The 72,089-nt window shown below is 39.4% G+C and overlaps 3 protein-coding genes across 3 annotated transcripts; 2 read left to right on the forward strand and 1 right to left on the reverse strand.

Moving 5' to 3' along the window:
* Window positions 1-31,261: 31,261 nt before the first annotated feature.
* On the forward strand, window positions 31,262-33,266 carry LOC110870381 (glutamic acid-rich protein-like). The gene is made up of 3 exons (XM_022119566.1): window positions 31,262-31,312; window positions 31,959-32,451; window positions 32,575-33,266. The coding sequence occupies exons 1-3, from the start codon at window positions 31,262-31,264 to the stop codon at window positions 33,264-33,266; spliced, it is 1,236 nt and encodes a 411-aa protein (XP_021975258.1).
* A 2,393-nt stretch (window positions 33,267-35,659) lies between these two features.
* Window positions 35,660-36,566, forward strand: LOC110873482. The gene is made up of 2 exons (XM_022122425.2): window positions 35,660-35,870; window positions 35,960-36,566. Exons 1-2 carry the CDS (start codon window positions 35,863-35,865, stop codon window positions 36,501-36,503), a joined length of 552 nt encoding a protein of 183 aa, XP_021978117.1. The 5' UTR covers window positions 35,660-35,862; the 3' UTR covers window positions 36,504-36,566.
* Window positions 36,567-67,778: 31,212 nt separating this feature from the next.
* LOC110873483 (calmodulin-like protein 3) lies at window positions 67,779-68,433 on the reverse strand. The gene has a single exon (XM_022122426.2). It carries the CDS (start codon window positions 68,337-68,339, stop codon window positions 67,878-67,880), a length of 462 nt encoding a protein of 153 aa, XP_021978118.1. The 5' UTR covers window positions 68,340-68,433; the 3' UTR covers window positions 67,779-67,877.
* Window positions 68,434-72,089: the final 3,656 nt, after the last annotated feature.

Here is a 72,089-nt window from a genome sequence, read left to right on the forward strand (position 1 = left end):
TTCAAGTATTCTTCAATATTGGTTGGCCTGGGATATCCTTCAATCGATGGCAAACTCCTTTTGGCAGGGTCATCCTCATAGTAGAAGGACTTAATCTCTTCTCTGACTGTTACAAGTTCAAGAGGAAATTGAACACCTGCAGGAGGTAAGGGTTTGTATAGTTGAGCTGAAGAGTGAGGAATGGGTTTTGAAACTGTGACAAGTGCTTGGGATTTTGAAGCTTTTGGTGGTGGAGATGGAGAATCATCATCTGATATGACAACCCTTTTCCTTTTTTATTTTAGGAAGGGCAGATGATGTTTTAGGTGGATCAGTGGTTTGTGTTTGACTAACAGCTGTTGAAACAACTGGTGTTTCAACCACTGTTGTCATTACAACAGATGTTTTGTCATCTGCTGTCTTCTGCTTTAGGGTAGGAACAGATGGTGATGGTAAGGCAGTGGTGGTGGTGTGTGTTGAAGTGGTGTGTGTTTGAATGGGAGCAGTTGTTGTAACAACTGTTTGGGTGGAGGTTTGATGTAGTGGCTTTTGGACAGTGTTTTTGGAGAGTGCTTTGAAAGGCTGGATGGTGTGGATTTGGGTTTCCTTACTTTTCTAGTAAGCTTTCCTTTTGAAATCGGATTTTGATCATCCTTTCCACCAGAGCAACCCTGCGCATTCAGCTTCATGAAAGCTTTCTTCTCCTCATTCCACCTTGACAAGGCCTTTGCCATTCTATCCCTTTTTACACTTATGACAGCATCATCAAGTGCATTCCTGGTAACATCAACCTTTTTACTACCATCTGGCAAAGGAATATCTCTGAGCATTGCACCTGTTGTTGTATCAAGATACAGCCCATTATCAATTCCCTTCTTTACCCACTCCTTAATTTTCTCCCCCTTTTTGGCATTATCTGCAGGGAGGTCATCAATATAAAGTACAGTCGGAGGAGCAGTGCCAGTGGTTGTTAGCAATTGGGCCTTAAGAGCCTTGATGTCATCATTTGTATCTCGGAACCTAGACTCCATTGCCTTTTTGAGCTCTTGAACATGTTTTTCATGTTGTTGCTCGGCCAATTGAAATTGTTGATGGAGAAAAGGTTGAAAGAGGTTCCAGAGCACATTTGTAACATCAGCTGGTGGTAGAGCAGGTGTTTGAGATGGAACAGCAGTGGATGGTACCTTTTGAATTGTTAACAACTGTTGCAGCATTTCTTTAATTTCTGCAACAGATGTGTCCAATTTTTCAACACGTGCCGTCAATTCTTGGTACTTTAAACCATCACCCAATTTAATGGGATCATCTGATTTCCCACTAGCAGTGGTTTTATCAGAAGTTGAGTTAGGGAGTGTACTCCAAACATCAACAACTGATGCCCCTTTTCTTGGTACTGGGGTCTTCTTCCTTCAACACTTGATAATCTTTTGATGTTACCAGTGGTTAGTACAAACTCACTGGCAGATAACAGAGGTGTTATAGAAGGAATTGCCTCCAAGGAAGTCTTATTGATGTAACCACTGTCCAAGTGTAAACCTGTAGGTTCAACACTTGTAGTGGTTGCTTCACTTGGAATACCACCAAGAGTTACTTGTAACTAAAGGGGTGTAACCTCCTCAGGTTGTGTTGGTAGGTTAGCAAAGACTGATACATCAAGCCCAGTCTCTTGTTGAGGTATTTTCTCATAAACAGGTGATTGAGAAGGACTGGTTTGTGCTAGGTTCAAATCAATTGCGTCCAACAGTAGTTTGGTGTTTGGTGGAAATGGGGATGTGAGGGTAGGCTTAGAAAGCGGAATTGCCTCGGGTATTGGGTTGTGGAGGATGGAAACGAGTGCTTCCAGAGCCTCATGATGTGGTGACCCTGTTTGTACAACCTGTTCTTTTTGTGAAGAGACAGGAGGAGTTTCAGGTATGGGTGGAGATATTTCTACCAACTGCTATGAGGAAGTAGCAGCAGTGGTTTGTTGTGATTTTTGTGCAATCACAGGCAGTTGCTCTGGTATCTCATCCTCCAGAGTTGCCTTTTTGATGGGTTTGGTGGGTTTTTTTATTTTTCTTTTTCTGTGGCTGTTTGGTGATTTTAGGTGTGGGTTTCAAGACAGTTGTTTGACTGCCTTGATCACCTTGAGCAGTGGGCTCAGCAGCAGATACCTGAGGAGCAGTGTTTGCTGCTAAAATCTGCTCAGGCACCTCTGCTCGTGTTTTACAAGGTGTTGACATTCTTGAAAAAGTTTCAGCAGTTAAGCTGTTCATTTGAAAAGAGTCACCTTGGTTTATTACCGCAATATCATCCTTACTGAACTTTTTCTCAAAGTAATAACTTAAAAATCTTGGGAACAGTAAGAATGATTTTGTTTCAATATTTTTAACCAAATCATTGAAAATTACCTTGGAGTAGTTAAGATTTTCGCCTTGTATAATAGCATACCCCAAGTTTTGAATTTTCATTGGTATTTCATTAAAAGAAGTGGTTTTGTTTGAAACACACATGAGAAGGGTATGAAATAAGAATCTGGTTGCAAAAGGGAAGAAACCTTTTTCTAAGGTATCCCTCTTCATCATTGTGTCTGCATACCCTCTCTCAATGAAGTCAATATTTAACTCGTTTTTAGGGAAAGAGTCTTTACCTTGCAGATCATCGAGTTGAAAGACTTCAGATATGGATTGCGGTGTTATTCGGACTGCTTTCTTCTGCAGAGAAGAGTTAATGGCTATGACATCTTTTCCTTGTTTTTCAAGGATGCAATTTTTCCAAAACTCTCTCTGAGTTTGCAGGTAAATTGGTGCATCAGCGGTCAACAAAGTTTTGTACTTTGAAGCGTTGATAATATCGAGGATGGAATCAAATGTATCGATATTGCCGGGTTTTGTGAGAAGACCCAGTAGATTGTGAGATGGTTTGTGTGGGATGTCGGTGGAGGTAGCCTTTTGAGATGCACCTTTTGAAGCGAAAGATTTCGATTTTGTCATTTTGAAGATGAAGATCGAAGATGAGATTGTGGAGTGATTTGAAGAAATGTGATGAAAACTGCTTTGAGAAGAGAATTTTTGAGAATTCAATTCGACAGTGAAACCTTGTTTGGGTGTAGAAAGGGGGTTTTATAGAGGAAGAGTGAATGCTGACGTGGCAGCAGTTACAAAAGGTCTGACCACTAAGTACTGTCCGCATGCCATCCCCTGGTGAAGTGAAGGACGGTACTTTTGAACAGTACTTTTTGTGAAAACAAGTGGTGAAAGCAGTAGTTACAATGGAAATGGAGGACAGTGGATGCTTTTCACTATCAGTAGATAGCTCAGCAGTGGATGCAACACTGATTATGATCATCAGTGGTTATCAAGAGAAATGAGAACAGGGGATGACTTGCAGCAGTGGACAGACTTTTGTAGTAGCACAGACTTTTGAACCCAATCAGTGGTTGTGGCAGACTTTTAGGATTTTAATGAAAAATTCATTTTTAGCTATTTTTAAGGATGGATTTTTGATTTTCTGAAAATATTTTGATGCTTTTATTCATAGAAAAACAGGATTTTGCCTGTTATTCCATGTTGAGCATACGAATCCTAGAGATCAAGCTTTCAAAGGTAGATGTCTCTAATGCTTTGGTTAGCACATTTGCCAGCTGATCTTTAGTTGGAACATGATGCAGAGAAATCAAACCTTTTTCATAGCAATCCCTCACAAAGTGATGTCTGATGTCGATATGTTTGGTGGTTGAATGGGAAACTGGATTTTTGATGATATTTTCTGCTGCCTGGCTGTCCAACATGAGTGGTGTCTTCAAGGCAGTGATACCAAAATCCAGTAACTGATTCTGAAGCCAAAGCAGTTGGGCTGTACAGCTTGCAGCAGCTATGTATTCTGCCTCAGCAGTGGATGTGGAAACAGCTGCTTGCTTTTTGCTTTGCCAAGACACTAAGCAATTGCCTAGGAATTGGCACCCTCCTGAAGTGGACTTCCTTGTTTTATCACATCCAGCAAAGTCACTATCTGAAAAACCTGAAAGCTCAATTTTACCATCAGCTGGATACCAGATACCAAGTGTGGGAGCACCTTTGAGGTATCTGAATATCCTTTTTACAGCAATAAGGTTTGACTTTCTAGGGGCTGATTGGGATCTTGCACAGACACGTGTTGCAAACATGATATCTGGTCTAGATGCAGTTAGGTACAATAAAGACCCAATCATGCTTCTATATAAGGTCTGATCAACCAAATCATCCTTGTCTTCAGACATGACCAATTTATTGGTTGCAATGGGTGTACTACATGGCTTACAATCATCCATATCAAATTTCTTTAAGAGCTCTTTGGCATATTTGCCTTGATGGATGAAAGTTCCGTTTTGCAGCTGCCTTACTTGGAGACCAAGAAAGCACTGAAGTTCACCCATTGCACTCATTTCAAACTCAGCTGTCATGAGTTGTCTGAACTCTTCACACATTTTATTACATGTGCTTCCAAAAATGATGTCATCCACATAAATCTGGACAATCATCAAATCCTTCCCTCTCCATTTTAAAAACAGTGTTTTATCAATCCTGCCTCTGGTGAAACCAATGGAAAGTAAAAAGGTGGAAAGAGTTTCATACCAGGCTCTGGGTGCTTGTTTCAAGTCATACAAAGCTTTGTTTAGCTTGTAGACATGATCTGGATAAAATGGATCCTCAAAACCTGGAGGTTGACAGACATATACCACTTCTTGAATCTTACCATAGAGGAATGCACAATTTATATCCATTTGATACACCTTGATATTGTGGTTGACAGCAAAGGCCAGAAAGAGTCTGATTGCTTCAAGTCTTGCAACAGGAGCAAAAGTTTCATCATAATCAATTCCCTCTTCTTGTTTGTAGCCTTGAACCACAAGCCTGGCTTTGTTCTTGACAACAATACCCCTTTCATCAGTTTTGTTTTTGAAGACCCACTTTGTGCCAATAGGACTTACATTCTCTGGCAGTGGTACAAGCTCCCATACTTGTTGTCTTCTAAACTGTTGGAGTTCTTCTTGCATGGCCTCTACCCAGCTGTTGTCTTTCAGTGCCTCTTGGTACTTGACTAGCTGATGGAGTGATAGAAAGCCAGCAAAAAGACAAATGTTTTGGGACTGCTTTCTTGTGAGCACCCCTTCATTGATGTTGCCAATGATTTGATCTGGTGGATGAGATTTCAAGAAGATTAGCTCTCCTTGGTAGGGAATGATGGCATTTTGTGGTGAGGGCTGCAAATGTGTATCATCTGAGCTAACCACTGCTGGTGACTTTGATGACCCAGTAGTGGCTTCAAAAGGTGGAGGCATTGGAGGTAAAGGTGTGAGCATCTGCTGACTTTGATCCACTGTTTGAGGACTTTTGTCAGTAGTGTTTGATGAGGTGGAAGCAGTGGTTAAGGGGCTACTTTGGTCAACAACAGTTGAGGTAGCAGTGGTTGAGCTTTGACAACTGTTTTGAACAACTGATGCTCCCCCTCTTAAGGCAGAATTTTGAGGAATGATGATTTCATATCCATAGTCTGGTGATGAATCCTCTGATGGACCTGCAGTGTTAGTCTTGACAGCAGTATTTTCGAAGGTGAATTTTTCAAGATCAAACAATTCTGCAGGATTTGCAGGGATTTTCAGTGATGAAAGTTCATTGAACTTTACATTCAAAGTCTCTTCCACTGCTTTGGTCCGTATATTAAACACTTTGTAGGCCTTAGCAGTGGATGAGTATCCCAAGTGATATCCCATATCGATTTTGGCTGCAAATTTTGATATAGAATCTTTTAAGTTCAAAATGAAGCATGGGCAACCAAAAACTTTGAAATATGAGATTAATGGCTTTATTTTATACAGAATTTCATAAGCAGTCTTTTTGTGCCTGGAGTTGATTAACACTCTGTTTTGGACATAGCAAGCAGTGTTTACTGCCTCTGCCCAAAAAGTTAATGGCAAACCTGAATCTGCAAGCATGGTTCTGGCAGCCTCAATTAATGTTCTGTTTTTTTCTTTCAACAACTCCATTTTGCTCTGGTGTTCTAGGGATGCTGTACTGCCTTATAATCCCTTTCTTCACACAGAAGGCATCCAACTCCTTATTTTTGAATTCTGTGCCATTGTCACTCCTGAAGACTTTTACTGGAAGGTCAAATTGCTTTTCAACCTGTATCACAAAGTCTTGCAAAATGCCTGCAGTCTCATCTTTAGAGTGTAAAAAGAAGGTCCATGTAAACCTAGAGAAGTCATCAACAATAACCAAACAATATCTTTTCTTTTTGAGACTCATGACTTGCACTGGGCCAAACAAATCCATGTGCAGCATCTGCAAGCACTGGGTTGTTTTGGACTCTTCAATGGACTTAAAAGAGCTCTTGTGCTGTTTTCCTTTTAAACAGGAAACACAGTGTTCAGGACATGAAAACATTTTTTGTGGCAAGCCTCTTACTAAGCCATTTTTTGAAATTTCATTGATTGTTTTGAGATTTGTGTGTCCCAGTCTTTTGTGCCATAGCTCTGTCTCTTTGTTAGAGGCAGCTGAGAACAGACAGGCATCAGCTCTGGGACACTCTCTTGACATGTCAACAACATAAACATTGCCACTTCTTTCAGCAACAAGTTTTGTTAAGCCTTTCTTGATTATTGCTTCAATCTTACTAACCATTTCTGGTCCGACAATCCTACAACAATCCTTTGTGAAGAATGATCCAAACCCTTTATCACTCATTTGAGACACACTCAGGAGTTGAATTTCAGATTATCAATAAGATTGACATTTTCAAATTTTACATTTCCAGACTTTACAGTACCAGACCCCAGAACCTTTCCCTTACTATTATTACCAAAGGATATATCACCCCCTCCATGGATTTTGAAATCTTGAAGAAGGGCTTTACATCCTGTCATGTGCCTGGAGCCTCCACTATCTACATACCAAAGACTATCTAAGCATGCAGAAGCTCCCTGCACATGAAGTAAAGGATTAGCTCAAAGAGGTTTCCAAAGCCAACAGGGCTTTGGATGGGGTCTCAACAGTGTCTGGGATGGAGGCAGATGCATGGACAGTGGTTAGCTCAGGGGTTTGTACATTTTTGGGAATGTATTTCTCTAACCACTGTTGGGGGTCTTGACCTATCATCTGTTGATAACCAAAAGGATGCCTGTTCACTTTTGGTTTAGAGGGCTTTTTGTAAGTCTCATAAACGTGTGGAATCCTTTGGTATGATGCTTTTTCCTTGCCTTTTCTGAATTGATTGGCTGGAGGTGCATCTGTCACCTGTACATCCCTTTGAACAGATGTTTGGTTCAGCTGTTTTGTGACAGCAGTTTGGACAGGGATGAACAGTGGTTGTTTCTTGGTTAACTTAACAGATGATGCTGATGAACTTAAGGATGTTTTTGCAGTGTACTCTTTCTTCTTTTCATCAAAGTTTTTGAGATACACACATTCCTTAGTTTTGTGGTTATTTTTACCACAGATGGTGCAGCTGGTAGCAAGTGAAATGTTGCTTGTTTTGTTTATATCATATGCTTTTAGATGAAAACAATCTTTTGTTAGATGATTTCTTTTCACAGAATTCACAAAACAAGTTTTTGATCTTTTCTCTTTTCTTCCTTTTCTCAGATTCCTTTGCAACAGAGTTTTGAACCTCTGTTGGGATATCTTTGATAGGAATGACTCTTGCTTTTGGAGCTTTGACACCATCAGTGGTTGTGAAATCCATTGGTTTGAAATTTTCAAGGATATCACACTCATCAGACCATGTGGGTTTAAATTGGTATTTCTCAATTTCCTCAAAAGTTGAGGATCCCACAGATCTTTCCAGAGTAATTTTGTTACCAAGTTTGTCGGTTATTTTAACCTCTTGGCCATTTTTGTTGGTTGGTATGATTTCAGAAGAAACAGCTTGCATTGCAGCAGTGCTTGCAATGTCATCATATTTTCTATGACCTATACCAAACTTGACATTGCTTTTAAGCTGTTTCTCAAGCATAACCTCATACCCTTTGCAAGACTCCACCCACCTTTCACAGGTGATCTAGGTAGACTCTAACTCCTTTTTGCAAACTTGGTATTTTTCTACCATAGTTTGGAGTTGAGTTTTGGTTATGCTTTGTTCTTCTTTCAAACTGCTGATCTCTTTATCTTTTTCTGTCAATTTGTTTTTCAGTTCTTTCAATGACTTTTCAAATTTGACCTCATCAGACAAGATTTTATCTCTAAGGTTTTCATTCACCTCTTTAATGTTAGCAAATGCAATAATACAGTTGTCTGAACACAGTTTTTCAAGAACTTGAGGTGATACCTTAGCAGCAGCCATCATGGCACAATCACATCGATGATTATCTTCTTCATCAGCTCTCTCTTCTTCATCACCAGCTTCCTTTGGTTCTTCTTCCTCTTTGTCTTCTTTGGACCAGGGGTCGGTTAGTGGTTCAATCAGGATTTCTGAATTTTCTTCCAGCAGTAGTTCACCAACAACTGCAGTAACCACTGCTTCAGCAACTTCATCCACTGTTTCAGCACTTAGCTGTTCACCTTTAGCTTCATCCCCTTCTGATATTGACTCTAATGCCATCAAACAAAATTCATCATTACAAGCATCATTAGAAGCATATAGAGCAAAATTTTCATCACTAAGCTCCTCAGGCATGCTGCTCCAATCAACAAAGCCTTGTGTGAAAAAGCTTTGCTGATCTGGTTGTGTCACAGTTGGAGCAGTTGTTTGAGGTGCAGCAGGTTGCACTTGTGCCTGAGGGACAGGGGCTTGAACATACTGAATTTGTGGAACAGTGGTTTGAACATAATGCACCGGCACAGGGGTTGCAGCATAATGAGCAGTGTTAACATGTGCTACAGGGGCATATTGGGTATAGTGCATAGTGTTTTGTTGTTGTGGTCTAGGATTTGTGCTAGGGTGAGTTATTATGGGACCAGTAGTTTGACTCCTACATTCTCTAGCAAAGTGACCTAGCCTACTACACTTGTAACACTTGATTTTAGATTTATCCAACCCCACCCTTAAATTTCCATGAAGCCCTGGAAATTTTCTCCCTGTTCTTTTATAGAACTTGCTTGTTCTTACACTAAGCAAGGCCAACTGATGCAATATGTCCATCTCCTCTAAGTCAGTGGGATCAAAATGTTGCAAATCATTCAGCTCAAAACACAAATTATCTGACATCTGGTTCTCAGTATTTGCTGTGAAAGCATAATTTGTAGAGTGAGAATCAGAGTTGACGAAGTTTCCCCCAGCTGTTATGTCAATAAAATGATCATAACTCTGATCCTTACTACTACTGCCAGATTCTTCCTGACCAAACAGAGTTGTGCTGCCGAATGAATAATCATCAGCAACTTTACCAGACTCTTGCAACCTCCTTTTTTGGTTCAACTCCCTTTCGTAGGTCAGGAGTCTACCATGGAGTTGGGTCAGGGTCAGATCTTTGAATTCAGCTGAATTCCTGGTGACAAAAACGATTGTGTCCCATTTTTCTGGCAATGATCTAAGGAACCTGCTATTTTGGGTTGCATTTGGAAATGTAACCTTAACAAGCCTTAGTTCACTGATGAGACAGCTGAAACGTTCAAATTGTTGGGTTAGTGATTCCCCTTTGATGTGACAAAACGTTTCATACTGCTGATTCAGAATTTCCCTGTTGTTTTCGATAACCTCCTCTGTTCCTCCGAACTGTTCCTTCAATGCATCCCACAATTCTTTTGCACTGTCACAATGTAACAGTCCAGCATAGATTTCGTTGGGGAGTGCAGAGGCTATGATGCTAAACGCTTTGGCATCCAGTTCAAACTTCTGAAAATCCAATTCAGTGTAATTTTCAGATGGTTTAGGAACGGATTTTTTGGCGTCCTCTGCGCTTGGCACCATAGGAACATGAGGACCGAAAACGACAGACCTCCAACATCCAGTGTTTTGTTGAGCGAGGATGTGACGCATCCTTCGCTCCCAGATGTTGTACTCATTTCTTTTCAGCATAGGTGGTTTAAACAAAGAGCTAATGTTATTTTTATCATCTTGAGATTGGGACATCTTTCCGGTTGTTTTACAGGTACTGATTAATCAACTTTATCGGTGATTAAACCTTACTCTGTTTTTCAACACAACGAACAAACGATTAGTATCAACAATTTTGAGCTGAACTATTTACGTCAAAATGATTGTTAGATCAAGTTTGACTGTCCTAGCTCTGATACCAATTGTTAGGATCTGAGTTTGGATTGATTGTGATTTGTGTTTGAATTTAGATGGACAAATGAAAGAGTAGTGCAGCGGAATTTAATGGAACAAAACTTTTCACAATCAAACAGAAGAAATGCTATCAATCATACATTTTCTAACACTGAATCAAATGATTAAATTTATTTTTAAACTCTGATTACAATGTGTGTTTGATATGCAAACTCCCCCTCAGCCTGAGCTCAGTGTTTGTTCGTGCAGAAAGAAGATGGTGAATGAGCTAAACAGAACAGTACAGAGTACTGTTCTATTTATAGGCACTTGCAAACCTCTGAGCATCTAAGCTGACGTCACCATGAAAGTGACATCTAACCTCCTAACAAACTCTAACAACTGATCTATACAAATACTGCTTATGCTAACTACTGATATTACATTACAATGCATAAACCAAATATAAACTGCTGCTGCATCCTTCCACTGCTGTGAGCCCAGCAGATGTTGTCATGATCAGCAGTGCTTCATCCAAGGCAGTAGATTGAGCAGCAGAGCTTTAGTTCTTCTATCAGACTTTGTCTTGGTCAGTAGTTGTAGGTCAGCAGATTGCATGATCAGCGGATAGGAGGCCAGCAGATGTTGAAACCACTTTCAAGGGGAGAGACTTGCAACCAAACATCTGCTTATTTTGAATCTACTGTTGTGATCCAGTTTTGGCTTTTATTATTTGTTCCTTTGGTAGGGTTCAATCCCAACAGATCCAGATGAATTTCCTGCACTAAACGCGGTTTGGATCTTTGTACTTGCTTCAACAGTTTGAACATTTCCTTTGTAGTACAGTTTAATATCTTGTTGATGACTTAAGCTATTCATTCTTGCAATTTTCTGCTGTTCAAGATCCTGTGCCTCAAGCTTTTCAATAAATTGTCCGATTGACAATCTGCTAAACTCCCCATAATTCTTTAAGATCATGAGGTAAGTACCCCATTCTCTCTGCGGTAAAGCGTCAGCTAGCTTTTCAACCCATTCTGCTGGAGTTTTAGTGATTTTCAGCAGAGACATGGTACGCACAAGATGACAGTTGTAACAACTGTGTTCTATAGTCGTGGCTCAATGTAAAACAATGTTAGTTATTAATAAAACAATGTGCTTTGGTGTTATTATATGTGTTTTTGTGTTATTATGTGTGTATTTGTGTTTGGTGATTTTTTTTCAATTTGATTCGATTCCGATTTCAAGCTCTAAATCGCTTTTTGGAAGGTTATACGTGCGCCGATGCGTAAATATAACCAGTTCAATGCAACGAACACTCCGGAATAGTGAAATAGGCTTAACATACCTTAAATAACCTCCATATAACTTAGAAATAAGTTCTGGATGGTTTGGTGTGTTGAAATCAAGTTTGTTCGATCGCAGGGACTATTTGTGTCAAACTACGAAACTATACCGATTTGTGTAGTAACGAACATTCCGGAACTTGATCATAAGTTAAACATACCCTAAATAACCTTTACATAGCTTAGAAATAGGCTTTGAGGTGTTTAGTGCACAAAAATAAACTTATCTGATCAATAGGGACAAAAAGCGTTAAAAAGTGCATAAGTTTGCATTTTCGCGCATATCTTACGTTCTGAATATATCCGGACTTCCAAAAAAAATTTTATGAAATCATTAAAATATTTTATTTTAGTGATTGGCATGATAAAATTCCATTCGTCGCGTAATTTGGATCGTTTTTGCGTTCGTTACGACTTCCGTCATATTTAACCGAATAACGCAACCGTACGGCCAAACGAGCCGACATCTGTGATGTCTTTGAGCATATTTTAAGTTCCCTATACTTTAACATCATTTTAGAGCCTTGAAATGAGGTTAAAGGGGTTTAAAATTGCCAAAAAAAAATCAAGTTTTACAAGTGGAGGGACCATTTTTGAAATTTCTAGCAGATACATTGAACTTGGTCCATTTTTAGGCACCCATGGTATTTCAAAACAATGTGCCACACATGGATGGTTTTGATCCTTGTTTTGCAATACCATTTGATGGTTTTATTTATTCCCATGGTTTTGAAAACCATGTGCCCACATCTAAAGTCTAGATCAAAGCACGTTTTTCGACGAACGATCTTAACGGTTCTTGAATTCCTATAAATACCCAAACCCATTTCACTCCCAAAGCACACTTGAATCTGATTTTGGCTCTCTAAGTTGAAGTATATGCTTCATACCTGAGAGTAAATCGGATCAAGAGCTTGCGGGGACCTTCTGTAAGTATTATTTCGTTCTTTTCATTCGTTTCTATCGTTAAAGTCAAATTGTGTTTGACTTTCTGCTTTGACCAGTTTATGGTCAACGCGAAGTTCATTTGAACTTCATAACGTGAGCGTAATCACGATGGTTATAGTCCCTAGTAACTATACCTACTTATTACCACGTTATCTAGACTCAGTGACGAGTCGTAGCTTCGGCCAGAATGCGTTTTCTCGCGTATTTTGTAACCAAGGTACTTTTAGGTATCAAAACCGTTTGTTTTGATACCAAACCTGTTTTCTAACTTAACTAAACATGTTTCGACATGTTTAGGTCGTCACTTTTTAGTTTAGTGCTTGTGTAGAGTCGTAAGTCAAGCGGACTAAACACCCGCTTAGACTTCTGAACACGACCCGTTTGGTCGATCATTAGGATCCGACCAAACATGTTTTTTGACCATAATAGCATAGGGAATAACCTTCCGAGGTTATACCTTATGGTCGCCTAGTTTAAATAGTTGTATGATAAGTAGTTTATATGCTTAGTAAATTACCAAAATACCCTTTTCATGCGTAATTGGTAATTAAACATATGTAACCTAAACTTTTGTCACATAACTGATTTTGTAACATATTTAAAACATGTTTCGGCATATAATACTTATCATAGGACTAGCTAGACGTCTCGAACGCGCATTTGCGCGCACGACGCGTAAAAGTAGCGTAAGCTACCTTAATGGGTCGCGATGCGTCGAAAGCACTTAGGTTAGGTTTCAATTTAGGATGTAGGATTTTTTAAACCATATCACATGAGTTCCAACACTCATTTGGTTTACAAGACCTCATCCTGTCCGATCGTCCGATTTAGGCGTCTATTGTTTGACTAGTGGTTCGATTACTAGGTGCTACTTGATTCCTTTGGTTTGCTTGAGGTTGTTTGAAGTTCTATTGATTGAGGATACTTTGCACATCATGTGAGTACATAGTTCCCCTATTTTACTGTTTTTAAATGTTTTGGGGTGATTCATATGTACGAAATGTTTTCAAGGTTAAACGATGATTTCAAAAACGATTAAAACGATTTTTACTAAACTAATAACGATTTCAATAATGTGAACAAAACTTGATGGTTGTAGTTACATAACAAATGACATTCATTAATTTTGGCCCAACTGACCAGTATTAGGTTATGGTACCATAGGATCTGACAAATCCCGTTACTTTACTACACCCATGGTTATGTGTGGGGGTTGTGGGTAGCGACTGAATCTGATGTTTGTTAACTTACCCTTTGGTGGTTTGTTAACTCGAGAAGCGAGAAGCGAGGTGATCGAGTCACGAAGGTTTGAATGTTGTTAACGAGACGACCATAAATAGTTTTCACAAATTAAAACGAGGATGATTTAAACGATTTAAACGAGTAAACGATTTGGGGACGATTTGAAAACGACTTGAACAAGTTATACGAATTGGGTAAATGATTGGTTTTTGGCTAGTGTTTAGATAACGGGACGGGTGTAATATGGTGAAAACATGGTAGATACGCCGCTGGTACTTCTTATATATAAGTGTTTTCAATATATTACATACCGTGGCGTTATTTAGTTCACTTGGGTAAACGATTTTGAAACGATGTTTTCTAAAGGTTATAAACCATACGAGTTTTTAACGAATTTTTACAAGTTGGTTTTCTAAAACAAATGTTTTTGGGTTAAGAAGCATGGCTATTGGATTTTACAAACTATAACCCACTTGATTTGAGTTGGTTAACTATGTTGCAATACACTTTTCAAAACAAGGTTTGTATTTTGACTCTTGTAGTCTAATAAAGTACTGCAACATATAAACGAGCCATGATTCTGATACTCTTATAAAACCTATGTACTCGCCAGCAATTTCTTTGCTGACTTTGTTTTTACATATGTTTCAGGTGTGGTTGAATGATGTGATTTTCTAGGATGCATGCGTCACATAGGATCTGGACGAGGCCTTAGTGACTTTAAAACTATGATAGTCGATATGAAACTTGTTGTTCTATGTGTTAAAACAATGTAATGTTTAATTATATCAATAAAACGAAAGACTTTTTGTATCCATGGTTGTGAAACGATAGCTTCTGTTACAACACTCCCCGACGTTTCCGCCACGGTTTGTTGTCCTACGTGGTCGGGGTGTGACAGAAGAAGTTGGTATCAGAGCCAATGGTTATAGGGAATTAGGTTATTAGTAATGTTTTGACCTAGACTATAACTTTTAGGACCCTAACGCAAGTTTCTTTGCGTTTAGATTTTTAAAACAATACTGTCACCTATCCTTAGGTGATAACCACAACGTGAACACAAAATTCGAATCCGCTTTGAAAACTAATCATCTGTTCTAGGATGATTGATTACTAGGTTTTGAACCCTTCCTTATAAGGTTTCGAACCCTTTAAGTTTTCAAAATCTCGTCAAAGTTTGGGTCTAAATAGTGTGAACACGTGCAAACTGGAAGAGTGGGTGTCTGTACCCTGGGTCTTCTGTCTAAGGCTAGAGTGTTCATACAAATCCGCAGTATCGGACCAGTCACTCTTACCTGGGAACTCTTGGGGTGAGTGTCCACTTATAGGCGAGCATGTCTTCGCGATGCATTATTTTTGACCCATTTACTTTGCTTAGTCTTTGCGTGTCGTTTGTTTGTTCAAGGTAACGAGCAAATGATCGCCTCTCTTGTGTTTTATCGATGCCTCTTGTGTTTTTCCAATTGTCGATCCCGCTCATGGGGGAGCATTCAATCTGAATGCAAACGAGGCTCGAGCTAACCACCTCGTTGTTAATGGTACCATTCTGGTGAACGGTACGTTTCTTGTTAACAATCGACCTACATCTATTCTTTTTGATTCTGGTGCCGATCGAAGTTTTGTTTCGTTATCTTTTGAACCTTTGCTTGCGATACCTAGAACTAAATTAAGGAAACCCTTATCTGTCGAAGTTGCTACTGGTAAACCTCTTGTCCACGACTCTGTTATTCGAGATTGTCAGTTGAACCTTGATAACCATCTTTTTCCTATTGACCTCACACCGATGCAACTTGGGAGCTTCGACATTATCGTTGGAATGGATTGGTTAACTAAACACCACGCTGAGGTGGTTTGTTTCGGTAAGATTGTTCGTATTCCTTTGTCTTCTGGCGATATTCTGGAAGTTCGTGGCGAGAAACCTTCAGGTGGATTGAAGCTTATGTCATGTATGGAAGCCCAAAGGTATTTGCGAAAAGGATATGTTGCCTTCCTGGCACATGTCACCGAGGAGAAAAGCAAGAGTAAGAGTATTCAGGATATTCCAATTGTTCGGGATTATCCAGAGGTGTTTCCTGATGAAATGCCTGGTTTGCCTCCAGTTCGTCAAGTCAAGTTTCATATTGACTTCGTACCCAATGCCAACCCAATTGCAAAAGCGCCTTATCGACTTACACCGTCGGAGATGCAATAATTATCGAAGCAGCTTCAAGAGTTATCTGATAAAGGATTCATCCGACCGAGCTTTTCACCTTGGGGAGCTCCTGTCCTCTTTGTGAAAAAAAAGATGGGTCTTTTTGAATGTGTATCGATTATCGTGAGCTGGATAAGCTTACCATCAAGAATCGATATCCCCTACCTCGAATTGATGATCTTTCGACCAGCTGCAAGGTGCTTCATGCTTTTCCAAGATCGATCTGCGTTCTGGGTATCATCAACTTCGTGTTCTCGAAGAAGATATTCCCAAAACTGCTTTCCGCACAAGATATGGCCATTACGAGTTTACAGTCATGCCTTTTGGTTTGATAAATGCTCCAGCCATCTTCATGGACTTAATGAATAGGGTCTGTAAACCTTATTTAGACAAGTTAATTATTGTGTTCATTGACGATATTCTTGCCTATTCGAAGTCTCGAGCCGAGCACAAGCAACACCTTCGTTTGACTTTGGAACTCCTGAAGAAGGAACAACTTTTTGCTAAATTCTCCAAGTGTGAATTCCAGCTTAAAGAAGTTCAATTCTTGGGTCATATAGTCAACGAGCAGGGTATTCATGTGGATCCATCCAAGATTGCTGCTATTGAGGAGTGGAATACACCGACAACGCCGACAGAGATTCGATCTTTTCTTGGTCTTACTGGTTATTATCGTCGATTCATTTCAAATTTCTCGAATATTGCGGTTCCACTCACTGCTTTGACTTAGAAGAATAAGCCTTTTGAGTGGGGACCCAAACAAGAAGAAGCGTTCCAAACGCTGAAGCAGAAGTTATGTAACGCTCCTGTTCTATCTCTGCCCGAGGGAAGCGATGATTTCGTTGTCTATTGCGATGCCTCCAACTTAGGCCTTGGTTGCGTCCTCATGCAACGAGGTAAGGTTATAGCATATGCATCTAGACAGCTGAAAATTCACGAGAAGAACTATACGACTCATGATCTTGAGTTAGGAGCTGTGGTTTTTGCGCTTAAAATCTGGAGACACTACATCTATGGAACGAAGTGTGTGGTTTTTACAGACCACAAAAGTCTCCAGCATATTCTTAATCAGAAAGAGCTGAACATGTGGCAACGACGTTGGGACGAGCTATTGAGCGATTACGATTGCGAGATTTGCTACCACCCTGGTAAGGTGAATGTCGTAGCCGATGCGCTTAGTCGAAAGGAGCGAGTCAAGCTTCATTCTGTTCGAACTCTATCTGATATTCAATCTCGTGTCCTTCAAGCTCAGCAATTTTGTGTTTCACAAAATTTGATGGGTAAGGAATTACCACGTTAGCTTGAGCTTAAACTCGAAGCGAAAGACAATGGTTTGCTCTATTTCAAGGATCGTTTGTGGATTCCAAAACAAGACGATCTTCGCACCTTGGTAATGAACGAATCTCATAAGTCTCGATATTCTATCCATCCTGGTGCTGATAAAATGTATAAGGATCTTCGTACTCAGTGTTGGTGGCCTGGTATGAAGAAGGATGTTGCCTTGTACGTATCGAAATGCCTAACTAGTCTCAAAGTTAAGGCTGAACATCAACGACCTTCTGGGTTGCTTGTACAACCAGAGATACCGGTTTGGAAGTGGGAGAACATTGCGATGGATCTCATCACTAAGTTACCGCGTACGTCTAAAGGTCATGATGCTATTTGGGTTGTTATCAATCGATTAATGAAATCAGCTCATTTTATTCCAATTCGCGAGGACCTATCTGCTGATAAACTTGCAAAGATTTATGTTGATGAGATTGTGACACGACATGGTGTTCCTTTGGATATCATCTCTGATCGTGATGCCCGATTTTCATCTCATTTCTGGAAGACCATGCAATCCGCTATGGGAACCCAACTAAATCTAAGCACTGCTTATCATCCCCAAACAGATGGTCAATCTGAGAGAACGATTCAAACTTTGGAGGATATGCTTAGAGCATGCGTGATAGACTTTGGTGGTAATTGGGATTCTCATCTGCCACTGATAGAATTCTCTTACAACAATAGCTATCATGCTAGCATTAATATGGCGCTATTCGAAGCTCTCTACGGTCGAAAATGTCGTTCACCTGTCTGTTGGAATGAGATCGGTGAAGCTTCGCTTACTGGACCTGAGCTCGTTCTTGAAACAACAGACAAAATCAAGAAAATCCGCGATAATCTTCTGACAGCTCGAAGCCGTCAAAAGAGTTATGCTGATATGCGACGCAAGCCCTTAGAATTCCAAGTCAGAGATTGTGTCCTACTCAAGGTTCCACCTTGGAAAGGAGTCGTGAGATTTGGAAAGAAAGGAAAACTTGCACCTCGATATGTGGGACCATTCAAGATTATGGAAAGAATTGGGAAGGTTGCCTATTGACTAGAGCTACCTCCAGAGCTTGTAATATTCATCCGACTTTTCACGTGTCCAATTTGCGAAAGTGTTTAGCTGACACTGATCTTCACATTCCTCTCGACGAGATCCAAATCGATGAAACGATGCACTTTGTCGAGAAACCCGTGGAGATCGTGGACCGTACTTTCAAACAGTTGAAGAACAAACGATTAAATTAGTCAAAGTTCGTTGGGAGTCCAAACGTGGCCTAGAGTTTACTTGGGAATGTGAGGACCAGATGAAGGCGAAATATCCGCATTTGTTTTCACAAGCTTCCTCTAGTTAAAATTTCGGGACGAAATTTCCTAAAGTAGGGGAGACTGTGACAATTGTGTTCTATAGTCGTGGTTCAATGTAAAACAATGTTAGTTATTAATAAAACAACGTGCTTTGGTGTTATTATATGTGTTTTTGTGTTATTATGTGTGTATTTGTGTTTGGTGATTTTTTTTCAATTTGATTCGATTCCGATTTCAAGCTCTAAATCGCTTTTTGGAAGGTTATACGCGCGCCGATGCGTAAATATAACCAGTTCAATGCAACGAACACTCCGGAATAGTGAAATAGGCTTAACATACCTTAAATAACCTCCATATAACTTAGAAATAAGTTCTGGATGGTTTGGTGTGTTGAAATCAAGTTTGTTCGATCGCAGGGACTATTTGTGTCAAACTGCGAAACTATACCAATTTGTGTAGTAACGAACATTCCGGAACTTGATCATAAGTTAAAAATACCCTAAATAACCTTTACATAGCTTAGAAATAGGCTTTGAGGTGTTTAGTGCGCAAAAATAAACTTATCTGATTAATAGGGACAAAAAGCGTCAAAAAGTGCATAAGTTTGCATTTTCGCGCATATCTTACGTTCTGAATATATCCGGACTTCCCAAAAAAAATTTTATGAAATCATTAAAATATTTTATTTTAGTGATTGGCATGATAAAATTCCATTCGTCGCGTAATTTGGATCGTTTTTGCGTTCGTTACGACTTCCGTCGTATTTAACCGAATAACGCAACCGTACGGCCAAACGAGCCGACATCTGTGATGTCTTTGAGCATATTTTAAGTTCTCTATACTTTAACATCATTTTAGAGCCTTGAAATGAGGTTAAAGAGGTTTAAAAGTGCCAAAAAATCAAGTTTTACAAGTGCAGGGACCACTTGAATCTGATTTTGGCTCTCTAAGTTGAAGTTTATGCTTCATACCTGAGAGTAAATCGGATCAAGAGCTTGCGGGGACCTTCTGTAAGTATTCTTTCGTTCTTTTCATTCGTTTTTATCGTTAAAGTCAAACTGTGTTTGACTTTCTGCTTTGACCAGTTTATGGTCAACGCGAAGTTCATTTAAACTTCATAATGTGAGCATAATCACGATGGTTATAGTCCCTAGTAACTATACCTACTGATTACCACGTTATCTAGACTCAGTGACGAGTCGTAGCTTCGGCCAGAATGCGTTTTCTCACGTATTTTGTAACCAAGGTACTTTTAGGTATCAAAACCGTTTGTTTTGATACCAAACCTGTTTTCTAACTTAACTAAACATGTTTCGACATGTTTAGCTCGTCATTTTTTAGTTTAGTGCTTGTGTAGAGTCGTAAGTCAAGCGGACTAAACACCCGCTTAGACTTCTGAACACGACCCGTTTGGTCGATCATTAGGATCCGACCAAACATGTTTTTTTGACCATAATAGCATAGGGAATAACCTTCCGAGGTTATACCTTATGGTCGCCTAGTTTAAATAGTTGTATGATAAGTAGTTTATATGCTTGGTAAATTACCAAAATACCCTTTTCATGTGTAATTGGTAATTAAACATATGTAACCTAAACTTTTGTCAATAACTGATTTTGTAACATATTTAAAACATGTTTCGGCATATAATACTTATCATAGGACTAGTTAGACATCTCGAACGCGCATTTGCACGCACGACGCGTTAAAGTAGCGTAAGCTACCTTAATGGGTCGCGATAGGTCGAAAGCACGTAGGTTAGGTTTCAATTTAGGATGTAGGCTTTGTTAAACCATATCACATGAGTTCCAACACTCATTTGGTTTACAAGACCTCATCCTGTCCGAACGTCCGATTTAGGCGTCTATTGTTTGACTAGTGGTTCGATTACTAGGTGCTACTTGATTCCTTTGGTTTGCTTGAGGTTGTTTGAAGTTCTATTGATTGAGGATACTTTGCACTTCATGTGAGTACATAGTTCCCCTATTTTACTGTTTTTAAATGTTTTGGGGTGATTCATATGTACGAAATGTTTTCAAGGTTAAACGATGATTTCAAAAACGATTAAAACGATTTTTACTAAACTAATAACGATTTCAATAATGTGAACAAAACTTGATGGTTGTAGTTACATAACAAATGAAATTCATTAATTTTGGCCCAACCGACCAGTATTAGGTTATGGTACCATAGGATCTGACAAATCCCGTTACTTTACTACACCCATGGTTATGTGTGGGGGTTGTGGGTAGCGACTGAATTTGATGTTTGTTAACTTACCCTTTGGTGGTTTGTTAACTCGAGAAGCGAGAAGCGAGGTGATCGAGTCACGAAGGTTTGAATGTTGTTAACGAGACGACCATAAATAGTTTTCACAAATTAAAACGAGGATGATTTAAACGATTTAAACGAGTAAACGATTTGGGGACGATTTGAAAACGATTTGAACAAGTTATACGAATTGGGTAAACGATTGGTTTTTGGCTAGTGTTTAGATAACGGGACGGGTGTAATATGGTGAAAACATGGTAGATACGCCGCTGGTACTTCTTATATATAAGTGTTTTCAATATATTACATACCGTGGCGTTATTTAGTTCACTTGGGTAAACGATTTTGAAACGATGTCACATAAACGATGTTTTCTAAAGGTTATAAAACCATACGAGTTTTTAACGAATTTTTACAAGATGTTTTACAAGTTGGTTTTCTAAAACAAATGTTTTTGGGTTAAGAAGCATGGCTATGGGATTTTACAAACTATAATCCACTTGATTTGAGTTGGTTAACTATGTTGCAATACACTTTTCAAAACAAGGTTTGTATTTTGACTCTTGTAGTCTAATAAAGTACTGCAACATATAAACGAGCCATGATTCTGATACTCTTATAAAACCTATGTACTCGCCAGCAATTTCTTTGCTGACTTTGTTTTTACATATGTTTCAGGTGTGGTTGAATGATGTGATTTTCTAGGATGCATGCGTCACATAGGATCTGGACGAGGCCTTAGTGACTTTCAAACTATGATAATCGATATGAAACTTGTTGTTCTATGTGTTAAAACAATGTAATGTTTAATTATATCAATAAAACGAAAGACTTTTTGTATCCATGGTTGTGAAACGATAGCTTCTGTTACAACACTCCCCGACGTTTCCGCCATGGTTTGTTGTCCTACATGGTCGGGGTGTGACAACAGTATCTCTCAATGAGAGTCTTTGTAGTCTCATCAGGCATACTAGTAAACAATTCAAACTCTTTTTTCAACAATGATGCTTTACTCTTGAGCATTTCAGTGCTTCCTTCAAATTTCTTCTCAAGTGCTTCCCAGACTGAATACGCACTCCCATCATGCTGAAGCAAAATAAAGATATCTTCTTTGATAGCTTGTTGTAGAAGACTAATCATCATTTTCTCCCCTTTATAACTATCTCTCTCTTGATCTAAAAATTCTGAGATAATTTTGTCAACTTTCAAAGCAGTTTGGGGTCTAACATACTTTGTTTCAATGCTTTCCCAAGCTCTCAGATGATTTGCTTGAACCCAATTCTCAAAACGATTTTTCCAGCCATGGTACTCTTCAATTCCCATAAGTTTCGGGGGTTTTTGCATTGTTCCAGTTTCATTTTCCATGTTCATATTCTAAGCAATGTCAGCCGGAGTAGTCGGGGTTGTAGCAAACGCATTGTAGAATTCAGAATCCATGTTTCGGTATCGAAGAATTTTTCAAACAAGCTTTCAAACTAACTGGTTCACCTCGTAATACACCTGTATCACCTGTAGACAAACAAACAAACAACAATCAGTTTAAAGACTTATCAATTAACAGAATAAGACTGGTACTCGAACTGGTGATAATTCTGTGTGAACTGAAATCCTTTCAATCTTGAAACCAAACCGTGCGAATTGAACTTAAGTCCAAATGACCTGGATTTCTTGATTGTAAGCACTATACGACCAAAACTGACTTGATCACCTTTAACAATAACACATGGGCCGATTAAAATCGTGTTCACATGGGCCGGTTAATGATCTAATGCTTTAACTTTTGATAATGGCCGACAATTGTGATCATCACTCGATTCTCATTGGACCAACAAGCCCACTTAAGCCGACAACAGGCAATGAATTTGCACTGATTTGTTTTTAACCAAATGCACATGGGCCGATGGAATTATTAATTTGACATCCACTAATTGTTTGGATCTAATTAATTCTATTGGACCGAAGATACTTTGAATATATGACACTAATCCAATTCACGTGGACTGGTGATTATCATTGAATGGGCTAACAAACTGAATTCATAACACTAGTCCGACATCTTCATCAAAATGATCACATGGACTTCAAGCAATATCCGACAATGACTTTAATCAATGAAATTTAATAGGACCGATTATGATAATTCACATGAAGACGGTTGAACTCCTCAAACGAAATGACAATCTGATATGTACGAAATGATGACAATTGATTGGACCAAACAATCTATCCAGCCGACAACATTAATATCTCGCATGCAACATCTACTTTAATTGTGATAGAATCAATTGGCCGTCCACTTTAATTTTCATGTGCACACCTTAACATGGCTGGCATATTCTCAATTGATGTTTGTGATTGGACCAATAAACTGTTAACAGACCCTTTCAAGCGGGATAGCAATCTGAAGCGGAATCAACAACAATGTTCAAGCGAAATATCGTTTTCAAGCGAAATTAACAGCAATGTTCAAGCGGAATTGCAATCTGAAGCGGAATCAACGGTAATGTTCAAGCGGAATATTGTTTTCAAGCGAAATTAACAACAACGTTCAAGCGGAATTATGCTGATGTCAAGCGAAATCAAAGTGTTTTCAAGCGGAATTAGGCTTATTCAAACGGAATCAACCTGATGTCACTCGATATCGGACCAAAAAATTCAGATTTCTCCCAAACGGCTTGGAATTAGGATCTGAAACTTTGTAGGGTTGTAGATCAGGTGTTTTCGCGCAACATATCCAAAAATCAGCCGATTTGGACCGTAAAAACCCGTTCGATTTTGTAAAAATCAGAAAAAAAACGTGAAAGAATGAGTAGAAATCAGATTTTCGGATGAAATCAAGCTGAATCGGTAAGAACTCTTCCTCCTGACCTCTTGCGTTCTCGCCTTAGTATAGGACAATTAAGGTATCTTAGGCACTTTGGGGTTGTTCCAACAAATCAAGAGCCTCCCGATATAAATAAACTCCTTAGTAGCAACAAACTCCATGAAACAGCCTACCGACACGGGGCCGTGCCCGGTCAACACGCCCCCGTGTTCACTCAGAAGATTCTCTGCTGATTTTGTCAGAATACGGACAAAATGTGTCAGGATTTTCTCTGCACACGAGGCCGTGTCTAGCGAACACGGGGCCGTGTCCAGTGTGCTGTCGTTTTCTTTAAATGCAGCCTGATTCCTGCTCATTTTTGACCACTTCACTAAGCAGAGATTCCTGGGATCTTCACATATACCATCCTAGGTAAGTGCTAAAAGAAGGTTCCTAAGGACCATCTTGTCTTTTCCACTTTTGTTCATTTCTCCTTCTTCCAAAAATTTTTCAAACATCCCCTCCATGGAAGCTTGGAAACCCATGATTCCAATCTTCTATGTAAGGTTTGTAGGATTTTTGGCTGCGGATTCTTGTTTAAAGTTAGTTCTATAACTTTGTTTTAAATTATCTAAGCTTAGAACACGGTAAAAGTATGTTAAAATAATTTAAAAACCTAGAATCGTTAGACAAAAATCCTGCAGACAGCTGAACACGGGGCCGTGCTCACTGAGCACGGGGCCGTGTTCGAGGTACTGTTCTGCAAAAGTTTAGTTATCTTCGGCTTCTTTCACAGAAAATGGCCAGCAGAAATAGCGGATCATCTTCGAGAAATAACCGAAATGGAAGAAGGTCGTCCACGGCAGAAGATTCCCTAGTAAACTACGTTTACGCTTTGAGGGAAGCCATAGACGAAATGACGGGAGTGGAAGAAGCATTAGTGGACCGTATTAATCATCTGACGGTAGGGTTGGAGGGCTGTCTACGAGAAGTAAACCTCCTGCACCAGAGGTTAAACCTTCTCGCTTCCCCGCCTTTGGTTCCAGTAATAACCCAAAGAGCGTGGAATGTAGTACCCGAGGTCATCATTCCGGCCGAATGGCACACCATGCACCAAATGCCTCAACCAAGGGTGGTGCAAGGAGTCCCGGTGAGCATTCCTCCTCAAGACACCGAAGAGAATGAAGCTACCTTCTACCTCCCAAGGGAGATAGAAGAATGGCTTTGAACGACAACCGAGGAGCCGTCGGCTAGAGAGTGTTACTACATCGGGAAGCTATTCCCGAAATTTTCCTAAATAAGTAGAACCCTTATGATAACCTCATGTATCCCCTAGTTATTTGGCTAACTTTATGTAATGTCTCTCTATGTTTGCAATGATATGATGGTTTTCAAGATTGATGGTTGTTTTGCGAATAAAACACACTCATGGTGGTAATGGATGAAAAGGGGAGCGAGAAAAATGGACCCATGCACGAAGAACAGAGCAACCCGACACAAATCTCCATCACAGAAGGCTCAACACGGGCCGTGCCCAACCAACACGACCCCGTGCTGAGCCACCTGCAGAAAAACACCCAGTTCAGGTAACTGGACACGGGCCGTGTTCAGCGGACACGCCCCGTGTCCAGGCTTTTGTTTTAATTCTTTAATTTTTGTTACTGGCACTTGACCACGGGGTCGTGCCCGGTCACCACGGGGCCGTGTCTAGGATGCCAGTAACATAAAACTTTGCTTTTTAACCTACTTTTACACATTCTAATCAACCAAAAACCTTATTTTTGGACACATTGAGGACAATGTGTAATTTAAGTGTGGGGGGGATGCTAAAACTTTGAATTTTGCAAATCCTAAATACAAGCCTTACACAAAACTCTATTGGAACCGCTAAACACCCCAAATTTTTTTTCAAAAACTTTTTCATTTTTATCATTTACTTGTCTTAGTTTAATTTGGGAATAACAAGTTCTAAAAAGGTTATATTTTTACAAATTTACAACCGATAGCGTCATGATAACAAAGAACCAACATAAGAAAATTACGAAACGGCATAACAAGTCTAGTTAAAAATTCGATTATATATACTTGATCACATTAAAAACCCATTCCCACAAAAGTGAGTTTTGAGCCTTTATTGAGCATAAAAATATACATATTTAGACTAAATGCTCATTTTTCGTTTCTTGTGTGAATAGCCGCTTGGTTCTTACAACTCTAGAACTTGCCACGACGATACATTCCCGGTCCTTACCAACTTAAACCCAAGTAAGTAAGTGATGGAGGCATTAGGACTAACCATATTTTTCTTTCTAAACCATTATTTTTCATTTTTTTTTACCACCTACCCAAAATCCCCCTAGATAGCCCCTTTGAGCCTAAACCTTTCATTTCATTACCCCAAAACTCTTTTTACCCACCAAAAAAACCCTTTTTATTTTTCACCCTTTATTTTAGTAACAAGCTCGGTTTTTCGTAAACTCACCTTTTTATGTGATGAAAAAAAAAACAATGATGACGTCAAAAACAAACAAAAGCTATATAAAAGCTTGTTTGGAGAAATACTTCAAAATAAAAAGTCACTAAAAACAAGGTATGTTACGGAAACCGACGTTTTTTACGATTTTCGCCTTTTTTTCTAACTAACCCAACCGACCACCTTTAACCCAAGCCTAACCCTTCACCCCAAGAGTCCTCTTGATATTTACAAAGGTAAAAAGTTAAAAAGGAGAAGGATTGATTGCTTGGCAAGCCTATGGAAGGCGTAAGTTCCATGCCGCTCACGAGTGATTCACTAAAAAAAATTTACACCTTCGGCCGAGTGTTGAGTGATCTCCCGCGAGGTATGTGAACTTGTATATAAATGGAAATTTAATAAGGCATGCTATGCCCGAATAAGTAATTTATCTTATGAAACGTTCAAAATAAATCATAACGAATAGGATTGTAAATAAATAAAAATAAAACTTACAAAGACCTTGGATTCCCGACACTCTAGGACAAGCTAAAAACTTTCTCTTCTACCTATTCCATTTGGGAGTGTAAGCCACATTTAAAGAGTTTTGCTTGAGGACAAGAAAAAGTTCAAGTGTGGGGGTATTTGATGTGTGTAAAATGCAACATATAAATCACATCAATTAAGGCATAAAACTAACCCTTTTTAAGTACTAATGTTGGGAAAAGAGTGTTTTTGTCTTTCTTTTGTATTTTCAGGATGAAATGAGCTCAAAATCACAAAAGAAGCAAAAAGACAACTAATTCTAGCATAAATACAAGAAAAGGAATAAAAGTAGACTGCCCGGACCCTCAACGGCACCCCCCAAGGCAAAGAAGAGAAAACAGAAGACTGAACACGCCCCGTGTCCAGCGAACACGGGGCCGTGCCCAAGAAGCAGCAGAAAAGACAAACTAGTAGAAGCTTCCATTGCCCACCACGGGGCCGTGTCCAGCGGGCACGGGGGCGTGGTGAAAGTACAGCAGGCGCATTAATTGTAATTGCGAATTACAATTAATGAAGAGAGAGAGTGTCAGACGGGCACGGGGCGTGTCCAGCGGACACGGGGCCGTGCCCAGCCTTCTGTTCAGCCTATAAATAGGGGTGCTTGGTTTCATTCCATCTCATCCCTTGGCACACCACCTCTCTCACACTTCATCCACCACCCACCACCACCATAACACCATCATCCACCACCATCATCCATTGTCCATCGTAGAGTGTGTGAGTCGTCTCGGGATCCAAGATTGATCGTAAGAGTTCTTGACAATCAAGGCCATGTTTGCCTAAGTCTCTTACATCACTTGGTGAAGACAAGTGTTTAGTATAATACTTTTTATTTTTAATCTTTTGCACTTTTTATTTGGTTTTGTATTAATGACTTTAATAACTAGTTACTTATGTTGAAGGTGATCTTTCCTTATCGTTTGTCCGTGGTGTCTTGGCGTTATTTTACTGTCTATATAAAATAAAAGATTTTCACCATTCATATCTCCACGGTCTATATGGAGGTATGTTGGCTACCTGGTCGGGGGTTAAGGGAACGGTTTGGTAAGGGTCTTGCCCTTGTTCAGCGTTTAGAGGTCCTGCTTGGGACCTGGGTCAAATTTAGTAGGATCTCCTTCAATACCCATAGGTATTGGATGGCGGGGATCCAAACTCTTTGACCCACTCATAAGTTAACTACTATTAATACTATAACCCGGCTATTTAGGACTGTATCCCTGCTGACTCAGACTACTTAGCCGAGGGTAACGTCACCGCCGAAAGCGGGGCCTACCACAATTTGCATTAATAACTTAATTCATTATCTTTCAATAATCCGACCCTTTAGAATTGTATCCTTGCTGACTCAAACTACTGGGTTGAGGGTAACGTCGCCTTCAAAAGAGGGGCCTACTACAATAACTAAGATAATCTCTTAAACAAGTGCAAAAGTGCGAAAATAATCAAAGGTTATACTAACACACGTGTCGGATCCAAGTGATTCATCTTGTCTATCTGTTTTTATTTTATTTTATTTTTCAGCATTTAGTTAGTTTTTATTTTTCTTAGTTTAAAACATTTGTTCTCACTTTTTGATTTGATTAGACGTTGAGGATAAACCGGTATTAAAAGCTCTTGTGTCCTTGGACGACCTCGGTATCTTACCAACACTATACTACGTCCACGATGGGTGCACTTGCCCATATGTGTGTTTAGTGTTAGTAAATATCGTGTTTTATAAATTTAAAACTTGGCTAAAAGTGTTAAAAAGGGCTTAAATATACATCTAAAATATAACACACTTCACGCACATCAATACGTTTACAGACCTGTAGACACTTCAGCAGAGCTTCACTGCTGGAATGGGAGAAGTTGCAAATGAAATGACTAAACTCCCTATTTATAGAGTTTCTAATTCCCCTTGAAAGTGCAATGTTTCTAATTCCCCTTGAAAGTGCCATGTCTATTTCGTGGGGAATAAACATTTCGTGCGAAATGATCTCTAAAACTCTATTTTCCTGAACTACGTGACTCGATCTAACTATTTTATTACAAGACTCGATACAAGACAAAGTCGACAGACGTATGCACCAACATTAAGCATTTAAAACACTAATTCGTATCCTAAACAGATTGAAATTTTTGTGAGAGTTTAAAATGGATCAGTATATCAGCAATCACTGTAAATTGTTTAATGCTTAGTAAGAAATCATAGCTTAACGGTACTTGTAGCTTGTCAGCAGAGCAGCTGATATGATCCTCTTACACAAACTCACAAAAAGTTTGTAAATACGCTTGTATAGTTTCTTGCTTTCTTAAACCCAAAAAGATTTGATATTTCATCTTATTTTCGACAACAAACGTTGGAGATCTGATGTTCAAAGTCCAACAATGCTATACAAGTTGGATCATGAGGGCTGGTTAAGAAAAGTTTGTGAAAAGAGTTGGTAATTGTTCAAAATGTTCAAAAGTTCATTAATTCTAACTTAATTATGTTTGAAAATGTCAACAAGATCATAATTTGGTCAGCCAAGGTCATTAACTTGGACTTGGCAGGCTAAACAGTTAATCAGGGTCATTAACTTGGACTTGATTAACTGTGTGTGAGGTAAAAAGTTAAAAATAATCAAAAAGTTATAAATTTTAAAATTTTAAAAAAATCAAAGGTTCACACGAAATGACCATTTCGCACGAAGTGGTCAGAAAGTTTAAACAATTGGTCAGATCATTTCAAATGACCAATCCGTGTGAAATGGCCACATCGCCTCAATGTTCATTTCAAGCGAACTGGTCCCTCTATATAAAGGGGATGCCAAATCGCATGAAACCATCATTTTTAACAACTCGTATCAAACACACATTCAAAGCATCCTTCAAGCGATCTGAGGCGATTTGAAGATTTCATCGATTTCAAGTAGAAATCTTGTTAAACTGTTGATCGGAATCCGTTTATAAGTTGGTTTGGTCAACTTATAACATGGGAAAGGTAGGGATTAACGTTTATTTGAACCAGATCTCATGAAATCGATTGAACTCGGAAGAACAGATCTCTGAACTTAGATCTAGGATGAATTTGTGGATCAAAATGAATATAAAACATATAAGTGTGATCGGAATGTGATATAGATCAGATCTAAATCATCAATTTTATCATATAGGTTGTTAATTTGAATTAGATCTTAGGAAATCGCATGAACTTCGATGAACGGAACTTTGATTTTAGATCTAGGGTTTGTTTATGGACTAAAATGAACGTTAATCACATCAGTGTGTTCGGAATTCGTTGTAAAACAGAGATATGATTTCAATTTAACCATCAAAACATGTTTTAATCAATCTGCAAATCACTGTTCATGGATGAGTTTCAAGCGAAGTGATGACCACCATTTCATACGAGTTGGCCATTTCGTTTGAAACACCAATTCGTTTGAAACTGTCCACATCGTTTAAACACCAATTCGTTTGAAACTGTCCACATCGTTTGAACACCAATTTGTTTGAGTTTGGTCACACCGTATGAGATTCACATCGCCTGAAAATGACCAATTCGCATGAAATGCCAATTCGTGTGAAGTGTGTTTATTTTGAAAAATGTTCAAAAGTGTTCAACCTGTGTTTCTGTTGAATGTTTCAGGCTTCGATTGTTGAATTTGATCCGTCACACAACATTTGTTGTGTCTATGATGAAAAGCTTCCAAAGATGGTTGTATTCAAGGATATTCTAGAATTCATGAAGCGTTTACCTATCCAAAAGGCATTGACGAATCAGCATAGTGTTTTCAGATCTCATATCGCTCATTTCTGGAAAAATGCTACGTACGATGAAGAGAGCGATGTGATAACTTCAAGTGTGAGCTTAGATGGTGAAGATAAAACAATCATAATCACTGAACAACTTGTCCGTGAAGTGCTAGATTTTCCTGATGATGAAAATTCACCCACAAGTTTTCCAGAAAGAATGATTAAGGGTTGCATGTTAAGAATGGGATACAGTGGTCCGTTGAACAACGCAAACTATTTGAAAGCATGTTTCACAAAGCCATATAAGTTCTTCATTCATTCAGTTGTTCATGCACTTAGTCACAGGAAGGGCGGTTATGACGTGATGAAGGATTACCATATGTGTATGGTAACTGCGTTAGTGTTGAAAAAAAAGTATAACTTTTCAAGAATCGTTTTCCACTATATGAAAGAGAACATTACTTCTAAAAGTCGAACCTGGATGTATCCGAGATTTGTACAAATGATGCTTGATCATGCTTATCCGGATCTTGTGAAAGAGGAAGATAATGATCTATTGGTTTTGAATCACATGGATAATGAGACATTGATCAGATTATCCAAGTATCACAAACATTGGCCAGAACCAAAGACAAAGACAGAGTTCTTTGGATTTATCAAGAGTGCTAACTATGAAGATCTAGATCCTGTCAATCATCTGAAGTGGAGGAATGATGAAGAGATGAAAGAGAAAAGTGCAGCTGATGAATTAACAAAGTTAGCAGAATTCAAGGAAACACGAAATGAGTGGTTTACAAAAGAAGAAAAGAAGTAGAACGAGAACTCCTAAAGTTTAAGCTGAAGAAGGTTCGTCTTCATAACCACAAAAGAAACGCAAGAAGAAAGCTGTTGAAACTATGTTGGTCGATGAACCTGAAGAAGTTGAAACAGAAGCAAATGTTGAAGGAAATTAAGAACAACTATCTCCTGAAACTGAACAGTTGATGAGAGATAGTGATGTTACTGTGGAAGGTGGGGAAGCAGCTGGTGAGAAGGTAATTGATGATAAAGAAAAGAGTTCTTCTGATCCTTAAGAAAGTGATATTGATGTTGAATCTGACTGGTGGATTAAAGAAAATTATGATCAAAGAGATAGATTGATAAAAAAGAAAAGAAAGAGAAGTGCAGACGATGATGATGATGAAACGTATATTCCATCACCAGAACATGTTCAGGATGTTCAAACACCACCATCATCTGGAGGTAGGAAGAAATCTAATGCAAGGAAACGTGTTGTATCTCCTGCAGTGCGAAAATTAAAAATCAAGCTGAAACCTAAACATGCATCAGAACCACAACAACCACCACCAGAACCACAAGCTGAACCACAACAACCATCTTCACCACCTCATCAATCACCAATTCCACATCAATCACCACCACCACATCAATCACCACCAAAACAACCATCACCACAACACGTACAATCGCCACAATCATCACCACAACTTCGTATTTCTACACCAGTTCATGAACAACATGTTATAACTTCACTACACATCCTTCAAACACCACCAACCACACAACCACCAATTCAAACGACTCCTGGATCTTCTGGATTTAAAGATTTTCCACATATTCCAGAGGCTCTTGAAGACATTAGAGATTTTAACTTTGTAACTGATGATGTTATGAAAAAAGTTACAAAAGAAGGTGGAAGAGGTGTTAGTTGAGAAAAAGAAGTTAGAAAAGCGTGTTAAGACTGTCGAAGCTGAAAATTCATCTTTGTTGAAGAAGGTTGAAGCAGATCAAGCAGGCATTGATATTCTGAAAGTTCGTATAGCAGAGTTAGAAGAAGAAAAAGCTAGAAGAGATGAACAGAATGAATACTTCAAGCTGAAAAACAAAGAGTTGGAAGCCAACAATGCTAAGAAAGAACATGAATCGTATATGATGATGAAAGTGTTAGAAAATTTGATTGGAAAGCCAATTGAACAGAGGTTTGAAGAAATAGAGCTTGAAGAAGTACGAGCTAGACGAAAAGTTGAAATCGACGCTGAAATGAAAAACAAAGGCAAAGGTGTTCCAATTGAAGGTGTTGCTGAAGTAACTGAAAGGGAAATAGTTGTGTCTGAGCCAACAATAGATCCTGAAATGTCTATTCTTGATCCATGTCCAATATCGTCAGTATCTGGTGAGATTGATGATGATGAAGAAGATGAAGAAGATGATGATGATGTTTTGAAAGATGATGCAGAAGATGTTTATTCTGCTTCCGGTGATGATGATGATGACGGTAATGATGACGATGATCAAGGTACTACAGGCATAAAAGTCACTAAAACGTTTAATGAAGAAAAGATTGATGAATATCTTCATGATGATACAAACGAAAAGCCTGAGAATGTATATGGTGAGGGGGAGCATGATGATGCAGAGAATGTTGATGAAAGTGATGATCATGTGACAAGACTGATTCTACGTCTTGAACATGGTGTAGAGGAAGGTGAAATTCTGCACACTTACACTTTAGCTGAGATCATAAAGATGATGCATGTTGATGAAAATGAATTCAAGGTTGATTTTGAAGAAGAACTGAATCAGTTTGACATTAATCAGCATCCTGAATATCAGTATAAGTACGTGGAAGAAGCTGATAACTACGATAAAGTTGAAGTTGAAGATTGGAGTGATGAAGGTCAATCTGAGAATGTGAGCGTGGATACTTCTAGTTTTCCGACGCTTGAAGAGTTTTTCAGTCAAGCGAATGAAGATGAATTAAGAAGGAAGGTTGCTGAGAGTGTAAAGAACAAGAGTTTTCATGAAATTTCAAAGGATGAACAGCGAGAAGAAAGAAAGAATTGGTTCAAGAAAGATACTGAGAGAAAATTCAGAAGACCGTTGAAGTATTACAAAAGAGACAGAGAAGTTTCTTTTGGTGATATTATCAGTTGGGGGTTTCTGCCTCAAGTGAATGCGTATGCAATCAGAAGAGAATTTGGCGTTTAGTACTTCGAGTGTATTCAAGACATAATGTCTCTGCCATGGTGGGATGTAGAAGAATTACCCAAGGTCAGAACATTGTCTTATCCAGTCAGAGAACGAGATATGCCTACGTGGGGTTTAATGAAGTTTGAAGCGTTCAAAGATTTTAAACACTGGAAGCCTCACTATCCGAAGAAAGTCAAGAGGATTGATCAAGTAACAGGCATTGAAGAAACTATCTTGCAGATCAAGAAACCCAGAGTCATAAAGAATATTCCATTGCCGAAAATGGAACAGAATTTTCACAAAGGGTTCTTATGTTGGGTTTACAGTTGCGTGTCTACTGAAGCAGTGATCACGTACAAAGTTGAAAATGAAGCTAGATATATTCATCTTTATGACCCAATGTGGATTGTAAACTACTCAGCGAAGGATATCGAATGTTTATTTGTGAACAAGATTTGTTACAAAGCTGAAGATAAAGATCAAGCCTTGCAGTTTAAGAAAGTTGCAACGATATGTTTTCAGAAAGGAATAAATTCTGAAAATGCATGGTCATCAAAGTAGAGAAAGATTGAAAAGAAAGAGGCTCTGAACGCTGAAAAGGAGAGAAAGGAACGTGAAAAGAAAGACAAGATTGCAAGATATACAGTTGTGCAAAGATTAGCTGAAGAGGAAAAGAGAGCTGTTGAAGAGAATGAAAAGCTCAGAAAGTTGTTACTGAAAAAACCGAAGCAAAGAGAGGAAAAGTTCAAGTCTCTGTGAAAGAAAGTTTTTGAAGACAGGCTGTCTGAAGACTACGGCAATATCCAAGGGGGAGTTTGTTGGTACATAATGTCTATCGCCTACGTCATCAATCTAGGTCGTGTCGTTTGAATGTAATAGGTGTTAAAGTGTAAGAAAGTTAATTTTATGTGTAAATGTACCAGTTCGCACGAAGTGGCAAGTTTAAGGCCAGGTCACACGAACTGGTAGTTGATCTGTTCGTGCGAACTGACATGTGTATTCCATGCGAACTGGTATGCCTATAAATAGGCATGTTGGGTTTTTCATTTGGAAAATTCTGGTGAAATCTGACACGAAGTGCTGCCGGATTCTCTACATGTAAAAACGTTTTATATCAATGAAAAACCAGTTTAAAGTGTATTTCTCTGCTTCTACTCACATTCTAACACCGATTCAAGGTTACTAGATTGTTTCCGCCTTTCTAGTGACCTAGATTTGACTCAGAACGACTCGTTTAGATTGAATCTCGATCCTACAAGGCGGAGAGTACCCGGGTATAACTCGGACATGCTAAATTATAAAGAAATTAGTTTTCGAAAATTAAATATATGTCAAAAATCATAATTTTACTAATAGTTATAACAAAATACGTGAAAATGATATTCATTCTTTCATATGATAAGTATAGAAATTATATTTTATTTTTTTAAAGTCAAACTCGGCCCGAGTTGACCAACTAGATCCGATTCTGGCCGAGGTTGACCGCGTTTGATCGATTCTGAGTAATTAGGCGGTGTTGAAGAAAGTTGTCACGACAACCTATCTTGGAGTGATTACTCGGAGAGTACTCAAACTTAAAAACCTTGTTTTACAACCATGTGCTCACCCCTAAACAAAACATTGAAACTACAATAGGGAATCTCTTTCTCCTTTTAACTTCCCTTCACATGCCCTTAAAAGCATCATTATATCTTTTTATACTAATAAATAAAAATCTTTTTTGGACACGTGTCATTCTCTGGCAATTTCTCACTCTTATTTTTTTTATTTATCTCTTTTATTAAATAATAATAATAATAATATTAAACATCAATTTAACTAAATTTATTTATCTCTTTTGTTTTCATAATCTAAAATTGGTTTCTTTTTTAACTCTAAAGTTTCAATGTTTGGCAGTTTAAGTCTAAAGTTTCAATCTTTGGTATTAACCTCTTTGATTAATTTGATTTTTCACTTCTAATTCAAAAGTTTTCATCTTTTGCAATTTAACCCCTTTAATTTTTTTTACTTCCAACCCAAAGCTTTTCATCTTTCGCAGTTTAATCTCAACACTTTTTTTTTACTTCCAACGTTAGTCTCTTATATACTTTTCATCTTTCATAAGTTCTCCGTTTAACGTGTCGTTCTAAATTTCCGAGTTAACACGCTGCAACGTGCGTGTGGGGTTCAACGTTTTTTCATCTATTTTTTTTAGTTTGACATCTATGTCGCAATGCGTCTATTTTTCCCGTTTGATAGGTCTGTCGCAACGTGCGATTAATTACTTTTTTCTTGGTTTTACACATAGGCTTGTGGTCATGTGAGAAACATTTTTCTTTCATCTAACATGATATATAACTAATGAATCCTCCTGCCGCATTGCGACAGGTGGTAATTCTGGTTATAAATATAAGAAAACATAATATTTTTAAGCATAAGGAAATTAATAGTGAGATAGCATCCACTTTAATGTTATAACATTACACATTACACAAATAAATACCAACAATAATAACATAGTCAAAAAAGCATACTGTCTTGCACTCCGTACAACTGTTCTCCTTCACGCAACCCTCCAACCCAACCCTACAATAAACCATTCCATCAAACAAATTGGTGCCTTCAAGGTTCAGCAATGGCAGAGTAAGCATTCTTTCTTCCTCTCTCTCTCTCACACACACACAATTATCTTCATTCATCTCATGCTTTGAATCCAACTTCTTTCTATGCAGATCTAACGGATACTCAACTTACAATCAACAATCAAGATCCACCACAAGCATTCACGTAACCGCACTAGACGGTCTAGTAAACGTCAACTCACTCTTCACAATAGCAGTATTCGTCGGCCTATCTCTCACCACCCCAGGCCAACGCAGCCTGGAGAACCGGTCCGCCTGCGACTCAGATATCTCAGTTGCTAAAAAGCTTCTCGTGTTCGAAGTCGTATCTTTTAGTTTCTTTTTATTCTCATCACTTGTTGCTCAAGGGTTGAAACTGGCAATTAATTTGCTCAACAGTAAGGATGTTGATGATGCGTTTAGGGCACATATTAATTTGAAGGCGTTGCGGTTTGGGATGTTGGGATCGGCTCTTGGGTCGGTTATGGGGTGCTTGTTTTTGATGCTTTCGATGGTGAATGTGATTGAGATTCGGTTGGGGATGTTGAGTTGTGGGAGTAGATCTACGGTTAATGCGGTTGCTTCTATGATTGTGTTGGTTACTTCTGCTCTTTTGGTTTATATTTCTACTGCTGTTTATGCTTTTTTGCATTGATAATGTGTTAACGAAGAAGTTTAATATATATATTTTCATTTGTAATTTCTGATTTGAAGCTTCCTTGTTTGTTTGGGTGTTCTTGATTTGGAATTTGGATCATGTGTTTGGGGGGTTTGACTTTTTTTTGGGTCAAATGGTTGACTCTGTTTCGGTTTTTTCTCCAAAGTTTTATTAACTGGTCTGATTCACGTTCCGATTTTGGAATTAAACCTTCGGAAATTCTTGTTTTTATCCCGGTTTAGGAGTTGCTAGTTTAATTTGGTATCACACAATCTTGTATTTAAAATAATCGACTATGTAACCGAAACCGAAACTGAAATTCAAGTGAAACCGAAACTCGAGTGAAACCGAACGGTCTCCATATTTTTTTTTTTAATGGCTAACGTTACTCCTCCCAAACTCCTATATTTACAAATAACTCACCCTTGCTTGGGATTCAACCCAAGACCTCCCACTAAGAGGCAAAAGCCTCTACCAAGTGGGCTAGCCCCAATAACTCACCATATGCTTTTATGACCATGTTATTTTTTTGAAACGGTGAATTTGTTGTGTTAGGCTATCGCACTCCTTAAATTAGAGAGCTCTAATACATTATTTTGGTAATATTATGTTGTTTTAACCGGGCACATACTCGCTTCAAAGTTTGGCTTGCATATTTCCCTGGGAAATCATACCGCAGACTGCCACTTGACAGACGTTGTGCCACATCACAAGAGGTGAACACTCTTTGGCGTAACACATGGTGGGACGAAAAAACTCGTGGCTCGCAGCTCGCTCGAAACTCGCTCGAAAAAAGCTCGGCTCGAAATTAGCTCGGTTGTAAACGAGCCAGCTCGGCTCGGCTCGGTTTATAAACGAGCCGAGCTCGAGCTTGGCCTGGCTCGGCTCGTGAGCTCGTGAGTTGGCTCGATAAGGTTTACATCCTTCATTTTTTTGTCCCACATCGCTTAGAAAACAAAAACTAATGGAGTATCTCCCCTATAAAAGAAGGTAAAGAGAATGGAGAAAGTTAATTAACTATTTATACTTGTATATTTAGCCATATGGTTAAACTAAATGGCAATTATGGCCCTTAGGCTATGAAGAAATTTATTTTTAAGGGCTTTTTAAGTAATAAATTTTGCGATTCTTTGTTAGTTCGAGCTAGATCGAGCCAAGCCGAGCTAGCTCGAATTCTAATCAAGCCGAGCTCGAGCCTCAAACCTCAGCTCGATTTGAAATTCGAGCTCGAGCCGAGCCAGCTCAAATCGAATTCGAGCCGAGCTCGAGCTGGGTCTAGCTTGTCTCGACTCGTCTCGTTTACAGCTCTAATATTTACAAATAACTCATCTTTGCTTGGGATTGAACCCAAGACCTCCCACTAAGAGGCAAGAGCCTCTACCAAGTGAGCTAGCCCCAATAACTCACCATATGCTTTTTTGACCATGTTATTCTTTTGAAACGGCGAATTTGTTGTGTTAGGCTATCGCACTCCCTAAATTAGAGAGCTCTAATGCATTATTTTGGTCAGATTATGTTGTTTTAACCGGGCACATACTCGCTTCAAAGTTAGGCTTGCATATTTCCCTGGGAAATCATACCGCAGACTGCCACTTGACAGACGTTGTGTCACATCACAAGAGGTGAACACTCTTTGGTGTAACACATGGTGGGACGAAAAAACTCGTGGCTCGCAGCTCGCTCGAAACTCGCTCGAAAAAAGGTCGGCTCGAAATTAGCTCGGTTTGTAAACGAGCCAGCTCGGCTCGGCTCGATTTATAAACGAGCCGAGCTCGAGCTTGGCCTGGCTCGGCTAGTGAGCTTGTGAGTTGGCTCGATAACGTTTACATCCTTCATTTTTTTGTCCCACGTCGCTTAGAAAACAAAAACTAAGGGAGTATCTCCCCTATAAAAGAAGGTAAAGAGAATGGAGAAAGTTAATTAACTATTTATACTTGTATATTTAGCCATATGGTTAAACTAAATGGCAATTATGGCCCTTAGGCTATGAAGAAATTTATTTTTAAGAGCTTTTTAAGTAATAAATTTTGCGATTCTTTGTTAGTTCGAGCTAGATCGAGCCAAGCCGAGCTAGCTCGAATTCTAATCAAGCCGAGCTCGAGCCTCAAACCTCAGCTCGATTTGAAATTCGAGCTCGAGCCGAGCCAGCTCAAATCGAATTCGAGCCGAGCTCGAGCTGGGTCTAGCTCGGCTCGGCTCGTTTACAGCCCTAATATTTACAAATAACTCACCCTTGCTTGGGATTGAACCCAAGACCTCCCGCTAAGAGGCAAGAGCCTCTACCAAGTAAGCTAGCCCCAATAACTCACCATATGCTTTTTTGACCATGTTATTTTTTTGAAACTGCGAATTTGTTGTGTTAAGCTATCGCACTCCCTAAATTAGAGAACTCTAAGGCATTATTTTGGCAAGATTATGTTGTTTTAACCGGGCACATACTCGCTTCAAAGTTTGGCTTGCATATTTCCCTGGGAAATCATACCACAGACTGCCACTTGACAGACGTTGTGCCACATCACAAGAGGTGAACACTCTTTGGCGTAACACATGGTGGGACGAAAAAACTCGTGGCTCGCAGCTCGCTTGAAACTCGCTCGAAAAAAGCTCGAAAAAAGCTTGGCTCGAAATTAGCTCGCTTGTAAACGAGCCAGCTCGGCTCGGCTCGGTTTATAAACGAGCCGAGCTCGAGCTTTGTGACAACCGTCACTTTTCCGTACATTCCGTACACTAAATGAACAGTGATCCGTGCCTTAATGAACATACATGATCTAGTTTACAAGAGAAATAAGTTTCTGAATTCCATACAAGTGAATTCATGTACGTTTTATACTACAAAATATTGCTTTATGCAAAAACGAGAGCGTTGCGTCAAAAATATTAGTAAACTCACCGGTAAGACACACTGTGTCAACGGAACTGCAGAAAGCAGTCAGACAATAAAATTGGAGCCTAGGTGTAGGTCCAATAACAAGAATACATTAAAACCCAAGAGTACATACAAGGGTTTAATATATATGCTATATGAAAGCAAAAATAAGCACTAAAAAGCACCCGAAACACACTTTAAGAGCAGAACTAATTGCGACAAAACTGCGAAACGAACGTTGATGGCCGCCCGGATAATATTTAATCCCACAAATATTCTGTTATGATTAAAATTTTATTTTAATCAGGTTCGTGTTGAAAAATAAATTAAAACGCTTAAAAACGTTATTTTTCAAGTTTAAGCACGTACCGTGTGTTCCTACGCGACACAGTGCTTACACTGCAAAACGCAGACAACGCAGAAAACCTAGGAATATTCCAGGAATATGCTAGGAATATGCTAAGAATATTCCAGGAATATGCTAGGAATATGCTAGGAATATTCCAAGAATATGCTAGGAATATTCCAAAGAATATGCTAGGAATATTCCAAGAATATGCTAGGAATATTCCAAAGAATATGCTAGGAATATTCCAGGAATATGCCAGGAATATGCCAGGAATATGCTAGGAATATTCCAGGAATATGCCAGGAATATGCTAGGAATATTCCAGGAATATGCCAGGAATATGCTAGGAATATGCCATATGGAATGTCTATAAATACCTTGAGATGGCACACTAGACAATTCACCACCCAACACCACAAAACTACTCTCTCCTCTCCCTCAAAAACTTTCGGCCGAACACCCCTTGATCATCCATCATATTTTTCGATTTTGTTCTTCACATTCCAACATCATACAAGTGTCAAGTGTCACGCATAAGAAGGCTTGGTGCACTCGGAGCTCGAAGGACCTCTTTCTCTAGCTTTTATCCACCACATTCGCGTCTAGATACTTCCCTAGCCTCGAGCTAGTGGTATGTTGCTTAAAACACATTCTTGAGCTATTTTGAAGTGGTTAATGTGATGTGTAATGATTAAAACTCGAAATCTTACAAAATGGTGCATTAAAGTCTACTAAAAACATGAAAAATGATGGTTAAAAGCTCACTAGTTGTGTAAATGTTGTAGTAATTGAAATTTGTGATTATTTAGGCCCGATCTACGTTGTGGTAGCTCGGATCATCATTTAACCCTGTTTGGTTAAGATCATGGATCTTGACATAAGCTTGTTTGAAATGGTGCAAGGGTTAAAAGGTGAAACTCTACCACACAAGAAACATGAACTTGTGTAAAAGTATTTTTACTTATGAAATAGTGTCTAAAATTAGCCGATCTATGTGTCCACAAGTGGTATTTTCAAAAGACCAAGCGTCAAAAGAAATCACATGTTCTAATCCGGATCTTACACAAACAAAAGTGATTTTTTGTGATCAAACAAGTGTGCGAACACTAGTGTAACAAAAGTTTTAACAAAGAAATAATTTTCGTAAAAACCGACTAGAAGTTGTGGAACTTCATATTCTTTAAAAATAAAGTTTTTTTTTAAGAAATTAAACTTATTTTTAAAGATAACAAGACTTACTAAATGTGCTAGTAAATTACTACACATTTTTGTAAATATGCAAGTTCATGAAATGGGGAAAATTAGTAATTGTTGTTGATGATTATTGTTGATAATTGTTGTTGATGATTATTGTTGATAATTGTTGTTGATGATTGTTGACGATTTAAAAGAAAATAAACACATGTTTTGAAAACATGGGAAACCTCCATTTTTAGGGGAAACTCTGTCAAAATTTTTATAAATTTTGACACTTAGAAAAATATAAGTTTTTGAAGAACTTATTCCCTAAAAATGTATTTAAAGGTATTACCAAGGTTTCCCTAATTTTTGGTGATAAGAAATGAGGATTTCTTCAAAAATAAAAGTGGATATAAATATGTATATTTTTGAGAGAAAAATATATATTATTTTATCACCAACTTTTGTGCTAAGTGTATATAGTATGTGTTATACGTGCTAGCGTATTGAGACGTAAAGATACACTAAATACTCATGAGGAGTATAAACATGAAAATACACGTACAACATGCTTAGACACATACAAGAGGATATATTTATGAAAATATATTACTTGGACAAAATACATAATTCGGGTGCAAAATACAAGATACGTATATTTATTTTTGAGAAAATGATATAAGACAAATAGTTAAAAATATAAATATTTTTAACACAAGAACACAAATACAAAAGATAGTGACTTGCACTTGTGCGATACAGGTCTAGTGACTAACGTTAATAAAACGCGTTTAGGTCACGACGCTAGATAAGCAACTCCGGTGAAGTTTACGACGCAGGAACGCAAAGTTGTGAGTTCATGCTCCCCCTTTTCTTTAACTGTTTTTGGTTTTATAACTCTCGGGGGTGAAATACATGTTACAAATATTATAAATTTTTTTACAAGTAGTAAAAATACAAGAAGCACTCTTGGTGAGAACGAGTACCGAGTGCAATACGAATCGAGAATACAAAAATACGAGAAGCACACTTGGTGAGAACGAGAACCAAGTATGATGTGCTTTAAGAAATGCCTAGAAATTACTAGATCATGTGAGCATAGACTTAATACTAAAAATGCCATAAAGTCTTGGTGAAAACTAGTACCAAGCCATTAAAAACATTCAGTAATTAGGGACGAGGGTTAGATCTAACGGGTACGGCCGAGCCCCACTCATGGTCCTTATGTGACCTCTTGAGTGCTTCGGTGTCCCAGTCGAGGTAAATCGACACAGTCGAGGTAAATCGACACAGTCGAGGGTAATCGACACAGTCAAGGGAAATTGACACAGTCGAGGTTAATCGACACAGTCGAGGGTAATCGACATAGTTAAAGGAGCCAACACTAATGCTCCATATGTCCTCACATGCCGAAATGTCTTTATACAAACATTCAGTTAGTACGTGGTGTACACAAGAAAACTTGATTTTTGCAAGAATACTTTATTTATACAAGATACATACCATGTTTTCATACTCGGTATGCAAAACGCATGAACTCGCTCAACTTCATGTTGATGTTTTCCAAAATTACATGTATTTCAGGTGACAGGATGGATCTTGGGCGCAAGTGTTGTAACTAGAAGTAGACTACAAGTTTAGATGTCATCCACTTTTGTTGAATTGTAACCTAGATGAAGGTTGTGTTTTAAAACTTAAATGACAAGTGTTTGTGATCCTCAAAATTTTCCGAATGGATGAACATCGTTTTAAATCTTGTAGTTGTTTATTATGATCGAATGCAATGATAACAAGCTAGTCACACATCATACGCTTCCGCAAAAGACAGGGTGTGACAGTTTGGTATCAGAGCTTCGATTGTAGTGAACTAGGATTCCTTCTCGAGTCTAGACTACAATCACTAAAGTGCTTTCACAAAAACATTTTACAAAATGGTTTTCATTGCATTCACGAAAGCGCCAAGATCCACGAGTCAGACACTTTTCAAAGAAAAGACAAGGCAAGGACATTAGTGAGGAATACCCATAGAGTAAGGTGCCAACCAAGGCATAGTCTACAAAAGTTAGACTTGACAAAATGACCCCCCCCCCCCCAAAACGAGAGTTATACGTGGTATAATGCATTAAGTTACTTGATTATGCTAAGTAGCATATTTGTTATTTGTATTCATGCATACGAATAAGTGTACGGAATGATTATTGACGTGAATAAAATTCTTTCGACTCCGACTCCTATTACGGTACGTGACTCGCACGATGAAGCTATCGACCTCGCGTCCTTTGCAAAGCTCGTGGCTGGGAGTGATTACCAGACAAGACTCTGAGCTTACTTCCGTAGGAGATGGCTGCTCTTCCCTCTCGAACGTGAAGATGCCAAACTACGGTGGTGATGACGAGGCAGAGGCGGCGACCTTGAACGAACTCTTAATCAACGGGACGAGATCCCTCCGGATTATGTGAAGCAAAATTGACAACATACTTGACTAGAAAAGGAAGATAAAGTATTCATCACGAAGGTGCCCCTCCAACTACTAGGAATTCTCTCCATTCCTATTCCATCTAATCAGCGTGCCTATACGCGCATAACAGTAACGAATGTTAGCGCATGGACCTCCGCAATGGTCCTTTCCATGGCAAGGAGTGTAAGGACAGTAGTGTCCCCTCCTAGATCAATCATCTGCTTGGACGAGAGAAAATTGGGGTAACTGTGCAAGACAATTTATTATTACGGGGGCCCACGTAATAACGACTTGTAGTGCACAGAAATCCTGGTGGACTCTACGGGTCGAGCTAATGAAAACCACACCAAATTCAATGTATAGGTGTCCTCACCTTCATCTGGTAGAACATCACATAGATCAGTGCTTTAGCACGTAAGAAAGTAGGAAGCCTGTCTCAGCCTACTTCGTGACTGACACTTCTACCTGCGTACGAGACGTTTGAGGAAAACGACATTTAAGCAAGTGAAGATGAGAAACATTCAAGAGATTCAGCGACTTTGCACTCTCTATCACCCATACACGAGCAACCCCCTCTAAGGGAAAATGTACGCCCCAGTAAAGCCAAAAACCTAAGAAAACCAATGTAGCGGGAAATAACTGAAACCTAAATGGCCGAGGCAATGTAACCTCAAGTTCGTTTTAAGCCAAGTTGGCAAGCCTAAGTGAAGGCTCAGTAACTGTTTCCCGCTCATACATTGAGTATTTATGTATACATGTGAAATTGGGTGATTACATAATGGCTTATGGTGCTATGTACCTCATAGACACCTGGAATGTTGCCTAACCTACTTCATACCGTTTTGGCAGAAGGGAATGCCGCCCAGGCGAGACACAAACACCAGTACGCTACCAAGAACAGAAGCCGAGCTGCAAGAATGCATCTCGCAGGCAATTGCATGACATGAAGCCCTCCGCTCTAAGCACATCAATGGCACGACTGAGAATAACCCTCCAACTGGCTGCACCTATAAACAGTTCCTGGACTGCAAGCCTTTGAATTTTGATGGCACAGGAGGTGCCGTTGCATTTGTTCGTTGGACAGAAAAGACGGACTCAGTTCTAAGAATGAGTAACTGTTCACCCCAACAAAGCGTTACCTATATCTCAGGGTTATTTCTGGATGGTGCACTCTCATGGTGGAACCTTCAGGTTCAGACCCTTGGTGCAGATGCTGCTTATGCACTGAGCTGGGACGAGCTCAAGGAAATGATGGAAAAGAAATACTGTTCTAGGACTGAAATCCAGAAGCTTGAGGTGGAGTTCTGGAATTTGAAAATGGACGGACCAAAGATTCCTGAATACGTCCAGCGATTTCACGACTTGTCTAGGGTCGTCCCCTACCTAGTCAAACCGGAATTCAAGAGGATAGAACGATTCATTTGGGGACTTGCACCCCAGATTAGGGGCATGGTTACTACCTCAAAACCCTCAACCATCGCAGAGGCTATCGATATGAGTGTCACCCTTACTGAAGAGGCTCTACGTGCGGGAAAATTTTCGGAATCTGAGGATAACAAGAAAGAGAATCATGTGGAGTCGTCAAGCAACAAGAAGAGGAAGTCCTCAAACCTAAAGATGAGCACCCAACTCAACTATGGAAGCTCTAAAGCAAACAAAAGAAAGAAAGTGAATTCGCCACATGGCAGGAGCACTGATGGAGCCATTAATAGGGCAGGTGGTAATGTTTACTCGGGGACTAAGCCGAGGTGCAGAGAATGCACTTTTCACCATAAAGGTCGATGTCTGAAGCCTAGGTGTGGAAAGTGTGGAAAAGAAGGGCACAACAGGGACGCCTGTTGGGCGAAGGACCCAGATGGAAGAAATAAGAGAATACCCGGTTGCTACAAATGTGGTGAAGCAGGGCACTTTAGGAAAGATTGCCCAAAGAAGAAACAAGCAAGGAAGGGTTTTCACGATCGAAACTCGTGAACCACGCTAGGATCCAGATGCGGTTACGGGTACGTTCCCTATTAACCACCCTTATGCATCTATTTCTAATACTGGCATCAACCTTAACCTTGCATGCTTAGAACTTAAGAAACTTCTTGGCCTAGTCTCAAGTAAGATAGACGTCCCGTATTCTTTAGAAATGGGCATATAGAAGGATAGCTTAAACAGTCGAAGCGATTAAGGATCGTGATTAGGCACTCAGAGGGCCGTAACCTTCTGTTACCATTGACTCGTGAGGTCATAATAATCAGCATGGATCGGAAATCCAAGTATGCAGCTGAAGTCGTCAATACGAGAAAATCAGACGCATCCCTCGTGCGAATGATGAAACCCAACTTTACTGTAATAGGCGCAAGGATGCTAGACCCCATAAGGCGGCAGATCTACGACATCCTTCATTGGTCGAAGAGGCATAGAAATGCCTCTGAGTAGACTGCAGAACCTGGGAACATCCCTGCGATGGAAGAAGTTCTAGTAGCCTTTTCAAAAGACTTGCCAGAAATGCCCCTTCGCAGCGTCAAGAGAAGTTTAGGATAAACCACGTGCCAAGAGCAGCACCAGTGTCGAATAATGTCTTACCGACTAACTTCGTCCGTAAAGCATGAGCTCCGGACGTAACTGCAAGAGCGACCAGACAGAGGAAGTTAAGGACATGACGCCTTTAGTTAGGGATATGAGGAGAAAGTTGGCAGTTCCATTTTGCGTAAATTCCTGAGAATTGAGAATCAGAATCCTTTGCCAACGACTGGCAACATAAACAGACAAAATCATAAGATCCTAGTTGCCACCCAAGGATCAACTTGAGGACAGGATGTCCATGACTGTGTATACCAGAAGGAAGTGTCCCTGAAACGACCTTTAGGACTCGCTTTGGAAGTTACGAGTTCCTTGTCGTACCATTTGGCCTAACACATGCATCGACAATATTCATGGACCTCATGAAATCGAACGTGTAAGCCATACCTAGATAAGCCATATACTTATTGACTACATTCTCATATGGCCAATGACCAAGGAAGGTCGTGAGCAACAACTGCAATTTACCTTGCAACTCTTAGAGAAAGAACAGTTAAGCGCTATGATGACGAAAAGCGGATTTCGAATTCGCGAAGTGAGAACTTTCAGATCCATGATGGATAAGAACGAGATTCATGCCAACCCTGCAACCAAGAGCTAAGGAGCTAGAGTTGCAATTATGTGACGCCTCTCGACAAAGTCTCGATTGTACGCCGATGCAACAAGACCACGACATTACATACGTGGCACATTGATTAAGGAATCATGAGAAGAACCCTTGAGATAGGTACAGTCATTGCGCGCAGCAAACTGGGCGTTATTACCTGAAAGAAAACGTTGCACGATCTTTACTGATCGCAAGGGATTGCAGCACACCGATGATCGTAAGAACTCGAATATGAACTGAGCTGTTGAACGATGCAGACTGTATGAACAAGATGCGTGCTTGTGTGATAAACTTTGATAAAAAGTTGGAACACTCACTTACCCTTAGTAGAGTCTTCCTACAACAGTATTTATCACGCCGCCGTCTAAACCGCTTTGAGTAAAGCTTTAGATGGAACGTAATGAGTCAATTCCCGTTGTGTTGAACGGAGACCGGGAATAATGGATCAACTGGCCGAGATGGTCCAGGAAAAATCTAGAGGCAAGGTCATTCATATATGCGATTATATCAAGACAGCCCGCAGAACACAGAAAGATTACGCCGATGAGAGGCAGAAATCGTAAGAATTTGAGACAAGAAGCACGACTAAATTGAGAGCCGCGCCTAGAAAGGGCGTAGTGTGAATTCGAAAACGAAAAGATTGAATCCCCGGTGTAGGGATCAGAACCATTGTTCACAAGATGAAGCTTCTAGAAAAAGATCAGTAGTGATCGCGACACATTCATGTGTCTAGTCTTTAGAGGAGTCTGACGCAAGGAACAGTCATAGTTCCCACAAATAAGATTCACGTCAATGATATACTATACAACCTGTTGAGGTTTCGGACCAAGAGTCCACAAAATGCAGAAAAGACATGATTGATTTACTTGAGCATGATAAAATACATGACAGGAGAACACAAAGACGTGTTTCAAATATAAGTGACCATATTGGTTTCACAACTCCCCTGCGACCGATGGCATCGCTTGAATTTCGGGACGAAATTCTTTTAACGGGGGGAGACTGTGACAACCGTCACTTTTCCGTACATTCCGTACACTAAATGAACAGTGATCCGTGCCTTAATGAACATACATGATCTAGTTTACAAGAGAAATAAGTTTCTGAATTCCATACAAGTGAATTCATGTACGTTTTATACTACAAAATATTGCTTTATGCAAAAACGAGAGCGTTGCGTCAAAAATATTAGTAAACTCACCGGTAAGACACACTGTGTCAACGGAACTGCAGAAAGCGGTCAGACAATAAAATTGGAGCCTAGGTGTAGGTCCAATAACAAGAATACATTAAAACCCAAGAGTACATACAAGGGTTTAATATATATGCTATATGAAAGCAAAAATAAGCACTAAAAAGCACCCGAAACACACTTTAAGAGCAGAACTAATTGCGACAAAACTGCGAAACGAACGTTGATGGCCGCCCGGATAATATTTAATCCCACAAATATTCTGTTATGATTAAAATTTTATTTTAATCAGGTTCGTGTTGAAAAATAAATTAAAACGCTTAAAAACGTTATTTTTCAAGTTTAAGCACGTACCGTGTGTTCCTACGCGACACAGTGCTTACACTGCAAAACGCAGACAACGCAGAAAACCTAGGAATATTCCAGGAATATGCTAGGAATATGCTAAGAATATTCCAGGAATATGCTAGGAATATGCTAGGAATATTCCAAGAATATGCTAGGAATATTCCAAAGAATATGCTAGGAATATTCCAAGAATATGCTAGGAATATTCCAAAGAATATGCTAGGAATATTCCAGGAATATGCCAGGAATATGCTAGGAATATTCCAGGAATATGCCAGGAATATGCTAGGAATATTCCAGGAATATGCCAGGAATATGCTAGGAATATGCCATATGGAATGTCTATAAATACCTTGAGATGGCACACTAGACAATTCACCACCCAACACCACAAAACTACTCTCTCCTCTCCCTCAAAAACTTTCGGCCGAACACCCCTTGATCATCCATCATATTTTTCGATTTTGTTCTTCACATTCCAACATCATACAAGTGTCAAGTGTCACGCATAAGAAGGCTTGGTGCACTCGGAGCTCGAAGGACCTCTTTCTCTAGCTTTTATCCACCACATTCGCGTCTAGATACTTCCCTAGCCTCGAGCTAGTGGTATGTTGCTTAAAACACATTCTTGAGCTATTTTGAAGTGGTTAATGTGATGTGTAATGATTAAAACTCGAAATCTTACAAAATGGTGCATTAAAGTCTACTAAAAACATGAAAAATGATGGTTAAAAGCTCACTAGTTGTGTAAATGTTGTAGTAATTGAAATTTGTGATTATTTAGGCCCGATCTACGTTGTGGTAGCTCGGATCATCATTTAACCCTGTTTGGTTAAGATCATGGATCTTGACATAAGCTTGTTTGAAATGGTGCAAGGGTTAAAAGGTGAAACTCTACCACACAAGAAACATGAACTTGTGTAAAAGTATTTTTACTTATGAAATAGTGTCTAAAATTAGCCGATCTATGTGTCCACAAGTGGTATTTTCAAAAGACCAAGCGTCAAAAGAAATCACATGTTCTAATCCGGATCTTACACAAACAAAAGTGATTTTTTGTGATCAAACAAGTGTGCGAACACTAGTGTAACAAAAGTTTTAACAAAGAAATAATTTTCGTAAAAACCGACTAGAAGTTGTGGAACTTCATATTCTTTAAAAATAAAGTTTTTTTTAAGAAATTAAACTTATTTTTAAAGATAACAAGACTTACTAAATGTGCTAGTAAATTACTACACATTTTTGTAAATATGCAAGTTCATGAAATGGGGAAAATTAGTAATTGTTGTTGATGATTATTGTTGATAATTGTTGTTGATGATTATTGTTGATAATTGTTGTTGATGATTGTTGACAATTTAAAAGAAAATAAACACATGTTTTGAAAACATGGGAAACCTCCATTTTTAGGGGAAACTCTGTCAAAATTTTTATAAATTTTGACACTTAGAAAAATATAAGTTTTTGAAGAACTTATTCCCTAAAAATGTATTTAAAGGTATTACCAAGGTTTCCCTAATTTTTGGTGATAAGAAATGAGGATTTCTTCAAAAATAAAAGTGGATATAAATATGTATATTTTTGAGAGAAAAATATATATTATTTTATCACCAACTTTTGTGCTAAGTGTATATAGTATGTGTTATACGTGCTAGCGTATTGAGACGTAAAGATACACTAAATACTCATGAGGAGTATAAACATGAAAATACACGTACAACATGCTTAGACACATACAAGAGGATATATTTATGAAAATATATTACTTGGACAAAATACATAATTCGGGTGCAAAATACAAGATACGTATATTTATTTTTGAGAAAATGATATAAGACAAATAGTTAAAAATATAAATATTTTTAACACAAGAACACAAATACAAAAGATAGTGACTTGCACTTGTGCGATACAAGTCTAGTGACTAACGTTAATAAAACGCGTTTAGGTCACGACGCTAGATAAGCAACTCCGGTGAAGTTTACGACGCAGGAACGCAAAGTTGTGAGTTCATGCTCCCCCTTTTCTTTAACTGTTTTTGGTTTTATAACTCTCGGGGGTGAAATACATGTTACAAATATTATAAATTTTTTTACAAGTAGTAAAAATACAAGAAGCACTCTTGGTGAGAACGAGTACCGAGTGCAATACGAATCGAGAATACAAAAATACGAGAAGCACACTTGGTGAGAACGAGAACCAAGTATGATGTGCTTTAAGAAATGCCTAGAAATTACTAGATCATGTGAGCATAGACTTAATACTAAAAATGCCATAAAGTCTTGGTGAAAACTAGTACCAAGCCATTAAAAACATTCAGTAATTAGGGACGAGGGTTAGATCTAACGGGTACGGCCGAGCCCCACTCATGGTCCTTATGTGACCTCTTGAGTGCTTCGGTGTCCCAGTCGAGGTAAATCGACACAGTCGAGGTAAATCGACACAGTCGAGGGTAATCGACACAGTCAAGGGAAATTGACACAGTCGAGGTTAATCGACACAGTCGAGGGTAATCGACATAGTTAAAGGAGCCAACACTAATGCTCCATATGTCCTCACATGCCGAAATGTCTTTATACAAACATTCAGTTAGTACGTGGTGTACACAAGAAAACTTGATTTTTGCAAGAATACTTTATTTATACAAGATACATACCATGTTTTCATACTCGGTATGCAAAACGCATGAACTCGCTCAACTTCATGTTGATGTTTTCCAAAATTACATGTATTTCAGGTGACAGGATGGATCTTGGGCGCAAGTGTTGTAACTAGAAGTAGACTACAAGTTTAGATGTCATCCACTTTTGTTGAATTGTAACCTAGATGAAGGTTGTGTTTTAAAACTTAAATGACAAGTGTTTGTGATCCTCAAAATTTTCCGAATGGATGAACATCGTTTTAAATCTTGTAGTTGTTTATTATGATCGAATGCAATGATAACAAGCTAGTCACACATCATACGCTTCCGCAAAAGACAGGGTGTGACAAGCTTGGCCTGGCTCGGCTCGTGAGCTCGTGAGTTGGCTCGATAAGGTTTACATCCTTCATTTTTTTGTCCCACATCGCTTAGAAAACAAAAACTAAGGCAGTATCTCCCTATAAAAGAAGGTAAAGAGAATGGAGAAAGTTAATTAACTATTTATACTTGTATATTTAGCCATATGGTTAAACTAAATGGCAATTATGGCCCTTAGGCTATGAAGAAATTCATTTTAAGGGCTTTTTAAGTAATAAATTTTGCGGTTCTTTGTTAGTTCGAGCTAGATCGAGCCAAGCCGAGCTAGCTCGAATTCTAATCAAGCCAAGCTCGAGCCTCAAACCTCAGCACGATTTGAAATTCGAGCTCGAGCCGAGCCAGCTCAAATTGAGTTCAAGCCAAGCTCGAGCTGGGTCTAGCTCGGCTCGACTCGGCTCGTTTACAGCCCTAATATTTACAAATAACTCACCTTTGCTTGGGATTGAACCCAAGACCTCCCACTAAGAGGCAAGAGCCTCTACCAAGTGAGCTAGCCCCAATAACTCACCATATGCTTTTTTGACCATGTTATTTTTTTGAAACGGCGAATTTGTTGTGTTAGGTTATCGCACTCCCTAAATTAGAGAGCTCTAATGCATTATTTTGGTCAGATTATGTTGTTTTAACCGGGCACATACTCGCTTCAAAGTTTGGCTTGCATATTTCCCTGGGAAATCATACCGCAGACTGCCACTTGACAGACGTTGTGCCACATCACAAGAGGTGAACACTCTTTGGCGTAACACATGGTGGGACGAAAACCCCCGCTCCGACCAGATTATGTTGTCTTAACTGGGCCCACGCTGGCTTGGGCGTTCCCCTGAGAAACCATATCGCCGACTGCCACTTGACAGATGTTGTGTCACACCACTTGAGGTGAACACGCTCTTGTGTAACACACGATGGGACGAAAACCCTCACTTCGGCCAAACTATGTTGTCTTAACTGGGCCCACGTTGGTTTCAAAGTTTGACTTGAGCGTTCCTACGGGAAACTATACCACCGACGCCACTTGAAAACGTCTATCAAGAGAGAACGCAAATATCTAATCGAGTCAAGACAAATAGATTCAAACATTCGAGCTGATTTGGTAGAACATGTTTCAACACTTTCTAGATTCGACTCCAATGAAGATGAAGATGAAAATGATTGATTTTTTTTTGTAATGTAATGTATTTTTTATTGTAGTTATTTAATTTAAATAAAATGTTTTTCAAATTACTTTACTAAATTCTATCATTAATATAAAAAAATTAGGTGCCACATGACACCCCAATGCTGGTCTGGCCACGCCCCTTCCACACCCTACTTTTTTGTGTGTGGACTGGTGAAGCCCACACCTGCCACGTGTCGAGCAATGTCTCCAACCCAAACTCGTCCATACCCTATAGTTAGGTGCCACATGCATCTAAACGGTTTAGATGTTTTATATGCAAACTATGTAATTGAAACCATAATTCGAGTGATCCAGATGTTTTCAAAAATTGGCCCCATAAAAATTTGTAAGTAACTTTGTTTGAATCTCTCCCAAGTCCCAATACCTTTTGTTTTCCTTGGTCTTTTGATTTGTAATTAGTTGTTCAATCAAATCCCTAATCCCTTTTCCCTTACCTCCATCATAGGGTTAAACCCTAAAATAGAAGAACTAGGAGAATATTTGGAGAAGATAGGAGAATTTCAAACTTCAAATCTGATTTTCTTTCTTCATATTACTTACATAAATAAGTAAATAACCCAAACAATTACATTAGACTCACTAAACTACTAATAATTAGTAAAATACCCCTAAACTATTATTCTTCACGTAACAATACTTCCCCCTTAAAAGATTCTTGACCTCAAGAATCACAAAATAGCGAAAAAAATGCAGCATCCATGGGTTCTTTTAGGTCGACTCATTTCAGGGTGGACGCCATTCGGTCCTTCCGATTGCAATCGGAGAAATCCTAGCGATGCGCCATGGTGGGCGCCAATCATTTACGGAACTCGCCTTCGCCTTTAAACACGTACCAAAAAGATTGTTGTTAACAACGTCAATTATATCATCATCTGGAAGGGTATCAAACTTCCTACCATATTTGACATGAAGACCTTGACGAACAGAAACCGCATCACTGTTCGGAACCAGTAGGCCAGCCTTAACAACATTGTATAGTCTAGTTTTGGGTTCTTCACAAGCGCCATTAGCAAGGATTATGCAAAGTGTGTCTCTATGTTTTCTTCCTTTCTGAAGAACAGTGTCTTCATTGGAGGGCTGGAGCTTTTTCACTATCTCATGTAGTGCAACAATGGAATTATCATTGTTAATATTTTCATCAACAACAATTATGTCTTCTGTCTTCCGAGTACCCATCCGCGAATCATCGCTAAACAGCCCTTTATCAGGGCCGCCTCCGCCGCCGCTAAAACTGCCACCGCTTGAATGCTCCTTGAGTGCTCGTAAGATCTCTTCTTGTTGTTTCATCGACTGTTTTTGTTGTTTCAACATGGCGGTTAGGGTTTCTTGGAGATTTGAGATTGCCTTGCCATGTTCCTTGAGAGTGCTATCAATTTCTTGATTGCGAGTGTTAGTCATGGTAATCGAAAGTAATTCCGACCGGAGATCAGAGCGGCTCTGATACCCTTGATAGGGTTAAACCCTAAAAGAGAAGAACTAGGAGAATATTTGGAGAAGATAGGAGAATTTCAAACTTCAAATCTGATTTTCTTCCTTCATATTACTTACATAAATAAGTAAATAACCCAAACAATTACATTAGACTCACTAAACTACTAATAATTAGTAAAATACTCTTAAACTATTATTCTTAACGTAACACTCCATTGTCGCATGTGCACACTATTGTAGACCATCAAGGGCGGAACTTTATTTGGGCGGGGTGCCCTAGTTCCATCGATTTTTTGTTAATTTTATTGAAAAATCCGAATTTTTTTGTATTGTAAAATAAGATTTTTAAGAGTCCGGTGTCCACTGATATGGATTTTGAGAGTTCGGCCCAGGGGCGGACCTACCCTTTAGCCAGGGTGGGCGGCCGCACCCCTTGAAAAAAACAATTAGTATATATTTTAGGCAAAAAACCCCAACCGCAACCCTTGAAAATATGGTTGAACACCTCATCCGCACACCCAGCAAATAATTTCTGGGTCCGCCACTGGTCCGGCCCCCACTGGGTTTTCATTCAAGCTTCGCACTGTATACCATCTATAAAGAAAATTGTTCGATCAGTTTCTCCTGGCTTCTCCCCAACTTCTCTTGGAGATTAGACTCCCTTCCTAGCTCGTCTCTCAATCTTCCCAACTCCAAATCGATTTTCTTCAGTTTCGCCATGCTTCAAGTGATAGTCCTATTCACTATGTCAACTTTTTACGTTCTTGCTCAGATAAAACTATAATTTGAAACATGACGAAACTGAAGAAATCAGATGAACGAACTTGACGAATAACTGCTTTGGAGTTGAGAAGATTGGGTTAATTGGTTACTTCCATGATTACTTTTGAAATTTCCTTTGTTTCTCCAATTTTTCAAAACCTATGTTGAAAATTTGGCTTCGGAGCTTTATTCTGGTTTAGGACTAGCTAGTTCAATTTGGTATGGCAGTATTCAAAATAATCGACTAGACAACGGTTGGGTGTTCATAGGGGTGGGGCCACATACATCACAACAAGGTCAAGTGACCCCATATATTTTTAAAAACTGAGTCTATAAAACAATTTGGATGAAAAGTTTTATCAATAATTTGGATGAAAAGTTTACAATTGATGAGTTGTCCCACTAGTATATGTTTGATGCTTAGTTCCTCCACATACAAAGGACCATAACTTTTTTTTCCTTGGTCTTTTAATTTGTAATTGATCTATAAATGATCGTTTAATTCTCTAAAATTCCAACTCTAATACTCATGAGCACACCAAGTCGGGCAACTCCAAAAACTTTGTTCTATCAGGTTCCGTCAGTTTTCTAAACTCCAAATCTGTTTATTCATCATGTTTGTCCATTGGATTTCTTCAATTTCATCATGCTTAAAAGTTAAAACGATAATTTTATTCAATTTGTTAAGCTATATATTCTTACCTTAATAAACCAAAATATGAAGTGTGACAAAATTAAATGAATCCAATGAAGGACCATGATGAATAAACCGCTTTGGAGTAGAGAAGGTTGAGGGAACTAGGTTAACATGAATTTTGAGGGCGGTCAACTTTGTGTGTACATGTGACTGACGATTCACATGAAGACAAGGGAAAGGGGATTGGGTTGGTATTTTAGAGAATTGAACTACTGGTTATTGAATTTAAATAACCCTAACGTTCATCAATTGGTTGATAACACTCTCAATTTTCGGTTTGTATCCCAGCACTCCCAACTTTCAACTTATCTTCCTCTAGCACTCCCTAACTAATTGAATCCTAACCTAGTTTGTTTTTGCTGACATGGCATCTGATGTATCCATTTTTGCTGATGTGGCATTTTTTGATGACGTGCCAGCTGCTGTGGCTGCTGACGTGTCATTTTTATAACGTAGCGTGATGTATTGTAAAATACATCTATTTATCTTGTATAGTTTGTACGGTTTTAGTTAGTATTAGTTTCGTTTTTAGTTAGAATATGCATACTTTTGATCCGTTTGTGTTTTACAGGTCTTGGTTGATGAAAGCAGCTGAAAAGGATAGAAAACGAGCCGAAATATGCTAAAACCAAGTACCAGAACGTGATCGGAAGCTCGAAAGATGAAACGGCATGAAAAATAAAGTTTTTAAGGCCTTTGACGCGACAGGATTGATAGAGGGTCTCGTGGGTCTCCAGAATATATATTTGACCGTTGACTTATTTGATAGCGCCACGGGGCGCGACAGTATCACTTAATAGTCTCGCGGACCGCGAGAAGGGTTAAATAGCAGTGAATTCATTTTGTTTAAGGGTTTTTGGTGATGGACAAGTATAAATATAATGTTTTGACAACAATTACAACCCTAGACGCAATTGGACGAGTTTGGACGAATTTGAGAGCTGTTTTAGCACGGTTTTGAAGGCAAGGAAGCTTAGGAATCGTTTGTTAGGAGTTGGAAGTCTAAAAATCGAAGATTTAACGGGTTTTATCTTCCGGGTTCATCTTGTTTCTTAATTTTCTATTTTACTATAATGAATTCTTTGTTTAGAACCTTTGTTTTGATGTTTTCAAACATGTTTCTTGGCTAAATGCTTAAAACTACTTAGGTTGTGATGAACAATAGTTAAAGTTTGGATTTTTATTAGATGTTACTGATGTTTATGGATTTATCTTGAAAAGTAAACAACTTTGGTTCTTTGATTTGGTGTGTATGCGTATCTTTACATATTTATTGATTGATTATTTGTTTCACATAGATTCTGATGAATGTCTTCCATATGATGAGTTTATGTTGATTCTCGGGTCCTTTGGGGCTTTGGATAATCTTATGGTGAATTAGCCAATAAACCATAGAAACAATTTTCATGATTTAGTTCGGTTTAGATATTTTACTAATTCTTGTCATTGTGAGGTGCTAGGTTATTGATAGGTCTAGATGTAACACCTCGTGTTTAGAAAGTCAAAGTCAACATTGAAGTCAAAGGAAGAAAAGATTGCTGATTGCGATCTGTCACTCCTTGCTCAACTACTGTTTTGACTTCTTTGACTTGTAGATAATCTATTTGTTTTATCGCATTAGTTGTATTATGTGGAGTGCTTGTTAACAATCGAGGTTTAATCGCTATTTATCGCGTGTTTTATCGCTTTATCGCTTATTGCATCGCAATCGCATTCGCAACCTATTTATGCGCTCTGGATATTGTTTTACGTGTGTGTGCTATGTATGTGTTACTTGGGCACGGGGCATGTTGAGTGGGCACGGCCCTGCGTCAGAGCAACTGTCCTGACAATCTCCGAACTTTTAGCGCCACCGGCGTCTTCCAGTCCCGCGCTTTAGACTGGTGGACGGCCGAGAGAAACAAGAGAGGAAATGACGCAGCTTATGGATTGACGTGGGATGAGTTAAAGGACCTGATGATGAAAGAGTTCTGCCCTCCCCACGAGCTCCAAAAGTTGGAGGACGAGTTCTGGCATCTGAAGCAAAAGGATGGTGACAACGTTGCCTTGACTGCTCGCTTCAAGCAGCTCAGCATAATCTGTCCAGACCAAGTTAAGACGCCCGAAATCACCATCAAAAAGTATATCCATGCTCTTCCGGATTGTGTGGCTGATTTCGTCCAAGCTGCCAAGACGTCAACCATCGAGGAAACTTTTCTACTCGCTGCTGAGATCAATGACAAGCGAGTCAAAGCTGGGTACTGGGATCTGCATCAAGCTACCACCGCTGAAACCGCCGCCGCTCCGCAGTCTTCAAAGTTCTCTCATCGCAAGAGGAAGAACAACAACAACAGTAGCAAAAATTGCGTTGTCACTACTCCTGCCCCGCTCCAAGCTGTACCAGCTCAACAGAAGACTCAACACCGCCAAGTCGCGGCACCGGTTACCCAAGCACCGCCGGCAAAGCGTGCTTATACTGGTCCTCATCCGGCCTGCCCGACTTGTACCTATCATCACCCAGTGGGAATCGCCTGCAGATACTGTGTGCATTGCAACATGTACGGCCACTTCACCGCTAACTGCCGTACTGGTCCACGTCAAGCTACAGCTCCAGCTCCTGCTCAACAAGCTCTACTTCCCGCTCCTCAAGGCCAGCAAGCGGCTCCTGCACCCGTGGTCCATGCTAGAACTTGCTTCGCGTGTGGTGATGCCAACCACTTCGCAAAATGTGCCCGAATCGAGTGGTGAAGCAAGAGCCACAACAGCAGCAGCCCCAGCAACAGCAGCAACAGCAGCCAGCAGCCCGCGGACGCACTTTCAACATCAATGTCCGCCATGCTCAAGCTGATAATAATGTGGTCAATGGTACGTTCCTTGTGAATGGTATTTATGCTTCGTGTTTGTTTGATACTGGAGCCGATAACTGTTTTGTATCATTTGAATTCGAAAAGCTCCTTAATCGTAAGCGCGCCCATCTCCCCTCGACGTTCGATGTTGAAGTTGCCACCGGAAGAACCGTCACTGTCAATTCTGTTCTTCGTGATTGTAATCTCGAACTCAACAATCACATCTTTCCTATCGACCTTATTCCTATGAAGCTCGGTAGTTTTGACATCATAGTAGGCATGGACTTTCTTCGTGAAAACCATGCTGAAGTTGTTTGCTTCGATAAAATGATTCGATTCTCGCTCGCTAATGGTGATCAACTGTGTGTGTATGGCGAAACTCCCTTGAAAGGTCTCAAACTCATGTCATGTGTCCAAGCTAGCAAGTATCTCCGCAAGGAATACAGAGCTTTCTTGGCTAACATTGTAGTAGCAGAGGAGGAAAAGAAAGGAAAGACGTTGGTGAAAGATGTTCTTGTTGTTTGTGAATTTCCGCATGTCTTTCACAATGAATTGCCCGGTTTGCCTCCAAGTCGTGATATCGACCTCATCCCTGGAGCCAACCCCATTGCTAGAGCTCCTTATCGACTCGCTCCGTCCGAAATGCGCAACTCTCGAGTCAGCTCCAGGAATTGCTTGATAAAGGCTACATTCGCCCTAGCACCTCTCCTTGGGGCGCACCAGTCCTTTTCGTCAAAAAGAAGGATGGGTCGTTTCGGTTGTGCATCGATTATAGGGAATTGAATAAGCTGACCATCAAGAATCGCTATCCCCTACCTCGAATCGATGATTTGTTTGATCAGTTGCAAGGTGTTAGGTGTTTTTCGAAGATCGATCTACGCTCACGCTATCACCAATTACGCATACAAGAGGAGGATATACCCAAAACCATTTTTCGCACTCGATACAGCCACTATGAGTTCGTTGTTATACCTTTTGGTTTGACCAACGCACCCGCGGTTTTCATGGATCTGATGAATCGCATGTGTAAACCGTTTCTTTACCGCTTCGTCATCGTGTTCATCGATGATATCCTGATCTATTCCAAGTCGAAAGCCGAACACGCTCAGCATCTATGTTTGGTTCTCGAGCTACTCCAAGGGAATCGACTCTATGCCAAGTTCTCCAAGTGTGAATTTCGGCTGGAGGAGGTTCAATTCCTCGGTCATATTGTCAATAGTCAAGGTATTCACGTCGACCCCGCGAAGATCAAAGCTGTTAAGAGTTGGGTTACACCTAAGAACCCGTCTGAAGTCCATTCTTTTCTCAGACTAGCGGGCTATTATCGCCGATTTATCGAAGGATTCTCTAAAATCGCCGTGACGCTTACCTCTCTCACGCACAAAGACAAGCCTTTTGTTTGGGGAACTGAACAAGAGTCTGCCTTTCAAACCCTCAAGCATATGCTCTGCAATGCTCCCGTCCTTGCTTTACCCGACGGAAACGAAGACTTCGTTGTCTATTGCGATGCCTCAAACCTTGGTCTTGGTTGCGTGCTCATGCAACGGGACAAGGTTATCGCTTACGCGTCTCGTCAGCTCAAAATCCACGAGAAGAACTATACAACCCATGACCTCGAGCTAGGCGCAGTTGTTTTTGCGTTGAAGTTTTGGAGACACTACCTTTATGGTACAAAGTGTACGGTCTTCACCGACCATAGGAGCCTACAACACATCTTCAGCCAAAAGGAATTGAATATGCGTCAACGCCGATGGGTAGAACTTCTCAATGATTACGACTGTGAGATTCGTTATCATCCTGGAAAACCAAATGTCGTTGCCGACGCACTCAACAGACGGAGCTATCTGCATAGCGTTCATAATGTTCAAGCCCAGCATCACCTCGAAACTCTCATCCTTGAAGCCCAACATGCTTGCTTTACCTAGCGCACTTTGAAGAAGGAAAAGATTCTCAACGATGGAGCCCAGCTAGTGAATAAGTCGAATGGGATATTCCATTATCTGGACCGAATTTGGATCCCTAAACGGACCGATTTACGACAGATTCTGATGGATGAAGCCCATGAGTCTCGATATTCTATTCATCCTGGTGCCGATAAAATGTACCAGGACCTTCGCTACAAGTACTGGTGGCCGGGCATGAAGAAAGATATCGCTATCTATGTTTCGAAGTGCCTGACTTGCTCGAAAGTCAAGGCCGAGCATCAAAGACCCTCTGGCTTGCTCGTCCAACCCGAGATCCTATGTGGAAATGGGAGAGTATTGCCATGGACTTCATAACGAAACTTCCGCGCACGCCATCAAGTCACGACAACATCTGGTTGTCGTTGACCGCTTGACCAAATCTGCTCATTTTCTTCCAATACGAGAAGACTACAAGGTAGAAAAATTAGCCCGAATCTACACCAATGAGATCATTTGTCGACATGGGACGCCTCGCGACATCATCTCTGACCGCGATGGTCGGTTTACCTCGCGTCTTTGGGAAACATTTCAATCTGCTCTCGGTACTACGCTTAATCTAAGTACCGCTTTTCATCCCCAAACCGATGGTCAGACTGAAAGAACGATTCGTACCCTTGAAGACATGCTCCGTTCGTGTGTCATAGATTTCGGTGGTAATTGGGATGCATACTTACCTTTAGTCGAATTCTCGTACTATAACAGTTATCATTCGAGCATTCAAATGGCACCGTTTGAGGCATTATACGGAAGAAAATGTCGATCGCCAATTGTATGGCACGAGATCGGAGACTCGCAAATAACCGGTCCTGAGCTACTGCAAGAAATGACTGACAAAATCCTCCAAATTCGAGACAATCTGCTGAAAGCTCGGAGTCGTCAGAAAAGTTACGCTGATAGACGACGCAAGCCCCTTAAACTTGACGTTGGCGACTACGTACTCCTAAAGGTATCACCTTGGAAGGGTGTGGTCAGATTCGAAAAGAAAGGAAAGAATCGGAAAAGTGGCCTACAGACTCGAACTACTGGAGGAACTTAGCAACGTCCACCCGACTTTCCACGTGTCGAACCTCAGAAAGTGCCTGGCTGAGCATGATTTATACGTACCACTAGAGGATCTCCAAGTGAACGAAACATTACACTTCGTGGAGAAGCCTGTCGAGATCATGGGCCGCCAAACCAAGCAGCTCAGACGCTCGCGCATTCCCATTGTGAAGGTCCGATGGGAAGGCAAACGAGGCGCCGAGTTCACTTGGGAACTCGAAATCGACATGAAGGCGAAGTACCCGCAATTGTTTGTTACGTCTAAAGCCTAATTTCGGGACGAAATTCCCTTAAGTAGGGGAGGCAGTAACACTCCGTGTTTCGAAAGTCAAAGTCAAAGTCAACATTGAAATCAAAGGAAGAAAAGATTGCTGATTGCGATCTGTCACTCCTCGCTCAACTACTGTTTTGACTTCTTTGACTTGTAGATAATCTATTTGTTTTATCGCATTAGTTGTATTATCTGGAGTACTTGTTAATAATCGAGGTTTAATCGCTATTTATCGCGTGTTTTATCGCTTTATCGCTTATCACATCGCAATCGCATTCGCAACCCGAATTATGCGCTCTGGATATTGTTTTACGTGTGTGTGCTATGTATATGTTACTTATGCATGTTTATTTATGTTTATGTTTATGTTTATGTTGCGGTGGTTAATCGAAACGCAATCGCAACTCTATCATAATCAAATCGCAAACGCTAAACGCAACTTACTTAGGATGATTGTATGTTAGAGATAGTGGTTGGGATTAATTGTGTAACCAATGGGTAATTCTATCGCATCGCTTACTCGAAACACATCGCAATGCTCAACACGCGAATCGAAACGACAAAACTCAACATGCCGGACACCGGATCGAGTGGCTACCCGATCGAGTTGCCTTCCGATCGGTGGCCCATCCGATCCAAGTGACCTTTCCCTTTTTGGCAACCTATAAATACCCTCACTTGTCACATCACTTGATGTGACAGCTCTCCACTCGACCCAGCCGCACTCTAGCCTTATTTCTCTCTATTTCTCGCGATTCTCGTAAGTTTTCAACCTAAATCTTGTACTTCTATGATCTACACGCACTCCTTCATCTTTTTCACCTTTGAATCTTAACTTTTAACCGTGAAATCAACGGATTTGAGGTGTTCTAGGATGATGTCATCATGAGGTTCTTATGAACTTCAAGTAATGGCCTCATTCCACTAAGAACAACTCAGATCTGAAGGATTTCCACATGAATCGACAACGATTTCGCATAGATCTACACAGATTCATGGTTAAAAGGATTGAAAGATGGTTTCAAACTTTCTTTCAACTCTTTTACACTCAATGCACTCAAAACCGATAGAATCGGAGCTTATTCTGATCTTCTACTCTTTCTTAGTGATGTATTGGTTCAAGATACGAATTCTATCCACGAGACAATCGATTTCGGGTTAAACATGAACGACCGTCTTGAACAGTTGACTGGCTGGATTAGGGTGATTCCTGTCCGATCGGGTCACTTAAGTCTTGACGAGGTTTCTTTTGTTTAGCACGTTATCACGCCGTCTCGATCAAAACTGCAAAACTTTCAAAACATTCAAGTGTCAAAGGATGATCAGGCAGTTGGGACGGATTGTCGTCCGATCGGATTGCTGTCCGATCGGATTGCCGTCCGATCGGACAGCCATCCGATCGGCTTACACTTGGTCCCACACTTAACCGTTATTTCAAACTTTTCAAGGTTTTGAACGTTGAACGGATTGTCGTCCGATCGGAATGCCATCCGATCGAATGATCATCCGACCATGTGATGTTTGAAACTTAAACACTTAAACAATTTTCAACATGTTTAATGCATAAACAAAGACCAACGGATTGCCACCCGATCGGGTTGCTATCCGATCGAGTGACAACCTGCTGGGAACTTGTTCTCACTAAGTGTCCTACTAATCAGATCATCACCCGGTCGAACCGTCGTCCGATCGATCGACCTGAAGGGTAGAGATACTTCTCTGTTTTCAAAATGCTACAACGAAAACTTCAAAGCCATCATACACAAACACATCCTTACCAAACAAGATCTCAATCCAATCGAATGGCCATCCGATTGGATGACCATCCGAACGGATTGACACCCGATCGACTGGCCATCCGATCGGATTGCCATCCGATCGGATTACCATCCGACACTTATCACCTTTGCACCGTTTTACGCGCCGCTTATCGTTTATGCTATCATTAACTGTTCAGGCTAATCTCTCTCAGTGCTCCCTTCAATTCAAGAGCGTCTTTACTTGTTAAACACAATCTGTGAGTATACTCGATCCCTTTTTGCTTTACGCACTTTTGGGTGTTACATACGTTATTTATATTCAAATCACATCAATCACACAACACAAACACTATTTATACGCTAACCATTATTGCATGCTACGTGTTATCCGGTGAATGCTTGTATGTTATGTTAACACAGTGATTGTTGCCTGACACCTTAGCAACGATAGTACTATAGTTTAGACTCAACACCTGTCGTGGACAGGGGTTGTTAAGGGCTTTACTTCACATGTCCCAGTGGGGATATGTGTTGCATTCTACAACTCACAGTCACGTCTGTGCATATTTCTCTGTCGATAACCTACTTGCCTTCACTTTATACATGTTTCATGCTGGTTATGTGTAAATGATTTCGAACTCTATTATGCTATATTAAACTTGTATGCTCACCTTTACACTATGTGTATTGACCTCTATTTTAACGTATGTGGCAGGTGTTTAGGATGCTATCTGCTAGGATGCTTGCCATGTGGAATCGAGTTAGGAAGAGTCTAGAAACAAACAATTTACTTTTATTTGAAATCTGAGTTGGCGGAACATCCTTTTGTTTTAAGAATATCTATGTCTGTAACAATTAGATTGCTTAATGGGTTATGGTATGGGACATAATATTAACTATTTGGTAATATAGTTGTTATGGAACTTCTCTTGACAATCTATTTCGCTCAGTGCCTTGCCCCGATGTTTCCGTCATCGGTTGGGGTGTGACACTAGATTGGTAAATTGCTAGGATTAGGTCTTTGAGAAGCCGGTTTTAGTTGCCTTGCCGATTCTTTGTCTATTAAACAAATCGAGTTCCATAGTTGCCTTAGACTTTCCACTGTTAGGTAGTTAGTCACTTTAGGGCACTTTTCTAGATAATTAGATAACCGTGAGGGAGTCTAGTTAACCGGTAGTCGTAACAATCCTTTAGAGTTCCATAGGTGTCTTCCCGAGAAAGGTCAGGAGTCCTGTTTGGTTCTTCTTAGAGTTTAGCATTTAAAGATCTCGGTTCCATAGCACATTAGCATCTAATAGAAAGCCATACGATAATATTTGGGAGTCCAACCTAGGTAGTTATTTGTCATCACTGAGTTTAATCATAGTTTCAGTTGCGTTCAAGTTTGTTTTCATTAGTTAAGTTTATTTTAATTGCAAATTAGGATTTTAGAAACCCCCCCCCCATATAAAAACAGTTAGTGTCATGTACGTGTCAGTGTCAGTCTAGATAAGTTAGTTAACGTAGTTCAATTGAGTCATGTGGGTTCGATATCCGGACTTACTCAGCTTCACTAGAGTCGATCGGTTCACTTGCAAGTTAGTAGTTTAGTCGAGTCTTAGAGAGTCTAGAGTAAAACTTAGGTTAATTTAGTGAATTTTAATTAAACTACTTTTAGCACATCAAGTTTTTGGCGTCGTTGCTGGGGACTCTTTTGCGATTGCGTTGATTACTTTATTTGGACTTATTTAACATCATATGTTCTAATTCTTTGTTTGAGTCGTGGGAGTCTGAGTAGTTTACTTTTACAATGTTTTTTATTTTTATATTTATTGAGTCATTTGTGTGAGTCGTCTTACTTATCTAATTGTCGGTTTTGAAGTTGATGCCACATACACGTTCGTAAGGACCACCGCCGAAGCCGCCAATGGACAAGCCATCCTTCTCCTCTTCAACCCCTAAGGTAAGTACATCTTCTTCCTTATCTTCCGCCCATTCTGACTCTACCCTCCAATCTAAACCACCCAGATTTGACTTACACCGAAGTCATCACCCCATAATTCCCCACCACTTTTCCGTCCTCCGAGTCCGCAACCCGTCGCGCCGAACATGGCCAACCGTCACACTATCCACCAACAATACACCCCCGGTTTCACCGGTGTAAACTCACCCATCACCATTCCCCAAACCAACAATGACAAATCTGGCAGATCCCGTCTTATATCATGACCGCCATCACCAACTCCTGCCAATTCCACGGTCGTGATGACGAGGATGCCCCCGCCCACATTAACCGTCTGACCCGCATTTGCTGCACTTTCTCGATCGAAGGTGGTGGGAATGACGCACGTTACCTTCAGCTTTTCCCATTCTCACTTGCTGGTCGAGCGACCACATGGCTTGATTCGCATCCAGCGAGCACTTTCACCACCTGGGCTGCCCTTCGAGATGCTTTTCTAGCTAAATACTTCCCACCCGCCAAAGCATCTCACCTTCGCGATCAGATCCATTCGTTTCGGATGGAGCCTGACGAGCCCTACTATCTAGCCTGGGAAAGATTCCAAAACTTACTATCTCGATGCTCTCAGCATGGTCTGTCTGACTGGGCACTTGTAGAGAAATTCTACAACAGTCTCACTCCTGAGACCCAGACTCGGTTTGATACCTCAGCAAGAGGCCACTTAATGGGTAAGAAAACAGTAGCCGAATGCAATGAACTGTTTGAGAGTTTCGCACATTCTGATCATGAACAGCGATCTACCACCAGGAATTCCATTCCTGTGTCTAGTACTTCCACAGCTGCTCGAGGAATACACCAAGTTAGCTTGGAAACAATGGTAGTTGTTGCTTTAGACACCTTTAGGAGAAAGGTTAGCAAGGAAATTCAGGAGTTGAAAGCTAAGGTCGATACGTGTGATGTTTGTAGGGGAGGTCACGGTACAATCGAGTGTTCAATGCTCACTAAGGAGCAAGTTGAGTTCATTACTTGTCAAAAGCGAGATCCCACTAATAACTCCAACTATGGTTCAAATTGGCGTAATAATAATAATAATTTTCGTTCTTCCGATAACCCCCTTGGTTTCCAATCAGGTCAAAATCAAAATAGGGGGCAGGGTCACTATTCTAGTGGGGGTTCGAATTAGGAGGGTCAACCTAGGAGTGGGGGTTCAGGTGATAGTTTGGATAGGATTGAGGAACTTCTTTCTCAATTAGTGGTTAAGGACCAGGTCACTCAGAAAACGTTAGCGGAACATGACCTTCTTTTGAAGAATCAACAGTCCGCACTCTTAGAATTTCGGCGGTCCGTCGGTGGTATCGCTAGGCAGTTGCAAGAACAACAATCAGGTCAGTTCTCGGGTAACACTCAACCCAACCCGGCTGCCCATCAAGTGAAAGCGATCACCACTCGAAGTGGTAAGATTTTAGGTGAGGTAGTTAGAAACAGAGAGAGTCGAGGAAGAGGATGATGTAATAGCTTTAAAAGTGCGCGCGCACCTAGGCGCAAGGCGCACTTAGGGATTGTTTGGTAACTTCTGAATGGTTAAGTGCTGAACCAGAAAGAGGTATGAACCATAAGAGCAAGTATAAAGCTTAACCGTACAGAGACAAATGTCTGACCAATTCAGATTAGAGGTCTTAACCATTCAGACTTAGTATAATGCTTAACTATTAAGAGGCAAATGTCTGAACCATTCAGACATCTGCTCGCGAAACAAAAAATCTGAATCATTAAGTGCTGAACCAGTAAGAGGTCTGAACCATTAAGAGCCCCATTAAGAGCTAAACAAACAACCTATTACGCAAGAGGTTCGGCACTTCTTATAGTGAGGCAACGAGCCTACATGAAGCGCGTCACAAAGGCAGATTTTGTGTTTTTTTATTAGGTTGTACATAAACATAGAAGTTATTTATATAATAAATCTTATGCAAAGGTAATATATAAAAGAATACAACTTTCATAGATACGAAATATTGATACAGTTTTCCTTTGGATTACTTGCAGCCTACTTATTTAACCAAAGGGAAAGCCATCAAAGTTGCACAAGAGGTAACATCAAATTGGATCTTTATATTTCGATATGAGATCAAAAGAGATGGAACTTGCAGAACGTCGATCCAAAGGATTTCCTACAAAAGCCGAAACACAAGCCAAATATGGTTGCTGAGCAATATGTGTAAACACTTTTTAATCACATTTCTTTCTTTTTTTCAAATGTTAGTTTTGTGTGAACTTTCTTCTTTTTTGATGACGAAGGTTGCAAATATATTTTATTTTGGTTGCTAAATTATGTATCATAGCAACTTAGTCACAAATGATTATAATGATTCTTATGGTTCAGTGATCAGAAAGGCCATCATAAGAGCAAACAAGGCGACTTTGGTTTTAACCTATATCGTATCAATCTTAGTCACAAATGATTATAATGATCACATTTGTTTTCAATTATTGAAACCGTCCAAAACGGTTATGTATATGCATTATATTTATGAACCATATTTTATTATTTTAAAAAATGTAATACAAACTAACATTTTTAAAACTGTAGTTAACGGTTCATCTTGATTTTTTGTCACAATCAACTAAACCAAGTTGCGAACACTCCAATCACTTTGTCGTTTTTTAAGATCCATGCTTTATGATGAAACTTTACTTTTCCTCATAAAAGTTGCGATGAGCATAATTTTGTCAATGGTGAGGTCTTAATGATGCGATTAAACGAAAAGTCAAAACAAATCAACGATCATAATCTTGTTGATCATGAGGTCTTAACATACGAAAACCTTGAGAAGTTATGATTCTTATATATAATTTGAATTCCCATAAAGATACATAGTGATGAAATAAGATGGTAATAGAAAAACAGGATTCAATAGATGTCAAGGGGTATCCTTGGTTGCAAAGGCACCACCTTTCATCATCTGCCTAAATTCATTATAATTGACCATCCCGTCTCCATCCGCATCTACCTTCTTCACCATGATCCGGAAATCCTCAACGCTTCGGCCTTGTTCCAAGCCAAGTGAAGTCAAGACCGACCTAAGCTCCTCAACCGTTATGAACCCATCTCCATTCTTGTCAAAGACATTGAATGCCTCTTTCATATCCTCTTCTTCGTCCCTCTCCTCCGTTATTATAGCTTCATACAACCTCTCAAACTCCTCCAAGTTCACCGACCCATCACCATCTGTGTCAATATGATCAATCATGTGTTCAAGATCCTTCTCGGGTATAACAAACCCGAGGCGTTCAAGAGAGTGGGTTAGCTCTTGTTTGGTGATCTTGCCGTCACCATCATGATCAAACATTTGGAAAAAGTGATGGATCTCAGAGAGATCCATTGAGAGAGGTTGAAAGAAGGATCACGAGGAGAGGGACTAACAAAGATAAATGATATGTGAAAGAGAGGGGAGTGGTGTTAGAAAATGATTTGGATTAGTAACATTTATATGCAAAGATGGATTTAGAAGTTGGTGGGAGGGAGGAAAATAAGGAGTTTGGAGAAATGTAATGAGTAAGGGATGGATTACCATAAAAGTAGAAGATTGTTTGGTGTAAACTTTTGAGGGTTTTCTATGTGAAGACCAAAATAAATATATGAATGGTTAGTTATTAGTCTTTTTCTGTTTTAGAAAATAAAATAATAGTAGGTCAATATGATTCATTGCTTTGTTTGGTCAAATTGTTGTTTCATGTGGTTTTGTAGGTCAATATGGTTCATTGCTTTGTTTGGTCAAATTGTTGTTTCATGTGGTTAAAACTTAATTGTGTTCGGTCTCTTAAAGATATTTCCTCTTTCTTATGTAAATTATAGATGTTTGTGACTCAATCAACCTTAAAATGTTTAAGGTAACCATGAACCCAACCTATTTCAGCCAAAAAGCAAATTTGTTTATTAAATGGGTTTTAATTTAAGCCTAAGCTTGCTTAGAGCCAACTTGATTTAAACATTTAGCAAGTCGGACTATAATAACTCACAAACAGCGCAACTCGATTTAAAAGTCTTGCATAAGCTTAAATGATTAAATGTAAAATTAATTAAAATTATGTATGCTAATTACTGTGGAAGAGGTTTTCTTCTACACGATTTTTATCAAGTTTTGTACACACGATAATCTTTTCACAATTACCTAACGAGGGGTGAACCCTTTCTCTTTATATATTTGATTAAGAATAATTGGTTTATTGGTTAGTTAAGTTTGGTCAGATCATATTTTTATTTTGTTCACATTAAGTTATTTGAGTAAATAGTTTACAGGATGTGAAACTGTTGTACATGGAATGGGTTGAAAATCAATAAAATGTAACAAAAAACTAAGTTATTGTTAAAATGAAACTGCATGACGCTTAGTTTGTAACATACATGAAGTTAGATGTGACTTTTGTATTCTAGTGTGTGGTTTAATTTTTTTTTTTTTTTTTTTAGGAATAATGGATTTTAATAATCCTAACTATAGCCGTTGGCCGGCAACGGTCTCAACTTAAAAAATAACCAATGGTGGTCTCACCTTTTCGTATATTGTAAACCAATTGACTTACTAAACCGAAAAGGATAAGGAGACAAAGAAATTAAGATTTTTTAGTAAAAATCTATTAGTTTACAAGTTATGAATATGTGAAAATGTGAGACCAACACTGGTTATTTTTAAAGTTGGGACTGTTACAACCAACGGCTAATAGTTAAGATTATTAAAATCCATTATTCCTTTTTCTTAAAGGATTATGTTATAACGATAACGATAACGATAACGATAACGATAACGATAACGATAACGATAACGATATTAACGATAACGATAACGATAACGATAACGATAACAAGAACAACAACAACAACAACATTGCACTTCTTACTTTTACAAGTAGTTTTACAATTTTGGTTTGGTTTTCTCACGTACAGAATTTTGACTCAGGTTAAAAGTTGTATATTTTGTCACGGGCCATTAATCTTAGCTATTAGGGAGCCACTCTATTGAAAATTCAAAAAGATGTTGAAAAGAAAACAATATACTATGAAGAAAATATCTATGGCAAAAATAAAGTTAAAGATCCTGAAAATTATTTATCTTCATAGTTTTTTCTTATGTGATGGTACAAAATTTATCGCATGTGAATAACTTAAAGAAACGTAAAAAAAACAGTCCACTTGGTAGAGGCATAGCCTGTTAGAGGTAGGAGTGCAAACAAGCCGAACGGCTTGCGAGCTACTCGAGATAGGCTCGATAAAAAGCTCGAAACAAGCCGAGTTTTATCGAGCCCGAGCTGAGCTTGTACCTAAAATGAAGCCCGTTTATTTATCGAGCCCAAGCTCGAGCCTGGTATGTAAAACTCGTTAGGCTCGTCGAGCCTTAGTGTAATATTAGTTTTTTTAATATTTAATTTCATTTACCCCTTATTTAAAGTTCTCTAGTAAACGAGCCTAGCCAAGCTTATCTAAACTAGTTTACGAGCCAGGTCTGAACATAAAAATAAGCTTGTTTAGTAAACGAGCCCGAGCTTCACTTATCGACATGACAAGCCTAAACGAGTCTATTATTTATATTATTTTTACCTAATATATGAGTTAATAGAAATTACCAACGAGCCAAACTCGAGCTCTCATAAGTTAACCGAGCTCGGACTCGGCTCGGCTCATTTGCACCCTTAGTTAGAGGAAAGGTCTCAGGTTCAAACCTGGCAAAGGGAGTTATATAAATAGTATGTCTAAAGTAGGGTAGGAGTAACCTTTGCCATTTAAAGAAAAAGGCGTGTTTATAACAAGAATGTAGGATAAGATTTTCTATACCAAACATATGTATAAATTGGAAGGGTTTATAATGAGAATGTAAGCTTAAACTTTGTAATCGTACTTAATACACAAACTATTTTAATAGTATCGAACAAAAATAGAGGTGCTATGTCGATCTGACCCAGCCCATTTCTAACTAGAACTGAAAGAGAACTGTTTTTACCCAACCCATAACCATTGCCCTACTACAAGTACTACCGACTTGACAATTCTTCCATTTTGTTACCTCTACATTCCATCAGAACAATGCTAGATATCAACCATTGTGAACAAATCAGAAACGCAACAACTACTGCTTTTTGGCCTGCGTTTGACATTCAGTCGACTAGTCAACGTTGACCAGAGTTAACCAGCGGCTACTGTTCACGTCACCGTAGCAAATGCACAAACACGAGACCAAACAGAAAAGAAAACAAAATTTAATGAGACTCGGTCTAAACTGAACTACGTCTACGGCAATTAGAAATTATATTGCCCTAGACGGAAGAAAAATGTAAATTAGGCAACCTACCAATTTAAACTCATTCGGGTGTGTTAGGACCGACTGCCCTATGCAGAAAAACACCTGTGCTAGGAAGCCCAACAAACAAAGGGCAAACTTTATTTGATACAACTAATAACCTGTTTTAGTCTTTGCTTTAAGTTGCCTGGAAGTATTAAAGCATCCAGAACTTGCCTTGACATTCAATACAATATAGCAATCAAATATTTCTTTCCTTGAAAGTCAAAACTGTAAAAGTCAACCGGCAAAAACTCATGGGTATAAATATCCTCTTATATCTACTTTGTGAAGTGTGGAATAATATTATAATTGTGAGCATAGAGTTTTTCTTTCCCACCCTATTCTTCGTGAGCCCCTGCTGCATATCAATATGCATACTCCTTAATTGTTCAGCATCTTAATAATTGATCCAGAATAAAACAATCCTAAAGGGCCTGTCACAACAGCCGGAGCCCCTCGTGCATCGAGTATGACTCAAGTTTTTTGCCTACTATACTGTTTTATAACTAAAGTGATCCAGTTGATGGGTAATGAATGCAACCTACATAATGTTTGACAAGTTCCTACCCACTAGAAACCCTTCTTCAACAACAAGCTTTTGTTCCTAGAGATGTATTGTGGATGTGTGATATATAAAAACTTAGATAAAACCTACTGACACGAAAATTTTCTAGACGTCAGTCACAAACATGTCAGCTCTTCTAGCACTGTAATACCATATCAAAGCAGTATGCCAACAAATATCATAAAACCTAAATTTTCAGATAATTGCAGTGAAGCCACACAAAAGCCAAACAAAAG

This window comes from Helianthus annuus, chromosome 8 (assembly GCF_002127325.2).
Source record: "Helianthus annuus cultivar XRQ/B chromosome 8, HanXRQr2.0-SUNRISE, whole genome shotgun sequence".
NCBI lineage: Eukaryota > Viridiplantae > Streptophyta > Magnoliopsida > Asterales > Asteraceae > Helianthus > Helianthus annuus.

What these genes read in the sequence shown, in the direction of transcription:
- LOC110870381 (XM_022119566.1), top strand. Translation starts at nt 31,262, where the DNA reads ATGAGAGATAGTGATGTTACTGTGGAAGGTGGGGAAGCAGCTGGTGAG. An exon ending in GGGAAGCAGCTGGTGAGAAG is followed by an intron (nt 31,313 to 31,958) that starts GTAATTGATGAT and finishes TTATGAAAAAAG; the next exon opens with TTACAAAAGAAGGTGGAAGA. An exon ending in TCCAATATCGTCAGTATCTG is followed by an intron (nt 32,452 to 32,574) that starts GTGAGATTGATG and finishes ACGATGATCAAG; the next exon opens with GTACTACAGGCATAAAAGTC.
- LOC110873483 (XM_022122426.2), bottom strand. Translation starts at nt 68,339, where the DNA reads ATGGATCTCTCTGAGATCCATCACTTTTTCCAAATGTTTGATCATGAT.